The sequence below is a fragment of the Triticum aestivum genome, chromosome 5B (genome assembly GCF_018294505.1).
Source record: "Triticum aestivum cultivar Chinese Spring chromosome 5B, IWGSC CS RefSeq v2.1, whole genome shotgun sequence".
NCBI lineage: Eukaryota > Viridiplantae > Streptophyta > Magnoliopsida > Poales > Poaceae > Triticum > Triticum aestivum.
This window is the reverse complement of record NC_057807.1, coordinates 147322150-147394238: the sequence shown is the minus strand read 5'-3', so window position 1 is coordinate 147394238 and position 72089 is coordinate 147322150.

Here is a 72089-nt window from a genome sequence, read left to right as displayed (position 1 = left end):
CATCTTTGCAACCAAAAAAGTCTCTAGCAGTTTCTTCATCCATAACATAACCCTCAGGCCCATCAGGCAATTCATATCTAGGGGGAGAATCTTCATCATCACTTTCATCAATATTATCTATTTCAATAATTTCATTCTCTCTAACCCTAGGAAGTTGTTCATCAAGAAATTCACCTAGTGGCACAGTATTATCAAGCATAGAAGTAGTTTCATCATAAGCATCATGCATAGCAGAAGTGGCATCATTAATAATATGCGAAATACTAGAATCAATAACAGGTGTAGGTGTCGCAAGTTTACTCAAAAGAAAAGGTGAATCAAGTGCAGAGCTAGATGGCAGTTCCTTACCTCCCCTCATATTTGAGGGAAAAATCTTAGTTCTTTCATCTTTAAAGTTACTCATAGTGATCAATAGATATAAATCCCAAGTGACTCAAAGAATAGAGCTATGCTCCCCGGCAATGGCGCCAGAAAATAGTCTTGATAACCCACAAGTATAGGGGATCGCAACAGTTTTCGAGGGTAGAGTATTCAACCCAAGTTTATTGATTCGACACAAGGGGATCCAAAGAATATTTTCAAGTATTTGCAATTGAGTTGTCAATTCAACCACACCTGAAAGACTTAATATCTACAGCAAATATTTAGTAGCAAAGTAGTATGGAAGTAACGGTAACAGTGGCAAAAGTAAAAGTAGCAGCTTTGTAGTAATTCTAACAATAGCAACAAAAATTAACTACGCAAAGATCAATATGTGAAAGCTCGTAGGGAATGGATCAGTGATGGATAATTATGTCAGATGCAATTCCTCATGCAACAGTTATAACATAGTGTGACATAGAACTAGCTCCAGTTAATCAATGTAATGTAGGCATGTATTCCGAATATAGTCATACATGCTTATGGAAAAGAACTTGTATGACATCTTTTGTCCTACCCTCCCGTGGCAGCGGGGTCCTATTGTAAATTAAGGGATATTAAGGCCCCCTTTTAATAGAGTACTAGACCAAAGCATTAACACTTAGTGAATACATGAACTCTTCAAACTACGGTCATCCCCGGGAGTGGTCCCGATTATTGTCACTTCGGGGTTGCCGGATCATAACACATAGTAGGTGACTATTGACTTGCAAGATAGGATCAAGAACACACATATATTCATGAAAACATAATAGGTTCAGATCTGAAATCATGTCACTTGGGCCCTAATGACAAGCATTAAGCATAGCAAAGTCATAGCAACATCAATCTTAGAACATAATGGATACTAGGGATCAAACCCTAACAAAACTAACTCGATTACATGGTAAATCTCATCCAACCCACCACCGTCCAGCAAGCCTACGATGGGATTACTCACGCACAGCGGTGAGCATCATGAAATTGGTGATGGAGTATGGTTGATGATGATGACAGCGACGGATTCCCCTCTGCGGAGCCCCGAACGGACTCTAGATCAACCCTCCCGAGAGAGATTCGGGCTTGGTGGCGGCTCCGCATTGTAAAACGCGATGAGTCCTTCTCTCTAATTTTTTTTCTCCCCGAACGTGAATATATGGATTTGGAGTTGAGGTCGGTGGAGTCTCAGGGGGCCCACGAGGCAGGGGGCGCGCCCTGCACCCTCGTGGACAGGGTGTGGGCCCCCTGGTGCCGATTCTTTCCCCAATATATTTTATTAATTCCAAAAATAGTGTCCGTGAAGTTTCAGGTCATTCCGAGAACTTTTATTTCTGCACAAAAATAACACCATGGTAGTTCTGCTGAAAACAGCGTCAGTCTGGGTTAGTTCCAAAACAAAGGCAAAAGTCTTTGGAAAAGTAGATACGTTGGAGACGTATCAATAGCACACGAGGTATTCCTCCGGTATTCGGGAGTTTCATAATCTCATAGTCAAAGGAATATGTATAAGTCATGAAGAAAGCAATAACAATAAAACTTAACGATCATTATGCTAAGCTAACGGATGGGTCTTGTCCATCACATCATTCCCTAATGATGTGATCCCGTTCATCTAATGACAAGTCATGTCTATGGTTAGGAAACTTAACCATCTTTGATTAACGCTAGTCTAGTAGAGGCTTACTAGAGACACGGTGTTTTGTCTATGCCACACGTGTATATAGTTTCCGGTTAATACAATTCTAGAATGAATAATAAAACATTTATCATGATATAAGGAAATATAAATAACAACTTTATTATTGCCTCTAGGGCATATTTCCTTCAGTCTCCCACTTGCACTAGAGTCAATAACCTTGTTCACATCACCATGTGATTAACACCAATAATTCACATCACCATGTGATTAACACCCGTAGTTCACATCGCCATGTGACCAACACTCAAAGGGTTTACTAGAGTCAATAATCTAGTTCACATCACCATGTGATTAGTACCCAAAGAGTACTAAGGTGATCATGTTTTGCTTGTGAGATAGGTTCGTCAACGGGTCTGCCATATTCAAATCCATATATATTTTGCAAATTTCTATGTCTACAATGCTCTGCACGGAGCTACTCTAGCTAATTGCTCCCACTTTCAATATGTATCCAGATTGATACTCAGAGTCATCTGGACTGGTGTAAAATCTTGCATCGACGTAACTCTTTACGACGAACTCTTTATTACCTCATAACCGAGAAATATTTCCTTAGTCCTCTTAGGTAACTAAGGATAACCTTGACTGCTGTCTAGTGATCTACTCCTAGATCACTATTGTACCCCCTTGCCAAACTCATGGCAAGGTACACAATAGGTTTGGCATATAGTATGGCATACTTTATAGAACCTATGGCTGAGGCATATGGAATGACTTTCATTCTCTCTCTATCTTCTGCGGTGGTCGGGTTTTGAGTCTTACTCAAGTTCGTCCTTACAACTCAGGCAAGAACTCCTTCTTTGACTAATCCATTTTGAACTCCTTCAAAATCTTATCAAGGTATGTACTCATCGAAATTCTTATCAAGCGTCCTGATCTATCTCTATAGACCTTGATGCCCAATATGTAAGTAGCTTCACTGAGGTCCTTCTTTTGAAAAACTCCTTTCAAACACTCCTTTATGCGTTCCAGAAGATTCTACATCATTTCCGATCAACAATATGTCATTCACATATACTTACCAGAAAGGTTGTAGTGCTCCCACTCACTTTCTTGTAAATAGAGGCTTCACCGCAAGTCTATATAAAACTATATGCTTTGATCAACTCATCAAAGCATATATTCCAACTTCGAGATGCTTGCACCAGTCCATAGATGGATCGCTGGAGCTTGCACACTTTGTTAGCACCTTTAGGATTGAGAAAACCTTTTGGTTGCATCATATACAACTCTTCTTTAATAAATCCATTAAGGAATGCAGTTTTGACATCCATTTGCCAGATTTCATAAAATGCGGCAATTGCTAACATGATTTAGACAGACTTTAAGCATCGATACAAGTGAGAAAATCTCATCGTAGTCAACACCTTGAACTTGTCGAAAACCTTTTGCGACAATTCAAGCTTTGTAGATAGTAACACTACTGTCAACATCTGTCTTCCTCTTGAAGATCCATTTATTCCCAATGGCTCGCCGCTCATCGGGCAAGTCAATCAAAATCCATACTTTGTTCTCATACATGGATCCTATCTCAGATTTCATGGCCTCAGGCCATTTATCGAAATCTGGGCTCATCATCACTTCCTCATAGTTCGTAGGTTCGTCAAGGTCTAGTAACGTGACTTCCAGAATAGGATTACCGTACCACTCTAGTGCGGAACATGCTCTGGTTGACCTATGAGGTTCGGTAGTAACTTGATCTGAAGTTCCATAATCATCATCATTAACTTCCTCACTAGTTGGTGTAGACATCACGGGAACAGTTTTCTATGATGAGCTACTTTCCAATTCGAGAGAAGGTACAATTACCTCATCAAGTTCTACTTTCCTCCCACTCACTTCTTTCGAGAGAAACTCCTCTAGAAGGATCCATTCTTAGCAACAAAGATCTTGCCTTCGGATCTGTGATAGAACGTGTACCCAATAGTTTCTTTTGGGTATCCTATGAAGACACACTTCTCCGATTTAGGTTCGAGCTTATCAGGCTGAAGCTTTTTTACATAAGCATCGCAACCCCAAACTTTAAGAAACGACAACTTATGTTTCTTGCTAAACTGCAGTTCATACGGTGTCGTCTCAACGGATTTAGACGGTGCCCTATTTAACATGAATGCAGCTGTCTCTAATGCATAACCCCCAAACGATAGTGGTAAATCGGTAAGAGAAATCATAGATCGCACCATATCTAATAAAGTACGGTTACAAAGTTCGGACACACCATTATGCTGTGGTGTTCTAGGTGGCGTGAGTTGTGAAACTATTCCACACTGTTTTAAATGAAGTCCAAACTCGTAACTCAAATATTCGCCTCCGCGATCAGATCGTAGAAACTTTATTTTCCTTTTATGATGATTCTCCACTTCACTCTGAAATTCTTTGAACTTTTCAAATGTTTCAGACTTGTGTTTCATCAAGTAGATATACCCATATCTGCTCAAATCATCTATGAAGGTCAGAAAATAACGATACCCGCCGCGAGCCTCAACACTCATCGAACCGCATACATTGGTATGTATTATTTCCAATAAGTAAGTGGCTCGCTCCATTGTTTCAGAGAACGGAGTTTTAGTCATCTTGCCCAAGAGGCATGGTTCGCAAGTATCAAATGATTCATAATCAAGTGATTCCAAAAGTCCATCCGCACGGAGTTTCTTCATGCGCTTTACACCAATATGACCTAAACGGCAGTGCCACAAGTATGTTGCACTATCATTATCAACTTTCCATCTTTTGGCATCAATTTTATGAATATGTGTATCACTACGATTGAGATTCAATAAACCATTCACATTGGGTGTATGACCATATAAGGTTTTATTCATGTAAACAGAACAACAATTATTCTCTGACTTATATGAATAATCGTATCACAATAAACATGATCCAATCATATTCATGCTCAACACAAACACCAAATAACATTTATTTAGGTCAACACTAATCCCAAAGGTAGGGGGAGTGTGCGATGGTGATTTTATCAACCTTGTAATTACCTCCAACACACATCGTCACCTCGTCCTTAACTAGTCTCTGTTCATTCTGCAACTCTTGTTTTGAGTTACTAAATTTAGCAACTAACCGGTATCAAATACCCAGGGGTTGCTATGAACTAGTAAAGTACACATCAATAATCTGTATATCAAATATACCTTTGTTCACTTTGCCATCCTTCTTATCCGCCAGATACTTGGGGCAGTTCTGCTTCTAGTGACCAGTCCCTTTGCAGTAGATGCACTCAGTTTCAGGCTAAGGTCCAGACTTGGGCTTATTCATGGGAGTGGCAACTTGCTTGCCATTCTGTTTGAAGTTCCCTTTCTTTCTCTTGCCCTTTATCTTGAAACTAGTGGTCTTGTTAACTATCAAGACTTTATGATATTTCTTGATTTCTACCTTCGCTGATTTCAGCATCGCGGAGAGCTTGGGAATCGTTTTCGTCATCCCTTGCATATTATAGTTCATCACGAAGTTCTAGCAACTTGGTGATAGTGACTAGAGAACACTATCAATCACTATCTTATCTGGAAGATTAACTCCCACATGATTCAAGCGATTGTAGTACCCAGATATTCCGAGCACATGCTCACTGGTTGAGCTATTCTCCTCCATCTTGTAGGCAAAGTACTTGTCAGAGGTCTCATACCTGTCGACTCGGGCATGAGTCTGAAATACCAATTTCAGCTCTTGGAACATCTCATATGCTCCGTGGCATTCAAAATAGTTTTGAAGTCCCGGTTCTAAGCTGTAAAGCATGGTGCACTAAACTATCCAATAGTCATCGTACCGAGCTTGTTAAAATGTTCATAACGTCTGCATCAACTCGTGCAATAGGTCTGTCACCTAGCGGTGCATCAAGGACATAATTCTTATGTGCATCAATGAGGATAATCCTCAGATCACGGACCCAGTCCGAATCATTGCTACTATCATCTTTCAACTTAGTCTTCTCTAGGAACATATCAAAAACATAGGGGAGCTACGACGCGAGCTATTGATCTACAACATAATTTGCAAATACTATCAGGACTAAGTTCATGATAAATTAAAGTTCAGTTAATCAAATTACTTAAGAACTCCCACTTAGATAGACATCCCTCGAGTCATCTAAATGATCACGTGGTCCATATCAACTAAACCATGTCCGATCATCACATGAGATGGAGTAGTTTTCAATGGTGAACATCTCTATGTTGATCATATCTACTATATGATTCACGTTCGACTTTTCGGTCTTAGTGTTCCGTGGCCATGTCTGTACATGCTAGGCTCATCAAGTTTAACCCGAGTATTCTGCATGTGCAAAACTATCTTGCACCCGTTGTATGTGAACGTAGAGTTATCACGCCCGATCATCACGTGGTGTCTCGGCACGATGAATTGTCGCAATGGTGCATACTCAGGGAGAACACTTATACCTTTAAATTTTAGTGAGGGATCATCTTATAATGCTACCGCCGTACTAAGAAAAATAAGATGCGTAAAAGATAAACATCACATGCAATCAAAATATATGACATGATATGGCAGTCATCATCTTGTGCCTTTGATCTCCATCTCCAAAGCACCGTCATGATCTCCATCGTCACCGGCTTGACACCTTGATCTCCGTCACAGCATCGTTGTTGTCTCGCCAACTATTGCTTCTACGACTATCCCGACCTCATAGTGATAAAGTAAAGCAATTACATGGCGATTGCATTTCATACAATAAAGCGACAACCATAAGGCTCCTGGGAGTTGCCGACAACTTTTACAAAACATGATCATCTCATACGATAACGTATATCACATCATGTAATGACCATATCACATCACAACACGCCCTGCAGAAACAAGTTAGACTTCCTCTACTTTGTTATTGCAAGTTTTACGTGGCTGCTACGGGCTTCTAGCAATAACCGTTCTTACCTACGCATCAAGACCACAATGATTTTTCGTCAAGTGTGCTATTTTAACCTTCAACAAGGACCAGCCATAGTCAAATTCGATTCAACTAAAGTTGGAGAAACAGACACCCGCCAGCCACCTTTATGCAAAACAAGTTGCATGTCTGTCGGTGGAACCGGTCTCATGTGGTCATGTAAGGTTGGTCCAAGCCGCTTCATCCAACAATACTGCCGAATCAAAATAGGACATTGGTTGTAAGCAGTATGACTATTATCACCCACAACTCTTTGTGTTCTACTCGTGCATATCATCTACGCATAGACCTAGCTCTGATGCCACTGTTGGGGAACATAGAATGCAATTTCAAAATTTTCCTACGATCACGCAAGATCTATCTAGGAGATTCATAGCAACGAGAGGGGGAAAGTGTGTCCATGTACCCTCGTAGACTGAAAGCGGAAGCGTTAGGTTAACGCGGTTGATGTAGTTGAATGTCTTCGTGATCCAACCGATCTAGTACCGAACGTACGACACCTTCGAGTTCAGCAGACGTTCAGCTCAATGACATCCCTCGAACTCTTGATCCAGCAAAGGGTCGAGGGAGAGTTTTGTCAGCACGACGATGTGGTGACGGTGATGGTGATGTGATCCGCGCAGGGCTTCGCCTAAGCACTACGCCATTATGACCGGAGGAGTAAACTGTGGAGAGGGCACCGCACACGGCTAAGAGAATAAATGTTGTGCTTTGGGGTGCCCCTGCCCCCGTATATAAAGGAGGGGAGGAGGAGGCTGGCCACCAAGGGGCGCGCCAGGGGGGAGTCCTACTAGGACTCCACTCCTAGTAGGATTCAGTCCTTTTTTCCCTTCTCATGGAGGGGGAAAGAGGGAAGGAGAGGGAGAGGGGGAAAGGAAAGGGGGGACGCGCCCCCTTCCCCTTGTCCAATTCGGACAGCCCATGGGGGGGGGGGCGCCACCCCTTGTGGGCTTCCCTCTCTTTCCCCTATGGCCCCATGTTGGCCCATTACTTCCCCGGGGGGTTCCGGTAACCCCTCGGTACTCCGATAAATATCCGAAACATCCCGAAACCATTCCGGTGTCCAAATACTATCGTCCAATATATCAATCTTTACCTCTCGACCATTTCGAGACTCCTTGTCATGTCCGTGATCTCATCCGGGACTCCGAACAATCTTCGGTCACCAAAACACATAACTCATAATATAAATCGTCATTGAACGTTAAGCGTGCGGACCCTACGGGTTCGAGAACTATGTAGACATGACCGAGCACCAATAGAGGAACCTGGATGCTCATATATCTACCTAATAATAAAGGACGGAGCGTTTCTCCACTTTTTTGGTCTATCAGTCACCTTTCGTCCGTCATCGCTCCGTCCTCCACTTTTTTTGGTCCGTCAAACACCTTTCGTCCGTCATTTTTTTCGTCTGCGACATATGTAAAAAAATCAAAAAATTGTGTCACAAGGGACTCGAACCCTGCCCGCACGCTTTGAGACCACAAGGACAAGCCAGCCCACCTAAGAAAGCTATTGCGTGGGAAACAACAAGAAAGGCAGAATAAAGGAGAAGATGCATGCACACTTGTTGTTGGCTGGAGGATAGAAAGAGAGATGCATGCACGGCTGGCTGGAAGCAATAGAACTCTCTTACCTAAAGAAGGAAAGGAACTAATCAGGGTGGGCTTGAGCAAATAAAACTCACCTCGCCTTTAGAAGGAAAGGGATTAATCAGGGAAGGAAAGGATTGAAATTTGCTATGCCCTTAAAAAGGAAAAGAATTTATAGAGCAAAAAAACTTGGTCTATTGCATGCATGGATCAATAATGGGAGAGAGCCGGACCGGTTTACCGGCTCAGCCGTGCATGGACGACCGATGCGCCCGCTGTTCCCATGGCTGGTGGTATGGTACCAAGAAGCACATGTTAACGCATGATGACAAGTGCAGGTATGCATCAAACAACTCCTAAATTTTTTTGTCAGTATATTCAAAAGAAATTGTATTAGCAAGGCACTCCCTACTCTTTAGACAAGAATTATTTATACACAAGTATGCACTCTCATTCGTAGTACATATGCATCACGCGATCACCCATCATATATAAGTGCTTTTATATGCATATTTTTTCCGGTGTTCATGTCTCATAACAAGATTTTTTTTTCTTATGTATAAGTATATCATGTATGCACACGAGATAACTCAAAATGCAATACAACAATTAATAATGCAATTTGATAGAGCTTTCCAAAAGGATTCCTCATGAGAAAATTGTCTCGGGTTTAGAAAATATAATATTCATGTTTCCGGTTTTCGGTTAACGAACCAGTTATAACAGTTAACCCAATATCACACGTCCTACTATCTCTCACACTAATATGTCTCACATTAACCACGTACAATTAGTGCACCTTTGTCAGTGGATAGCACATGAAATAGTGGAAGTCGAAATAAAATAGAGAAGTTGCAAACAAAGCATTCCATATATTCCTTAGCAGTCTTACAAAAATTATTTGGCTGAAAGCACAATTCTTTTTCATGATAGGAAAAATGGATACTTTTTCGGCTAGGGGAACACGATATTTTTTTCTTGCCGTTGCAACGCACGGGCATATGTGCTAGTTGGTTCCTACATATTCTACGAAGATCTTTATCGGTCAAACTGTAATGACTACATACGTTATTCCCTTTGTCATCGGTATGTTATTTGCCCGAGATTTGATCATCTGTATCTTCATACCTAGTTCAATCTCATTACCGACAAGTCTCTTTACTCGTTCCGTAATGCATCATCCCGCAACTAACTCATTAGTCACATTGCTTGCAAGGCTTATTATAATGTGCATTACCGAGAGGGCCCAGAGATACCTCTTCGATTCTCGGAGTGACAAATCCTAGTCTCAATATATGCCAACCCAACAAACACCTTCAGAAATACATGTAGAGCATCTTAATAATCACCCAGTTATGTTGTGACATTTGATAGCACACAAGGTATTCCTCCAGTATTCGGGAGTTGCATAATCTCATAGTCAAAGGAATATGTATAAGTCATGAAGAAAGCAATAGCAATAAAGCTTAACGATCATTATGCTAAGCTAACTGATGGGTCTTGTCCGTCACATCATTCTCCTAATGATGTGATCCGGGTCATCAAATGACAACACATGTCTATGGTTAGGAAACTTAACCATCTTTGATTAACGAGCTAGTCTAGTAGAGGCTTACTAGGGACACTGTATTTTGTCTATGTATCCACACATGTATCAAGTTTCCGGTTAATATAATTGTAGCATGAATAATAAACATTTAGCATGATATAAGGAAATATAAATAACAACTTTATTGTTGCCTCTAGGGCATATTTCCTTCAATATTTGTATAGAAGTTATATTGTTATGGATCCTTCAAACATGTGGTGCTTGCTTAGGATCTTTTGCTATCCAAAAATTTGTACTAAGTAGAGATACAATTGTGCATCCAAAAATCCTTAAACCCCATTTTTTGCCATGAGCGTCCACCATATCTACCCATGGATTGAATAAGATCCTTCAAGTAAGTTGTCATCGGTGCAAAAAACAATAAAAAATGCTCATAAATATGTATGATCGTTTATTGTAAGGGAAAATAAGCGTTGTACGAACGTATGATGGTAAAGAAATAAAAGAGACAGACTGCATAATAAAGGTTGCTATCACAAAGGGCAATACAACGTGATGTTCCTTTGCATTAAGGGTTTAAAAAGCGCATGACAACCTCTGCTTCCCTCTGCGAAGGGCCTATCTTTTACTTTCATGTATTTAATTTTATGCAAGAGTCAATAGTATTCCTTCTTAGTTCAACCTCAATATTCTTTACTTGGAAAGCATCATGTGGTAGGGAAAGATCCAATCATATATGGCCATTCAAATATATTTGATCATGAATTATTATTGTTGACAATTATCTATATGCTAAATAAGTTGGGAGGCGAAACATTAAGCCCCTATCTTTCTCTGTGTTCGACGGATGCTATTTGTTCTAAAAATATGCTTTGAGTGTTAGCAATCATGGAAGACTATATGATAGTTGAGTATGTGGAATTTGCTAAATCAAAGCTCTTACATAGACCCTTCCTGAAAATAATATGAATTGCAATTGTTTGGTGGCTAAAAGCATAGTTTGTTAGTTTTCAAGAAACTTTGTGGTCTATACTTTAACATGTGAATAGCTTGTTACTTGATCATGAGAAGTTTTATGAGATGAGCTACTATTTATGATATATAATGATGCTATAAAAAGTGTTTGGAACTATCATTGATCAAATTTATGCACTATGCTAGCATTCACACTTCATAAATTATTTCTTTTATCATTTACCTACTCGAGGACGTGCGGGAATTAAGCTCGAGGATGCTAATACATCTCCAACATATTTATAATTTATGAAGTATTCATTCCATGTTTACAACAACTTTGTATGGTTTTGGTATGATTTGATTAGAACTAACCCGGACTGACATTGTTTTCAGCAGAACTATCGTGGTGTCGTTTTTTGTGAAGAAATAAAAGTTCTCGGATTGGGCTAAAAATTTATGGTGATTTTTTATGGACCAAAAGAGACCCCCAAAGCAGAAGAGCTGGGCCAGGAAGTGGACGAGGAGGCAACATGCCATCTAGACACTCCCTACCCCCCAGGGAGGGTGCTCCGGTATTGTGGGCCCCTCGGGAACCCCCTTGACGTGAGACCGACACCAAAAATTCTTATAAATACCCAAACCTCCGAAAAGAACCCTAGATTGGAAGTTTCACTGCCGCAAGCCTCTGTAGCCATGAAAAATCAATCTAGGCCCTCTCCGACACCCTGCCGAAGGGGGCCATCATCACCGGAGGCCATGGAGGAGCACTACAAAAAAATACACATCCGTGACATTTCGGGCCGAACCAAATTTTTTTCGGTCATACTTATGACACTTCTATGACAATAATTGTGAAAAAACATGGTATCATCATAGATGTGGTGGGGTCCTACTTCTATGACAAAAAATCATGACATAAAATGGTCTTTTCGTCCTGGGCGGGCCGGAGACGCAGCTGCATGACATTCTTTGGGCCGTCCATGACGGAAAAAACCATGGTAGAAGCGAGGGCGAGGAAAATATCGGGGTGTTCCCTATTATGGTGGGTGGTCGGGGCCGAGCGATGCGCATTTCTCTCGTACACGCACGCGCGTGGGTGCGAGGCGTTGGGCTCTAACTGAACCCGAGCGATTGCACTGCAGGCTATGCATTACTGAACCCGAGCGATCGATCGATGGCTGTTAACTGAACCCGATCGAGCGATTCCTTCGCTACTGCTGCTAACTGAAGCCGATCAATGCTGCCTCTGGATGAACAGTGAGCGTTGCTGGGGGGGTTTGGATGAACAGTTCCCGGTGGGGGTGGATGAACAGGACCCCGTGGTGTTGCCTTTGGATGAACAGGACCCTGATCGATCGAGCCGGTTGGGGCTGGATGAACAGGACCCCGTGGAGGGCTGGATGAACAGGACCACCCCATGGAGGGCTGGATGAACAGTAGACGGTGGAGGGCTGGATGAACAGTAGCCCGTGGAGGGGTGGTTGAATAGGAGCCCGTGGAGAGGGCTGGTTGAACAGTAGCCGGTGGAGTAGCGGGCGGTGGAGGCTAGATGAACAGGAGCCCGCGGATGAACAGTCTCAGGTGGAGGCTGGAGGAGGTCGACGGTGGATGAACAGTAGCCCGTGGAGGCTGGAGGGGGTCGATGGTGGAGATGAACAGTATCCCGTGGAGTCCCGTTTTGCGGTACACCACACCCCTCCCGATGAACAGGATCCCCGTTTCGACCTAGTGCTCCAACACAAGTTTGTTTCCTCCGTTTTGCGGTATGCCACACCCCTCCCGATCAACAGGACCCCCATTTCGACCGTAGGAGGTCTGTTTCCTCCGTTTGGCGATACGCCAGACCCATCCCAATGAACAGGATCCGGTTTCAACCGTGGCCGGTCGAACACAAGGCCGTTTTCTCTGTTCTATGGTACGCCATGCCTTGTTTCCATCGGCAGTTCCATCCAAGCCCTCCTGATGAACACGACGGCGCATTTCGTTCTGACCCAGCCAGTTGGCTCCCCATGAACACAACGACGACGCAGTTTCTCCGTTCGACCCAGCCATGTACACGAGCCCTAGCCGTACGTATGCGTGAGTGGGTGCTCGAGACCCTGCCCGTATGTACGTACGTGGTCGTATTTTCTTTCTTGCACACTGCCCGCTGTACATACGTGTACATGCTACGTGCACGCCTCTACTACGACACGTGCACGCCTCTTCATCGACCAGTATGTACGTACACGTTCGCGACCAGAATGACAACGCTACGTACGCTTCGACCAGGTGGGTCCCGACTGTCAGGCACTTCCTTGCATGCGAAGATGTAGCTGGTGGGTCCCAGCAGTCAGGGGGGCGAATCATTTTTTTCCCCGGACGCACTTCCTTGCGTGCGAAGATGTAGCTGGTGGGTCCCAGTTGTCAGGGGGAAATGTTTTTTCGCGAAATACGGTGGCCTGTCTGGTGGGTCCCCGCTGTCAGGTGGAGGAATAATTATTTTGCACGTAATAAGGAGGCACTTCCTTGATGCGGCCGTGGACCCACCTGTCAGCCTCTCCACGTACAGTACTCTTCCAATGGAAGTCGTTCCTTGACCACGTTGACCATGCTGCGCTGAGAGCTCCAGGGCGGTGGACGACGGTGAAGCCTAGGAAGGGGATGACGCGGAGCTGTGGAAGACGCGGCAGTGGAAGCCCACACGGAGAGGAGTACGAGGGTTCACTGGTTCTGCTGTGGTGTGAGGCTACCATCGCCGCAGGGCCTGGCCAGTGATGGGAACAGCAGGGGGCGGTGAGGCCTCCGCGGCAGCACAGCCGGCCACGGGAGGCAGGAGCATGCGGCATGACCGCCGCTGCTTTGGGCGGCTAGAGCAAGAAGAGCAGAGGTTGAAGAAGCACTACGGCCGTTGGATGGACATCATACGGTCACTGAAGCTAGAATCGTTCATATTGACTAAGTTGACAAAGCACTCCGTCCCCGTCACTTAGTAGGCCCACAAGTCAGCCTCCCACCAAGGTGGGTCCCAACTAGCAGGGGGAGTACTCATTTTTTTGTGCGTAATAAGGAGGCACTTCCGGTGGGTCTGATCTGACAGCGGGGGAAACTTTTTTTTGCGAAATACGGTGGCCCGTCCGGTGGGTCCCAGCAGTCAGGGGGGAAACATTTTTTTCACCAAATACGGTGGCCCGTCCGGTGGGTCCCTATTGTCAGGTGGAGGAATAATTATTTTCTGCGTAATAAGGAGGCACTCCCTTGCTGCTGTCGTCGACTCAGCTGTCAGCCTCTCCACGTATAGTACTCTTCCAATGGAAGTCATTCCTTGACCATGTTGACCATGCCGCGCTGAGAGCACCAGGGCGGTGGTCGACGGCGAGAGGTGAGGCCTAGGAAGGGGACGACACGGAGCCGGGGAAGACGCGGCAGCGGAAGCCCGCGCGGAGAGGAGTATGAGGGTTCACTGGTTTGGCTGCGGTGTGAGGTTGCCGTCGCCGCAGAATAACAAGGGGTGTGGGTGAGTTGAGGGATGGCCTGGCCAGCGGTGGGAGTAGTAGGGGGCGGTGAGGCCTCCACGGCACCACAGCCGACCACGGGAGGCAGGAGCAGGCGGCATGACCGACACTGCTTCGGGCGGCTGGAGCAAGAAGACCAGAGGTTGAAGAAGCACTATGGCCGCTGGATGGACATCGTATGGTCACTGCAGCTAGAATCGTTTCTATTGACTAAGTTGACAAAGCCCTTGGTACGCGTCAACTTAGTAGGCCCATAGGTCAGCTTCCGAAACGGTGCGCCCCAGATGTCAGGGGGAGGAATCATTTTTCGGGTGGGTGAAGCTAGAATATCCGAGATTGAAGAAGAAGCACGACATCCGTTGGATGGACATCCAACGACCACTGCTGCTAGAACCGTGTGTTGACTATAATAAGTTGACAAAGCCTTGCGTATGCGTCAACTTCTTTTTTGGGGGGGACATGTCAACTTAGTAGGCCCACAAGTGTGTGGCAGAGAACTTATAGCCCATTTGCGATTTGTAAGAATGTACAACCCATTTTTGAATTCTTATGGAATTTACTACAGCCCATTTACAGTTTGTTATAAGTACAGCCCATTTTCCAGCTAGGACAACGAATAATAATTTCAACCAACCGTTCAAGACAGAATTCAATAAAATTTCCCACATTTTGATGGGATCCAAAATATTTTTATCCCGAAATTTCTAATCAGATTAAATATAAATTTGTATTACATAAAAATCTAACGAAACATTGGGCGTGCAACAATTAAAAATTAAGATTTTCAAAATCCATAAACAATATTTTATAAACTAATTTCGTGCTTGGTGCATTTTTTTATAGTTACTGCCCAGTTTTTATAATTACATCCCATTTATTATTTTTTAAAGCCCATTTTCCTGTTAAGCCTAATGCATCCCTCCTAGGAAAGATTTGCAGCCCAGCGGGGCGGAGAATAACAAGTTGACCTTGCCTGGGTATTCCTCAAAAAAAGTATAGCTGGCTAGCCATTTTCATCTTGAAAAAAATTTAATATCTGGGCTGCATATCTGTCCTGGGCTAGACGGGCCACAGCCCGCCCAGTTAATACCCTGCTCTCCTCTGAACAACAACGAAAACATCGCCAAGAAAAACTCTGCAGTGCTCACGCCTCAAAAACACAAATACTGCTCGAGCTGCTTGGTCCCAGCTGTCGGCCGCACATTGTGAAATTCTCTCATTTATATTGACTACATAGGTTGACAATGGTGTGGGACCGTGACGTCAGGAAACCAGGAGGAAGTAAAAAAATATTGTACATAATAAGGAGGCACATGTGTACGTACGACTATGGCCCTAGTGGGTCCCTACTGTCATCCAGTCAAAATAAAGTCATCTCCTGAATCCTCATGTTCATTGACCATGTTAACAATGCTCGGCGCCACGGCAAGCGCAACAACTCGAAGGACGACGGAGAGGGCCTCATGGGCCCTACAGATGGTCTGATACAGCGCCCACTGCTCATTCAGGAAGCCAGGATCATCAGACACCTATGAGCACCTTCGAGAAACTGAGACGACATGAAACGGTAAGGTCGCGCTTGGGAGCTCTGGTTTATTTCACACTTGTATTAAGATACAAGTGTAATTTACTCGTCATCAGAAACAACGCGTAAAATACAGGTGTAATGAAACCAAGGGCCCGAGGTCTGTAAGTAAAACCGGCACGTTACGCGTGTAATTTGAGAGACCGGTGTATATTTTACTAGTCGAAATCAACCAACCAAGCGCTTTGCCCGAGACCATATGCTTTTATTTACAAGCGTCAGTTTTACAAGCGGTTTTGGTTGGAAAACAACGATCCAATCACGGCCTAAGATGATGAGTTGCGGAAGATCATATGGTTTCACGTCTAACCTACCCGACTTGTCGTATAGGCTATGAATGAAACATAAGATGATGAACTTCTTAAGCATGGAAACAGCAGAATAGGATGATCTTCCTAACAAGCAAATCACTGGCATTAGATCGACATGCAAAACAATACGAAGCATTATTATCAGGAGGCACGGTGAACAGCTCCTGATGCCGCATGCCACAACATTCCAAGCTCAACTTTGCAATCAAACACAAGGCCTGGCATTACATAGACAATATTCAGAACAAAATCTTAAAATATCTTACATAAGTCAACCTTCATGTGACTATGCATCTCAGCAGAGTAAATATTTACTTCTGAACTAAAGACAGGAATAGGAAAAAACGATCGACGTGCAAAGGGCGTCCCACTCAAAAATATCAAATGCATGTCTTCTGGCTAACATCAATGAGCAAAAATTGACAAGGTTTTCCAATTCCAATATATTAAACTAATGTCAACTTTGACTAGCTTTTCCCATTCAAAATATGTAATGCCTATGATTGTGGAACGGGCAGGGTTTGTCATCTGATAGTCCGGTGGCTCAAGGTGACGTCAAATGATTAGAGAACCATTCGATGTATTGTGCATGATGAAGTATTATGGACATTTTGTGCAGTTCCACTAAAATCAAGCTGAGCATCCCTGTGGATTTCGTATGTATATGCTGCCAGAAAACAAAGACACATCAACACACACATGAATATTGGCCCCAGTGTCAACCCACCAATCAGTGGACTAACGAACTGAAAGTATGGTAAACAGATTACCATACCTAGATGCCCCATCATTGTTTCTTAGAGTGACATTAACAGACTTGGAGTCATGTCCTGGCTTCTTGGTACTTGTTTGGGCACTTGTTTGCCTAGTGTTCCTCTGAACCACAAGTAAAGCAGCCATCTCTCCTTTTGTCTTTCTTCTTACCCTTCTTAATGGCCGACGCTGGCAGCACCATTCAAACATATAGTCCGGTGGCTCAAGGTGACGACAAATGATTAGAGAACCATTCGATGTATTGTGCATGATGAAGTATTATGGAGGATACAAACCATCTGGACATTTTGTGCAGTTCCACTAAAATCAAGCTGAGCATCCCTGTGGATATCATACTTTTATGCTGTAAGAAAACAAAGACACAGCAACACACACATGAATATTGGCCCAGTGTCAACCCACCAATCAGTGGACTAACAAACTGAAAGTACGGTAAACAGATTACCATACCAAGATGCCCCATCATTGTTTCTTAGAATGACACTTACAGATTTGGAGTCCTGTCCTGGCTTCCTATACTTGTTTGGGCACTTTTGGCCCAGTGCACTCCATGTGTTGTAGAGTTTCCTATGCTCTCTGCAGACTAGTCATGTCACCAGCGTCTACTAATACTTTGTAAAGCTTCTCGATCATTCCTTGTGTAATGTAGTGCAAACAGTGACTGCTTCTTTCTGCAAAGTGGTGAGACCAACTGGACCCACTAATGCAGCAGTTTGCCTTAGACACATTGGCTCCTTTTGTGCAGTTCAACTAAAATTAAAGTCGGAATAAAACTGAGCTTTAATTTTGATATCCCTGTAAGCAACAAAAGGTATAACGGAAACAATTACTGAGAAATAATGGTTGATGCCTTGTACTCCCAGAAGAAAAACATCTATTGATCTACCTTATCTTAATGGGAAACAAAGCAGGAGAGTAGCAATTCCCAATTAGTGTGATTCATTCGTATTAACTGATACATTATCTTAACAATGCCTTGTTTCAACATGTATAAAGAACGACAAAGCAAAAAAGTATCATTCCTAAAACAACGCGACTGATTCATTTTAACAAAGACATTATCTTAACAATACCTTTGTTAAACATGTAGAAAGAACTACAAAGCAGGATAGTACCACTTGTAAAACACTATAACTGATATATAATAATAGAGATTATTTGAACAATACATTTCTTAAACATGTACTCCGGCCCATCCCTAACAGAAATGGTACTCCTGCCGATCCCTAACAAGTGATGCAGTTTTGAACTAAGATTCAGTAGTTAATTCTGAGGAAAGTCGGTACTGACCTTTCAAGACCAAGATTTGAAACAACTCGTGAGGAAGATCTCAAAGAATCTCAACACATATATGGAAATCCGGTCTCATTTTGTGCAGTTCCACCAAAATTAAGCGAAGCAAAATGTCGCAATAGCAACAAGTTGAATAGATATCGCTGTTTTAATAGAGGCAAAAAAGGAATCAATTACTGGCCAATAAAGGAGGATGAAACATGCGGACACAAAAATGGTAATCCCGCCAATCCCTAACAAGTGTTGCGGTTTTGAAATAAGATTCAGTAGTTATTTCTGAGAGTGGCATTGCTTAATTTTACCAGCGGCATTATATTAACAAAAAGCATAAACAATTCCAGGGGAGAGTGGGCGCAACAACAACATGTTCTTCCATCTACTTATAAAGGGGGTGATGCAGAGTTTGTTGTAACAAAGCAACAAGCATAATGTCTGGGTTGGTCCCATTTTTGTTCACTACTTAATGAGAAAAGACAGCAATACAATAGCTTCAATTCAACATTTATTTAAAACAGTACCAATACAAGTAGCACAGCATCTCAAAACACACTGCACAATCATGTGCATGAAGGCAAGTACCAACCTGTCATGACACACACAAGATCACTTACCAATCTGCAGACACAAATAGGAAATCCAATCTCGTTTTGTGCAGTTACTCTGAAATCAAGTAAAGTCGCCGGTGTGGCATTTACTTTTGCTATAGCAACAAGTTGAATAGATACCCCTGATTTAATAGAGGCAAAAAAGGAAACAATTACTGCCAATAAAGGAGGATGAAACATGCGGCCACAAAAATAAGCATCTACCTTATCTTGATGGAAAACAAAGTATAAGACAGTAGCATTTATAAAACGGTTGCATTGATTCATATTAACAGAGAAATTCTCTTAAAATAGTTTAGTAGTTAATTCTGAGAGTGGCATTGCTTAAAATACAATAGCTTCAATTCAACATTTATTTAAAACAGTACCAATACAAGTAGCACAACATCTCAAAACACATTGCACGATCATGTGGATGGGAGATGGAACATGCCAGCACCATGTGCGTCCACACGTATAAATGGGTGATGTAGAGTATGTAGCCAAGAAGCATATCTGCGTTGGTCCCATATTTGTTCTCTTTGAAACTTTTTCCGATGTGAGGGCAGCAAATCTAGTCCTGCACAAACTACCCGACCCCCCAGTTTCTTTCCCTTTTCAACAAAGAGTTCGGTTCCTTATAGATGTGTGTACTGGGTTACCCCCCTTTTCCCTTTTCGACCAACAAAGCGGCTGGATAGCTAGTCTATACTACTTTACCTCCCTCCTTTCCTCATTGAACCACGTCCTAGATTCATGCTCCACCCCACCGCACCCTTCTTTCCTCTTTGAACCAAGACCTAGATTCGACTATAGAATCGAAAAAGATCAGCATGCAGCTAGACCAATGATGGTTTCAAAGAAACTTATACCTTAGGGTCGTCGGGATGTGGCAAGGCGTGCGGCGGGAGGTCGGATCTGCCCACACTACGTACGATAGTGAGGAAGAAGGGGTCGGTGGCCCTCCCGCACAGGCGCTAGGTGAAAGAGAAAAGCGCAGCCGGTAGTGGATTGCCTCTCTCACCGAAGGCGATAGAGTGAATGCTGCACCTCCTCCCCTTCCCAGTGCGACGGGATCCGGACGCCTCCTTCGCCAGCTGTGAGGGGGGGGGGGGTGAGAGAGACAGGCCACAACACAGTCTTGTTTAGATCTGGTGAAGAGGGTCAGAGACAGTGAATATAGAAAACCCTAGCAAAGAAACGCTGAGCCTCCAGCGTGTATATATATATGTAGTGCGGCGAGAGTGTGGAGAGTGCAAACCCTAGCGAACAAGCGCCGAGGCTCCAGCTTATATATATACTATAGTACAGACTGAGCTCCGGTGCCTTAACTGCACCTGCTTTTGGCTGTATGACAGGTGGGCCAGCCACATTTTGGGCCCACCTGTCATAAACCCAAAGGCAGGTGCACAAAAGTCAATGAAGCTGCATCCATATAGTACTCGTGTATACGACTAATATATAGTGGAGTGGTTTTCTTGTTCTCTTCATAACAATCGTTTTAAATTGTGTAAGTACGAAATGAAACTCTTTATTTAATGTACCAGTGAAAAAAACTACTACTCCCTCTGTTCCTAAATATTTGTCTTTCTATAGATTTCAACAAATGACTACATACGAAGCAAAATGAGTGAATCTACACTGTAAAAAATGTCTATATACATCCGTATGTGGTAGTCCATTGCAAACCACTTGAAAGACAAATATTTAGGAATGGAGGGAGTACTTCCGATGAACTAACAATCCACGCGTCCTGGTCACACTTCCTATCCTTCACGTGCGGTACACTACCCTCCCTTAAGTGAACAACCACACATGCGCCAAATTATCGGAAACGTGTGAGAGTGTGTGCAAATAAAGAATTTTAATTTCAATTATCAGAAAGGTTTGAGAGTATGTACAGTTTGCCCTCTCTAATAATTATTGTTTGTTGTGTTCGGCCTAAACTTGGTCAAACTTTACAAAGTTTGACTTCAGTCAAATCTAATATGCGGAGTAAATAAAAACGGAGGGCTACTACGTCCATCCGGGTTTTTAGTCCACACCATTTTTTTAATCAAAGTTAATAGCTGGACAAATAAAATTACAAGGCAGCTGGAGACAAAGTTGTGAGAAGGCTTAGAAATCAATACAAAACTTATGCTCTTAGTACCAACATCGATCCTTCTTCGAGGAAACATTTGGTTCATAGCCAATTGTGTGATAAAATTGCACCAACATGAAAGATGACTGCATCTCCAACGCAACCAAGGTGAAGTGACGAAGGATATCATCTTTGTGGGTAACAAGCAAAGAGCACTGATGGAAGACAACTAGTTTTTCACTACTAGGAGAAGGGCTATAGATGATATGGCCACTAATGGCGCACCAGACATGTGGTGCACCACTACTATATAGCAGTGGCGCACCATGTGTTGGTGCGCCATTAGTGTGAAAGACACTAATGGCGCACCAGACCCATGGTGCGCCACTAGTAACAATTTTTTTTCCAAAAATACTAATCGCGCACCAGGGCAGAGTGCGCCATTACTAGTTTTAACTAGTAATGGCACACCAGCCACACAGTGCACCACTACTATATTTTTTAATTATTTTTTTGCAAAAGTACTAATGGCGCACCATCAGCTGGTGCACCCTTAGTAATCAGGGTTACTAATGGCGCATTTGTAGGTGGTGCGCCATTAGTAACCTGCGACCAGCTAGATATTTTGGATAGCCACACCTACACACTCACTTTCCCCACTTCATTCTCTCCACCTCCTCCTCCAAGCTTGTCTCGGCTGCCTCCTCCTCCTCACCTCATTTGCACCATAGATTCATCCAAATTAAGTGGTTAAATTACCTTTTTTGATAGGTAAGTAAGGGGAAAGCTATCTTTATGTTGTAGATCTACTTTTTTTCTCCCTCCAACAACGTGCACATGCACTTTTTATGGCCTAGCTAGATCTATGTATGTTTGTGGTGTTGCATATGTTTGTGGTGTTGCATATATGTTTGTGTTTGCAGGTACCGGTATTTGAAATGCGATAGTTGCCAATATTTTGCCGGAATGTTGATTCATTTCCGTTTCGGCGGGAATTTTGGCACTATGCATTCTTTTTGGTCCTATTTTAAAGCAAAGTCATGCCAAATTTTTTCTTGGTTCTAAAATATCATTTTGCTCTACCCCACATGCGACCATGGTCCGCACGATGACTGAAGGCATTGTGAATAGGTTTTTGAGCTCCGAGAAGGCCGAGATGCTTCAAAAGAACGAGACAGAGATAAGATGTCCGTGTCGAAGATGCAAGCTGAGGAGCCTTGTGGACCCGGATTTCATACAGGTGCGGGACCACCTGCTCTTGTGTGGTTTCATGGATGGCTATCGGTGGCAAGGTGATGAAGATGATTTTGAAGTCGTCCATGGGGGCCGGGCAAGAAATGAGGAAGGGCAGCAAGACAACCGCGACGAGGGCAGGCGAGAAGACGAAGAATCTACAGGACATGATCACGAAGTAGATGCAGTACACAGTCATCATGTAGAAGATGCCGGGCATGATGATGAGGAAGATGCCGGAGCAGACGAAGGGCATGATCATGAAGATGAAGATGCCGGAGCAGACGACGATGGACCATCGATGGGCTGGGTGCAGGACCCTCATATTCAAGAGCTGCTTCTCAAGCAGACGGATAACGCAAGAGCTGCTGCCCGAGAGAAAGCCAAGCTGGATCAACTGGAGATAGATGCGGTTACTCCATTGTATGAAGGATGCATGCCCGAGGATACCCGCCTGAAAGTAAAGCTCATGGCTCTGGAGATGAAGGTAAAGCACAAAATGACTGACGCATGCTTCGACGAGAACATGTCATTCTGGCATGAACGTCTTCCCAAGAGGAACAAGTGCCTGACCAGTTTCGAGGAGGCGAAGAAAATCATGTGTCCTCTGGATTTACTGCACGTGAAATACCATGTGTGCATGAACAATTGCATCATTTATCGGGACGAGCACGCGGAGTCTACCATATGTCCGGTGTGCGGCATCACTCGATACAAGAAGAGAAAGAAATCTCCTCGAAAAGTGGTGTGGTACTTTCTGATCACTCCTCGTCTGCAGCGTATTTCGCAGACCCTAAGGTAGCAAAGCTCCTGCGTTGGCACGCGGATAGGGAGGAGAAGAAGCGAGAAGATGACGCAAATGATCTGGAGATAAATAAAAAAGACAAGATGCTAAGTCACCCTAAGGATGGGAGCCAGTGGCAAGCGTTGAACTTTGAACACCCAGAATTTGGGAAGGATCCAAGGAACATCGTGCTAGGCGCGAGCACCGATGGAGTTAATCCGTTTGGTAGCCAGAGAAGCACACATAGCACCTGGCCTGTGTTTGTGTGGATGTACAACCTTCCCCCCTGGTTGTGCATGAAGAGGAAGTACATTCACATGAGTATGCTAATTGAAGGGCCGAAACAACCAGGGAATGACATCAATCTGTATCAGGGGTTGCTGAAAGAGGAGCTAGACACGCTGTGCACGACTATCTCGATTACAGATATGTGATGTCTACTACACAACCTTCTTCTTGTAGACGCTGTTGGGCCTGCAAGTGCACAGGTTTGTAGGACAGTAGCAAATTTCCCTCAAGAGGATGACCTAAGGTTTATCAATCTGTGGGAGGCGTAGGATGAAGATGGTCTCTCTCAAACAACCCTGCAACCAAATAACAAAGAGTCTCTTGTGTCCCCAACACACCCAATACAATGGTAAATTGTATAGGTGCACTAGTTCGGCGAAGAGATGGTGATACAAGTGCAATATGGATGGTAGATAAAGGTATTTGTAATCTGAAATAATAAAAATAGCAAGGTAACTAATGGTAAAAGTGAGCGTAAACGGTATTGCAATGGTAGGAAACAAGGCAAAGGGTTCATACTTTCACTAGTGCAAGTTCTCTCAACAATAATAACATAGATATATCATATAACAATCCCTCAACATGCAACAAAGAGTCACTCCAAAGCCACTAATAGCGGAGAACAAATGTAGAGATTATGGTAGCATACGAAACCACCTCAAAGTTATCCTTTCTATTCTATCAATTCAAGAGTTCGTAGTAAAATAACATAAAGCTATTCTTTCCGCTCAATCCATCATAGAGTTCATAATAGAATAATACCTTAAGACACAAATCAACCAAAACCCTAATGTCACCTAGATACTCCATTGCCACCTCAAGTATCCATGGGCACGATTATACGATATGCATCACACAATCTCAAATTCATCCAACCAACACAAAGTACTTCAAAGAGTGCCCCAAAGTTTCTACCACAGAGTCAAGAAAACGTGTGTCAACCCCTATGCATAGGTTCATGGGCGGAACCTGCAAGTTGGTCACCAAAATATACATCAAGTGGCACGTGATATCCCATTGTCACCATAGATAAACACGGCAAGACATACATCAAGTGTTCTCAAAGTAAAGACTCAATCCGATAAGATAACTTCAAGAGGGAAACTCAATTCATCACAAGAGAGTAGAGGGGGGAGAAACATCATAAGATCCAACTATAATAGCAAAGCTCACGATACATCAAGATCGTGCCATAGAGAGAACATGAGAGAGAGAGAGAGATCAAACAAATAGCTACTGGTACATACCCTCAACCCCGAGGGTGAACTACTCCCTCCTCGTCATGGATAGCATCGGGATGATGAAGATGGCCACCGGTGATGGGTTCCCCCTCCGGCAGGGTGCCGGAACAGGCTCCTGAGAGGTTTTTGGTGGCTACAGAGGCTTGCGGCGATGGAACTCTCGATCTATCTTCTCCATGGATGTTTTTAGGGTACGTGGCACTATATAGGCGAAAGAAGTCGATCGGGAGGTGCTCGAGGGGCCCACGAGACAGGGGGGCGCGCCTAGTAGGGGGGCGCACGCCCCCCTATCTCCTGGCCTCCTCGAGGATCTTCTGACGTGAACTCCAAGTCTCCAGGATCATATTCTTCCAAAAAATCACACTGCCGAAGGTTTCATTCCGTTTGGACTCCGTTTGATATTCCTTTTCTTCGAAATAATGAAACAGGCAATAAAACAGCAATATGGGCTGGGCCTCCGGTTAATAGGTTAGTCCCAAAAGTAATATAAAAGTGTATAATAAAGCCCATAATCATTCAAAACAGATAATAAAATAGCATGAGTGCTTCATAAATTATAGATACATTGGAGACGTATCAGCATCCCCAAGCTTAATTCCTACTCGTCCTCGTGTAGGTAAATGATAAAGAAAGAATTTATGAATTGTGAATTCTAAAAGGTGCACAAGTTTGATCAATGATAATTTCAATCACCTTTTCTAGCATGATAATATGTCATAACAGTAGCTCATCTCATAAAACTTCTCACGATAAAGTAATAAGCAATTCACATGTCAAAGCATAGACCATAAACTTTCTTGAAAACTAGCAAACTTCATTCTCAGTCATCAAACAATTGCAATTCATCTTATTTTCAGGAATAGCAAACTTCACATACTCAGCTATCAAATAGTCTTCTACAATTGCTAACACTCACGCAATACTTGTGGTTATGAAGTCTTAATCAAACACTAAGAAAGATAGGGGCTTATAGTGTTGCCTCCCAACGTATTCACCTTTGGGTGATGTGAACAATAATAGTTCATGCTAACTTACATCCAATTTGATATATATATATATATATATATATATATATATATATCAGAATTACCCCAACACAAAGTGCTTGCCAAAGGATAAAATGAAAAAGGGAAAGGTGAAGATCACCTTGACTCTTGCATAAAGTAAAAGACATAAAGTAAAAGATAGGCCCTTCGCAGAGGGAAGCAGAGGTTGTCATGCGCTTTTAGGGTTGGATGCACAAAATCTTAATGCGAATGAATGTCACTTTATATTGCCACTTGTATATGGACCTTTATTATGCAGTCTGTCGCTTTTATTGCTTCCATAACAAGATCATATAAAGCTATTTTCTTCACACCAAAATATCATACATATTTAGAGAGCAATTTTTATTGCTTGCACCAATGACAACTTACTTGAAGGATCTTACTCAATCCATAGGTAGGTATGGTGGACTCTCATGGCAAAACTGCGTTTAAGGATATTTGGAAGCACAAGTAGTATCTCTACTTGGTGCAAGGAATTTTGGCTAGCAAGAGGGGGAAAGGCAAGCTCAACATGTTTGAATGATCCATGACAATATACTTTAACTGAGATGTCAGAAAACATAAACCATTACGTTGTCTTCCTTCTCCAACATCAACTCTTTAGCATGTCATACTTAATGAGTGCTCCCAATTATAAAAGATGTCTAGGATAGTATATTTATATGTGGAATCTCTCTTCCTTCAATAATCTTTCATGAATTGTTCAAATGACCAATACAATGCTTGCTAACCTTCAATAAATTTACAACCTCTACTTCTTAGATGTAAAGTCATAACTCCCCATGGGATAAGCAAATGATACATATATAATTTCAGATTTATGACATTCAACTCATTCAACCATTTACTCATAGGATATAAGTGAAGCACACGAGTAAATGACAAACTACTCCAAAAAGATATAAGTGAAGATCGATGAGTAGCTAAATAATTATGTAACTATGCGAAGACTCCCTCTCATTTAAGAATTTCAGACCTTGATATTGTATTCGAACAACAAGCAAAACAAAATAAAATGACATTGCAAGGATAGCACAACTCATGTGAAGAAGCAAAAACTTAGGCTCAACCGATACTAACCGATAGTTGTTGAAGAAGAAAGGTGGGATGCCTACCGAGGCATCCCCAAGCTTAGATGCTTGGGACTTCTTGAAATATTATCTTGGGGTGCCTTGGGAATCCCCAAGCTTGAACTTTTGTGTCTCCTTAATTCCTCTCATATCATGATTTCTATTTTTATCAAAAGCTTCAACCACACCAAACTCAACAAGAACTCGTGAGATAGGTTAGTATAAACCAATGCAAAACCTTATCATTTTCTACTGTAAAAAATCACTAAAATTATTATTCAACATTGCATACTAAATGCCTCTGCATATTTAACACTCCTATCCTCAAATAGAATCATGAAACAAGCAAACATATGCAAACAATGCAAACATAACAGCAATCTGGCAAAACAGTACAGTCTGTAAAGAATGCAAGAGTATCAATACTTCCCTAACTTCAAAAATTATGAGAGAAAATTCCCATTGTAGTAAATTTATCATATCGCATTATGCAAAACGTTTCAACATTATACCATTCTCTGAATTTTCTAGGGAATTTTTGCAACAGCGGTAAACTTCCCGTTTTCAAACAACAACATGTATACTAGCAAAATAAGCATGTCAAAGGCTATCCTTGACTTCTTTATGGAAACTAAAGATGAAAAAAATTATTCTAAATAACAGCAAGAAAATACTAACGAAAGAAAATGACGCTCCAAGAAAAACACATATCATGTGGTGAATAAAAATATAACTCCAAGTAAAATTACCGATGAACGAAGACGAAAGAGGGGATGCCATCTGGGGCATCCCCAAGCTTAGGCTCTTGGTTGTCCTTGAATATTACCTTGGGGTGCCTTGGACATCCCCAAGCTTAGGCTCTTGCCACTCCTTATTCTATAGTCCATCTAGTCTTTACCCAAAACTTGAAAACTTCACAACACAAAACTCAACAGAAAACTCGTAAGCTCCGTAGTATAAGAAAATAAAACCACCACTTAGGTACTGTAATGAACTCATTCTAAATTCATATTGGTGAAATATATATTGTATTACAACTTCTCTATGGTTCATACCCTCCGATACTACTCATAGATTCATCAAAATAAGCAAACAACACATAGAAAACAGAATCTGTCAAAAACAGAACAGTCTGTAGTAATTTGTATCAAACATATACTTCTGGAACTTCAAAAATTCTAACAAATTAGGAAGTCCTAAGCAATTTGTGTACCAATCCATATAAAAAAAGAATCAGATCCGAAGCACGTTTCTTTGAATTAACAAAACTAAATTACTGGGTGCGAAAGTTTGTGATTTTCAGCAGGATCAGCACAACTATCACCGTAAGCTATCCTAAAGGTCTTACGTGGCACTTTATTGAAACAAAACCTATAAAACATGATTACTACAGTAGAATAATCATGTGGACAAACAAAAACAGTAAGTATAAATATTGGGTTGTCTCCCAACAAGAGCTTTTCTTTAATGCCTTTCTAGCTAGGCATGCTGATGACAATGATGCTCTCATAAAAGATAAGGATTGAAACATAACAGGAGCATCATGAAGCGTATGACTAGCACATTTAAGTCTAACCCACTTCCTATGCATATGTATTTTGTGAGCAAACAACTTATGGGAACAATAATCAACACGCATAGGAAGGCAAAACAAGCATAAGTTCAAAACTTGAAGCACATAGAGAGCAAACTTGACATTATTGCAATTCCTACAAGCATATGTTCCTCCCTCATAATAATTTTCAGTAGCACCATGAATGAATTCAACAATATAACCAGCACCTAAATCATTCTTTTCATGATCTACCTGCATAGAAATTTTACTATTCTCCACATAAGCAAAATTCTTCTCATTCGGAATAGTGGAAGTATCATAAAAGACTTGAACTCTAAAAATTGTTTCCACATTAAAAGAGTAATGTTCAGAAAAAGGGTAGTTATAATCATGAAAAGTTTTATAAATATAATCACCACTACTTTTTATAGCATAAGTTTCATCACAATAATCATCATAAGTAGCAACTTCGTTCTCATCATAATCGATTGAAACCTCTTTCAAGGTAGTGGAGTCATCACTAAATAAAGTTGACACTCTTCCAAATCCACTTTCATATTCATCACAATAAGATTCAACATCCTCCAAAATAGTGGGATAACTACTTCCTAAAGTTGACACTCTTCCAAACCCACTTTCACCAATATAATCATCATAGGTAAGAGGCATGCTATCATCATAACAACTTTGCATATCAAAACTTGGGATGCTAAAAATATCATCTTCATTAAACATAGCATCCCAAGCTTGGGACAAACATTAATTTCAGCAAATATATTCTAAAATATGTCATCCTCATCAAACATAGCTTCCCCAAGCTTGGGCCTTTTCATATCATAAGCATAATCACTCTCTTCATTAATAGTATGGATAACACCAATAGTATAGCAATTATCATCATCACAATGAGTAGTAGGAGCAACATCATTTGGAAGGGATACCTTTTTACCTTTGTTTCCCCTTCTTTTCCTTTTCTTTTTCACATTATGTGCGGGTTCAACCTTCCTCTTTGAGCTCCTTATTGACGAGATTGGTTGGATAGAAAGCTCCTCCTCGTTACCTGATTCATCAGAAGAAATAATAGGAGGATAGGGAAGTCTCTTCCCTTTCATTAGTATTCTCATCATCTTCTATTTGCTTTCTTTTCTTTATGTAATTGGCAATTTAAGGATTTTTAATGCAATTCACCGCACAAAACATATAAATCTTCTCTAGATCAAAATCAAGAAATCTATCAAGATTAAATTTTGGAATACCCTTAGTTATATGTTTAATTTCTTCATACCCCAAAAGAAGACTAAGCTCTTTATGATGCCCAAGGGTAATCAAGCTATCACAATTTTTGGACACAATTTGGTCATGAAACAATTTGCGTTGGAGATTTAAATGACCATGTTCATTGCAAAGTTCACAAGAGCACGAAAAATATTGAATCTTTCAGCACAATCATCAAGTCTTTCTTGCAACAATTTAGTTTCTAAATACTTATGCCTCTGGCAATATATATCTTCTCTATTTGGTGCGTTCATGCAAACATGCACTCCACAAAAGTTGACATGCTCATAAGAGATATTTTCATCATGCCTAGAGCAATCATCATTAGTACTATGGATATTCAAGGAGTTTATACTAACAACATTGCAATCATGCTCATCATTCAAAGATTTAGTACCAAGCATTTTAATGCACTCTTCCTCTAGCACTTGAGCACAATTTTCCTTTCCATCAAACTCACAAAAGATATTAAAAAGATGAAGCGTATGAGACAAGATTAACTCCATTTTTTTGTAGTTTTCTTTTATAAACTAAACTAGTGATAAAACAAGAAACAAAAGGATTCGATTGCAAGATCCAAAGATATACCTTCAAGCACTCACCTCCCCGGCAATGGCGCCAGAAAAGAGCTTGATGTCTACTACACAACCTTCTTCTTGTAGACGTTGTTGGGCCTGCAAGTGCACGGGTTTGTAGGACAGTAGCAAATTTCCCCCAAGTGGATGACCTAAGGTTTATCAATCCGTGGGAGGCGTAGGATGAAGATGGTCTCTCTCAAACAACCCTGCAACTAAATAACAAAGAGTCTCTTGTGTCCCCAATACACCCAATACAATGGTAAATTGTATAGGTGCACTAGTTCGGCGAAGAGATGGTGATACAAGTGCAATACGGATGGTGGATAAAGGTATTTGTAATCTGAAATAATAAAAACAGCAAGGTAACTAATGGTAAAAGTGAGCGTAAACGGTATTGCAATGGTAGGAAACAAGGCAAAGGGTTCATACTTTCACTAGTGCAAGTTCTCTCAACAATAATAACATAGATATATCATATAACAATCCCTCAACATGCAACAAAGAGTCACTCCAAAGCCACTAATAGCGGAGAACAAACGTAGAGATTATGATAGCATATGAAACCACCTCAAAGTTATCCTTTCTATTCTATCTATTCAAGAGTTCGTAGTAAAATAACATAAAGCTATTCTTTCCGCTCAATCCATCATAGAGTTCATAATAGAATAATACCTTAAGACACAAATCAACCAAAACCCTAATGTCACCTAGATACTCCATTGTCACCTCAAGTATCCGTGAGCATGATTATACGATATGCATCACACAATCTCAAATTCATCCAACCAACACAAAGTACTTCAAAGAGTGCCCCAAAGTTTCTACCGGAGAGTCAAGAAAACGTGTGCCAACCCCTATGTATAGGTTCATGGGCGGAACCCGCAAGTTGGTCACCAAAATATACATCAAGTGGCACCTGATATCCCATTGTCACCACAGATAAACACGGCAAGACATACATCAAGTGTTCTCAAAGTAAAGACTCAATCCGATAAGATAACTTCAAAAGGGAAACTCAATTCATCACAAGAGAGTAGAGGGGGGAGAAACATCATAAGATCCAACTATAATAGCAAAGCTCACGATACATCAAGATCGTGCCATAGAGAGAACACGAGAGAGAGAGAGATCAAACAAATAGCTACTGGTACATACCCTAAACCCCGAGGGTGAACTACTCCCTCCTCGTCATGGATAGCGCCGGGATGATGAAGATGGCCACCAGTGATGGGTTCCCCCTCTGGCAGGGTGCCGGAACAGGCTCCTGAGAGGTTTTTGGTGGCTACAGAGGCTTGCGGCAATGGAACTCCCGATCTATCTTCTCCGTGGATGTTTTTAGGGTACGTGGGACTATATAGGCGAAAGAAGTCGGACGGGAGGTGCTCGAGGGTCCACGAGACAGGGGGGCACCCTCTATCTCCTGGCCTCCTGGAGGATCTTCTAACGTGAACTCCAGGTCTCCAGGATCATATTCTTCCAAAAAATCACGCTGCTGAAGGTTTCATTCCGTTTGGACTCCGTTTGATATTCCTTTTCTTCGAAATACTGAAACAGGCAATAAAATAGCAATATGGGTTGGGCCTCCGGTTAATAGGTTACTCCCAAAAGTAATATAAAAGTGTATAATAAAGCCCATAATCATTCAAAACAGATAATAAAATAGCATGAATGCTTCATAAATTATAGATACGTTGTAGACGTATCAATATGTCGCGGGGCAGGTGGTCCACAGATTTTCTGGATGCGTCAGGTGCATGGATGACACAACGTATCGCCAGCTAGATAGAGATCCCGGGTCTTCAAAAACCGTGTTCATGGGACATCGAAGGTGGCTTCGCGATGATGACTCATGGACGAAACACAAGGATCTGTTCGATGGTGAAAGCGAACCCCGAAGACGCCCGCATACGAGGAGCGGCGAGGAAATAGACAAGCTGTTGAAAAATTGGAAAGATTGCCCACTGTCGGGAAAGAAGCAAAAGGCGCCAGAGCCGGGAAAGAAGCGAAAGGCGCCAGAGCCGTTGCTGAAGGTATGGAAAACGAGGTCTGTTTTCTAGGACTTGCCGTACTGGAAGATCCACCATGTGCCTCACAGCCTTGATGTCATGCATATCATGAAGAATGTGTGCGAGAGTCTGCTTGGTACCCTGCTCAACATGCCAGAGAGGACCAAAGATGGGCCGAAAGCAAGGGCAGACTTGAAATCAATGGGCATCAGGGAGGAGCTTCACGCTAATGATGATGATGATGAGGCGAGGTAGGACACGGAAAGTCGTCGCAAAGGCAAAAAGGCCAAGAAGACCGGAAATGACTTCCCTCCCGCGTGCTTCACTCTAATTCAGGAGGAGATCGATCAGTTTTTCACCTGCCTCGTAGGAGTAAAACTTCCTTACGGTTACGCAAGGAAGATAAGCAGATACCTAGAGTCAGCGAAGCAGAAGTTCAACGGGATGAAGTCTCACGACTGTCACATGCTGATGATGCAAATACTTCCAGTTGCAATCCGTGGGATCATGGACGCACACGTCCGTGAAATGCTATTTGGCCTATGCAACTTTTTCGACGTCATCTCTCGGAAGTCGGTTGGCCTGAGGCAACTTAGAAGGCTACAGGAAGAGATCATGGTGATACTATGCAAGCTTGAGATGTACTTCCCGCCTGCATTCTTCGATGTTATGGTGCATCTGCTGGTCCATATCGTGGAGGATATTATCCAACTCGGGCCGCCATTCCTGCACAGCATGATGCCGTTCGAAAGGATGAATGGTGTCATCAAAGGACACATTCGCAACATGTCATGTCCAGAGGGAAGCATAGCCAGGGGCTTTCTGACCGAAGAGTGCATCTCCTACTGCACGAATTATCTAGGCATCGAGAACTCCGTTGGTCTGCCCGTCAACAGGCACCTTGGCAGGCTCGCTGGATGGGGTCACTGTGAGGGTCGCCGCGAAATGCATGTCGACTTCAAGGGTCGACTCGCCAACTTTGAAAGAGCAAACCTAGTCGCGCTACAACACATAGACGTAGTCGATCCTTGGGTGGTAGAGCACAAAACCTTTATTGAGAAGACGTACAATGACCGAGGCCAACAGAGGACGGACGGAGATATAATCAAAGAGCACAACTCATGTTTCACGCGTTGGTTCAAGTAGAAGCTTCTGTCGTACCCTTTAGATGAGGATTCTTCCGTGGAAGAACAACTCATATTCGCCTTGTCACAGGGTGCCGAGCACAACCTGATGACGTATGAGGCGTACGATATCAACGGCTACACATTCTACACCAAGGGAAAGGACATGAAGAGCGATGGTTATCAGAACTCTGGGGTAATGATGGAATCCTACACCGGTAACGACAAGGAAAGATACTACGGAAGGATCGAAGAGATCTGGGAGCTGAGCTACGCTGGAGAGAAGGTCCCGATGTTCCGTGTCAGATGGGCCAAGAGCGTCATAAAAGAAGACTGGTATTTCACCACCATGGTTATACCCGAAGCCAAATCCAAGACCGCGGGCGCAAACGTCACCGTGAAAAATGAGCCATGGGTACTGGCTTCCCAAGTGGACCAATGCTTCTTCATTACCGACCCATCAAAGCCTAGTCGTGTTGTCGTGAGGAGAGGCAAAAGGAAGATCATCGGAATGGATGGAGTCGCCAATGAGCAAGACTTCGACAAGTACGGCGACCCGAAGATGGAACATGACGACGACGATGAAGTACCAGCATACAACACAAGAACAAGCAGGACCACCCTACCTAAAGGACGTTCGTTCAAGAGAAGAACTCCATTTACGAAAAATAAGGGCAAGAAGATTGTGAACAGATAGCTAGCTAAGATCGATTGTATTTAATTATAGCCTTCATTTCTCGATTGTATTTCATGGGCACTTTTTGAACTCATGAATATTTTTAAATTTCATGGGCACTTTTTGAATTCATGAAAAAATATTGAATATTCATGAGGACACTCGATCTCGATCCCCCTCCACCTCGATCGCTATCCCCCCTCGCGAGATCCCCCTCGCCGCCGAGCACCCCCTGCACCCTCCCCCGCTCCAACGCCGCCGCCGACCCCCCCGCAACCTCCCCCGCTCCACCGCCGCCGCCGACCCACCGCACCCTCCCCCGCTCCACCGCCGCCGCCGACCCCCCGCACCCTCCCCCGCTCCACCGCCGCAGATGACCCCCCGTACCCTCCCCCGCTCCACCGCCGCCGCCGACCCCCCGCACCCTCCCCCGCTCCACCATCACAAATGAATTCAACTAAAAATCCAAAAAAAAACAAATTTGATTATATTTTCAAATAACAAATTTGATGATATTTTCAAATAACAAATTTGATGATATTTTTTCATATTCATAAATATTTTCAAATAACAAATTTGATGATATTTTTAAAAAAAATTATTACTGTTTCATATTCATATTCATTTTCTAAAAAATTATTAGATGCAACAAAAAATAATAATAAAAAAATTACTTATGGCGCACCGCTGGGTGGTGCGCCATTGCTATACAAAGAAAAGTTACTTATGGCGCACCGCTGGCTGGTGCGCCATTGCTATCTAAAAAAAGATTTCTAATGGCGCACCGCTTGGGGGTGCACCATTGCTATCAAAAAAACATACTAATGGCGCACCGCTAGGGGGTGCGCCATTAGTAATCTCCCCCCTAGCTAATTCGCCCGATCTATTCGTCCCTCGCTCGCCAGATCCACTTCCCACCCTCGCCACACCCTCACGCCCCCTCCTTTCGCCGCCCGGTCGTCGTCCCCCGACGCCATAGCCGCGCCATCGTGCTCCCCTTGCTCTGCCGCTGATCCCAGAAGCACCGCCGCGTCTCCCTCGTCCTCCCCGACGGCTCACGCGACTGGAAGAGCCCCGAAGCGTCGTCCCCGCCCCCTTCTTCCTCTTTCAACTGCGGAGATCGCCGGCAACCCCACGCCGTTCCCAACCCTCCCAAGTAAGCCCCCTGCCTCCCCTCCCCCGTGCCCCTCACTTCTCCATGGCTAGGGTTCCAGCGCCCCTCTGACTTCTTGGGCTTACCTCGAGCAGGGCCGCCGCCGTCCCGTACCTCGCCGCCGTCGCGGAGGAGCAGCTGCGCTCCAACGACCAGCTCCAGCAAGACAAGGTACAACCTACCCCATGTCCCTGGCCCTATGCCATACCATCTAGCTAGCAGTACTAATTATTTCTTCATGGCACCACCTACCCCATGTCCCTGGCCCTGTGTCATGCATCACGGTCACGGGGATCCACAGCTCCTGGTAAAATGTGAAAAGCTCCGACTAGATCCATGCCTAGGGTTCAAGAGCATCCCATGTATAGGGCTCCAATCAAGAGGCCAGGTGCTCACTGACTCAATGGTGACATAAGCTAAATTTCTGGTTGCTGAACTGTGTTTTGCATATACTAATCCGTTATGAGAAAAGTTGGCTACTCATCGGACAAGAAAGAGGCAAACATTGATTTCGAAGTTTGATTATCACAACTCATCTCTCAGTGCCAAACGTGGCCAATCGCTCGTAGACGGTGTTTGACTCTGCACAAATTTTGAAACTATGTATTGTATAGTGAGGCTTTTTTTTGCGATGTAAAGAATGGAGATTTTTTATGATTTTTGAGTAATCAAAATTCAGTGTAGAAATGGGTAGTTAGAAAGCAATTTGTGAGTTATGTAGCCATTTTTTGTGACAAAAGTATGTTGCTGGTAGTAACCTGACAGCACAACCATACTTAGGTCTTCAGAAGGTCAATCTTCAGTTTACTTGCCTTTTGAGCCCGCTAGTAGTAACTTGGCTCCCTTTCTACTCATTTTGGAGAACCTGTTCTTCACTTATAAGAGTTGTTGTATTGAATGGTAGTTCTCATCCATTGGGGTTTTGATTGACATGGCACATTTGCAATGGAGTTCTATATATCTTTAGCCACTGTTCATTAACAGCAAGTCAACAACAACATCAGTAAAATTCAGTTAACAACAACATCAGTAAAATTCAGTTAATTAACTGAAGAAGAGAAGAGAGAAAGTAGAGAGTGATACGTCTCCAACGTATCTATAAATTTTGATTGCTCCATGCTACTTTATCTACTGTTTTGGACTATATTGGGCTTTATTTTTCACTTTTATATTACTTTTGGGACTAACCTATTAACCGGAGGCCCAGCCCAGAATTGTTGTTTTTTGCCTTTTTCGGTATTTCGAAGAAACAGTATATCAAACCGAGAACAAACAAAATGAAACCTTCGGGATCTTGATTTTCCAACCGAATGTGACCCAGGAGACTTGGACCCTACTCCAAGAAGCGCCAGAGGCGGTCACGAGGGTGGAGGGCACGCCCCCTGGACGCGCCCCCCTACCTCGTGGGCCCCTCGGAGCTCCACCGACGTACTCCTTCCTCCTATATATACCTACGTATCCCCAAACGATCAGAACAGGAGCCAAAAACCTAATTCCACCGCTGCAACCTTCTATATCCACGAGATCCCATCTTGGGGCCTGTTTCGGAGCTCCCCCGGAGTGGGCATGCATCACGGAGGGCTTCTACATCAACACCATAGCCCCTCCGATGAAGTGTGAGTAGTTTACTTCAGACCTTCGGGTCCATAGCTAGTAGCTAGATGGATTCTTCTCTCTTTTTGGATCTCAATACAATGTTCTCCCCCTCTCTCATGGAGATCTATTCGATGTAATCTTCTTTTTGCGGTGTGTTTGTTGAGACCGATGAATTGTGGGTTTATGATCCATCTTATCTATGAATAATATTTGAATCTTCTCTGAATTCTTTTATGTATGATTGAGTTATCTTTGCAAGTCTCTTCGAATTATCCGTTTGGTTTGGCCAACCAGATTGGTAGTTCTTGCAATGGGAGAAGTGCATGGCTTTGGGTTCAATCTTGCAGTGTCCTTACTCAGTGATAGAAATAGTTGCAAGGCACGTATTGTATTGTTGCCATCGAGGATAACAAGATGGGGTATTTATCATATTGCATGAATTTATTCCTCTACATCATGTCATCTTGCATAAGGCGTTACTCTGTTTTTAACTTAATACTCTAGATGCATGCTGGATAGCGGTCGATGAGTGGAGTGATAGTAGTAGATGCAGAATCGTTTCGATGTACTTGTCACGGGCGGGATGCCTATATACACGATCATACCTAGATAACCTCATAACTATGGTCAATTCTGTTAATTGCTCAACAGTAATTTGTTCACCCACCGTAGAATACGTATGCTCTTGAGAGAAGCCACTAGTGAAACATATGGCCCCCGGGTCTATTCTCATCATATCAATCTATATCATTTTATTTACTTGCTTTGTTTTTACTTTGCCTTTACTTTTACTTTGCATCTATCTATCAAAAATACCAAAAATATTATCTCTATCAGATCTCACTCTCGTAAGTGACCGTGAAGGGATTGACAACCCCTAATCGCGTTGGTTGCGAGTAGCTATCGTTTTGTGCAGGTACGAGGGACTTGCGCGTGACCTCCTACTGGATTGATACCTTGGTTCTGAAAAACTGAGGGAAATACTTACGCTACTGTGCTGCATCATCCTCTCCTCTTCTGGGAAAACCAACGCAAGCTCGAGACGTAGCAGAGAACAAGAGGAGTACTTGCAACAGATAATCTTAATTGAAATTTGACCATGTCTGTTTGCATTTGTTTGCATTTGTTTCTATAACAGATCTACAATTAAGATTATCTGTTTGCATTTGTTTCTATAACAAATCTGAGCTAGCACTTAGCCCCTCTCATAATGATAATTAGTACAACTAGTAGTCCTATTATTCTTTTCTCTCGCCACTCCATTTGTTGTTACCAGTAGAATTACTTTGAGTTGAGGAGCATAGATTCCATTGAACTGCTCCATCCATCCATGTTTTGGACCTGCATTGCTGTGATCCAAAGTGGAGGCCCCAGCCAGGCTTGTTGTTCTGGGACTTATGGATGGAATGAATTGGGATGTTTGGGTTGGAACTTTGGAGATGGGCATAAAATTTAGGGCATTTCCTACCTAGCCTAACATGTTGGAGAAGAAATAGAGTAGTAAAGCTAGTATACTACTACTAGTAGTACTAATAAAGATGAAATGGAGGAGAATTAATTAGCTGGACGGCCACCGCAACCCTAGAGGCAAAGGCAAGAGAGGGTTGAGACCTTCACCAGGTGTTGCCTCTGTCGGTGGTACCTGGTCCAGCTTGAGCTAAAATACTAATGGCATGTGCTTGTGTGTGGTGTGGTGTGGTGTTTGTGGAAGCAGGAAAAAGAAAGAAGAAGCATGTGAGTGAGTGTGATTGTGATGTGCCAGTACCAAACAACTCCCAAGTGCAATTAGCTGTCTATTTAGTTGTGTCTGGTTAATTGCTAGTGCTTTTCTTTCTCCATTCTTGTGCTAATGGCATTTGTTTGCATTTGTTTAACTTGTAGCTTCTAGCTTAAGTGAGTAGCCAGTACTGTAGTGAGTAGCTTAACTTGTTTAAGTACTACCAGTTAGTTGTACTGCTAGTGAGTAGATGAACTCCATTTAACTAGCTTAATTGAGTTTCATTTGTGTAGTGAAGTTCTTCTATTTTGTATGATGCGGTTCACACTTAAACTGTCCTGCTATGTAGTCTATTGGATCATCTATGTACTATGTATGCTGTGGCATGTGGTGTGGTCGATGCTGAGATGTCAACTCTATGTCCTATGTATGTTGTGGCATGTGGTGTGGTCCGAGTGATCAGGTTTCAAATGATTTTGAATTTTTATGATTTTTATGCACATAGGTGAAGCCATTGACTACACTTCAGGTTCTACTCCTGGAACACTTCAGGAGTTTTACTTCATAACTGGAGTATTTTGATGATATTGGGGGGTTTTGTCTCCGACCATCGTGTCGTGATGATATTGTGGGGTGTTGTGGGGTTGTAGCTGGGCGGGGGTGGGGTAATGATTTTGCAGGTACCCCGAGAGACCCTTGAGTTTGCCGGAATGTCGATTAACTTCCGTTCCGGCAAATTCGGGTACTCCATATGTCCTATTTTCAGCAAAGGTCATGTTGAAATTTTCTGTGAATTTTAGCATGACTTTGCTAAAAATAGGACATATGGGGTACTTGCGACTAATGCATGGGTCGGGGTATCTTAGTACTTAATTAAGTAGGATCAACTGCCCTTTTATTCTTGCTGCATTAAACCATAGGTGGCAATAGAGCCAAGTGATTAGGCCCAACTTAGAGTCGACAAACCCTAAATTATAAAACCTTGGCTTTTAGGGTGCCTCGGTGTCGATAAAAACCTAAATGATGAAAGCTTAGGCTTTTAGGGTGCCTCGGTGTCGACAAACTCTAAATGATAAAAGCTTAGCTTTTAGGATGCCTTGGTGTCGACAAACCCTAAATGATGAGACCATGATCTTGTTCCTTGACAATAACCAACTTTTTGACCAAACTTTTTTCCTATTTAGAGCGAAACATGGCCCACAACGATGAGGCCGGCGGTTCGGGCAAGCAATTCTGGGAGCTGTCCCAGGAGATGGAGGAAGAACCTCACCACTATGAGGACGCCGCGGAAGACACCAATCCTGACTACACAACCCCTAGTGGCGTCGGGGATGACACCACTGATGGTGCCGCCGAGGATGCCACCACTGATTATGGCAGTGCACGCACAGATGGCAGCCAACCGAAGAGGCAACGGAAGGACCGGTGCCCGAACATGCTCGACACCGTCAAGGAGGAATTTGCTGAAGTGAACTCCGATGGGCATCCAACGGCGCCCAAAGAATTAGTCAAGGGGTACTCGGTTCAGCTCGGGTGCATTCTCCGGAGCACCATCTCGATCAACACCAAGAACCTAAGGCATAAGGACCGAGGGAATTTGTGCAGCCTCCTCTTTACGAAGCTGCACGAACGATACAAGTTCCCCGCTGACTTTGCAAACACACTCCTCTCAGGGAATAAAGAGAATAGTGTTGCCCTCACGAGGATGAGCACGTCCCTATCTACTTGGAGAAGCGTGGTGAAGAAAATGATTGACAAATGTGATAGTTATGAGAAGATCAAGGCGAAATATCCTTCGATCACCGAAGATGACTACAAGGAGTTCAAGATCAAGTGCGAGAGCAGCGCAACCGTGGAATCAAGTCAGTGAGGGAAAGAAATGCGGGAGTTGAACTTAGGGGTCCACCAACTCGGTCCCGGCAGTTACAGAGTGGCGGAGCCTATATGGGACAAGGAGGACGCAGAGCGTGCCGAGCAAGGCCTACCGCCCTGCTTCAAGAAATATCGTGACAAGCAGGCCAGGAACTTTGTCAGGGCCCGGTACAAGGAGGACCCGGTAACAAAGGATCTTACCACGGATCCGAAGACCAAGGCGCTTGAGCTTGTTCTGGTAAGGAATACACCCCCGCGTAATTAGCTCCATATGGTTGCATTCTAATTAATGAAGCTAAATTTCTAAATGGTTCACATTCCTTCCGTAGGAGACTGAAAGCAGTAGCGCGGGGTCATCTCAGAGCTCCCCTTGGGAAAGCACTCTAAATAGGGCGTTGAACGTAATGAAAAACAAGGATAAGCTCAGTAAGCCGTCGTCAGCTGGTCGTGTGGCCGGCAAAGGCTTGTCCACAAAATGGTCGTCATACTATACCGCTGGTGGGCGAAAGGAGAAAAAGACTAGCTCGGAAAGCCAGTCGTGCGAGGTTCAAGAACTCAAGGCACAAGTGGCGCGGATTCCGGAGATTGTCCAAGAGAAAGTGCAACAACAACTGGGAACGACGCTGACCACCATGGTGCCTACCTTGATTCAGGGGCTGATGACGTGGATTGTGGGCGGCCAACAGGGTCCGCCCCCGGTTCCCAGCTTCACGGCCAGGAACTTGCACAACGCGCAGGCGCCACCATTGGTGTCTCCGGTGGAGGCGGTATTCATGTCTCCATCGCCGGCACGAGCATCGGAGCTTAATGCACCCGGGTGTACATCGGCCGGCACCTCGCCAGCAAGCGGCCCCTCTATAAGTTGCACGCCCACCGTTGGCGGTGCCTCGACATTAGCTGAGCTCGACGGCATCACGGTAACTAAGCCTCTCGGCCGATGACTTCATCTCCTTGCCTTTGACTGGGCATCCCTGACACCCTACATGTTTTCGCAGGGCGCCGCCGACGTTCCATGCACTCTCCTGCACTTCGTGGGTGGCGAGTTGATCGATGTCGCCAAGGGCAGAATCGTTCAACCGGGAAACCCCGTGTTCCACGGTAATCCGATGCCACCCACCGTGTATAGGGATGAACTGGTTCGGGTGCTGCCAGGCTGCGACGAGTTACCTCCAGTTCGACCCGCTGGGGCCGACAAAGATGATGTGATGACCCTCAGTGCCTGCATAAGCTGGCCCCTGCTTTGGCCGAAGAGCCAAATTCGTTTGGGGCGGGGGACACCACCCCACAGACAACACCGCCAGTCGTGCCGGCGCCAAGCCATGGCAAGACCGCCGCAACGCTACCGGACATGCCGGACATCCCTATGGCACAGGATCCGAACATGCATATGGCACATGATCCGGATGACGATGACAATGACGACGGTACATTTACCAACGTTGATAAGTACTTTGCCGAACATGGGTACGGTGACGAATTCTGCGGGCCTCCTTCTCAATAACCCAACCCTGAAAAAGACGACCGTGATCTAGCTGGTACCATGGAGAAACCCAATCGCAACAGGCGTCGTCTGGCGTTCAGTTCTCAGGAGATGCCTCCAGCTGCCACCTTCACTGAGCCTCAAATAGCCGAGGTGCAAAATATTATCAGCCCCAACACACTCAAGAAGGCGGTCTGTGAGCAGAACTCGATCCCATTATAGCAGATGAAGAAGAAGGGATGGAAATGAAAGAATAACAAGGGCGGTGCGAGCCAGCCGGCACCGAGTATGATCCGTGCTCAGGACGGGCCACCTTCACCTAAGGATATCTCTAGGAGGGTGCATGTGGCGGGTAGGGCGATGCTACCGACAAATCTGCTCAATGCTGCAACCGGTGCTATGCGGAGTCTGCATGACAATGTTCTTTCTTTGGAGAAGCGACGTCTCTCCCAGAATGATGTGGCATACCCGGTTTTCGTGGCCAAGGTACCAGAGGGCAAGGGCTTTGTGGATAGCGCCGTTGGGGGTACAATTGTCTTGCGGTTTGATGACATCTTCGCTATGTTTAACCTTCATCCGTTGCACTACACCTTCGTTTGGCTGATTTCGCTGAGTATGGAGATGCGGATCATTAGAGACAAGACCCCGGACATCGGGATAGTCGACCCCTTCTACATGAGTGCCAAGATCTTGGGCAGCGCTGGGGACCGGCAAGTCGCGAGTTCACACCTCAAAGGCGTCATTCTGGAAAACCCAGATAAGGATAACTTCCTCGTGCCTTACTTTCCCGAGTAAGTCATCCCCTCACCGCCCCGTAACATATGATTTCTTAGATTTTGATCATTCTTTTTTTTCTAACATTCCGTGTTTTGTGCACTGACACACATTGCACACCCATCCTATTAAGCCCGAAATATTCCATGGCCACGTATTTTGACCCGGACCATGAGTCAAAGATAGACTACACAAATATCAAGAAAGTTCTTGATGATGCTCTCCCCGGCTACGCCAGATCTGGAGGCACCTTCAAGAGGCCAGTTCATAGGTACGGCAAGCACGTGTTCACCCACAATACGACGTTCCCCTGCGTCAAGAAGGTGCCTGGCGGTTAGAAGGATGCCTACTACGCCCTCCATCACATGCGGACGATCGTACGGGACCATAATCACCTTCTGCTACCAAATAATCTCAAATATTGGGCCACACGCTTGTCGGCAATCCAGGACGCGGACATCAGACAAGAATTCTTTCGCATCCAATCGGAGTTTGAGGAAATCATCCATCAAGTTGTCCTTCGTACCTCGGGGCAGTTCTACCTCAGATATCAACCGTCCAACAGTGAAATAGAAACAACGCTACAAATGCAGGCTAACAACGCGCGCGATTTCATGACGATCACGAAAGACGGCTGCTTCATCCATGCTCCGGTCCCATGAGTCGAGTCGAAAGTAGTGATGATATGTAGTTCTGAATTGTCTTGTAATATTAAACTTTAATGAACTTGTATGTCTCTTTGGTTTGGACAGTCGTTCAACTTATATGTAATCGATGCTATTTATTAGTAGGACCATGAATCGTGCTATTAATGTGTTGCTTTTCTCTTCTGATCCTTTTGTTGCATACTTATATATTGCTTATGTATTGTCTGTGAATTGTTACTAACGTTTTGTTTGGCTAGTGCATAGAGATGCCATCGTATGTCGTGTACAAGGGTAAGGTTCCCGGAGTCTACGACGACTGGGAGGAGTGTCGGAGACAGGTTCACTGTTTCAGCTGTAACAGTTACAAAGGGTACACACGCTATCTTGCGGGAGAGAGGAAGGAGCATTGGAGGAACCGGATGAAGACCAGTTTCATCACGATTATGCTCATCGTGATGACCACAGCTCTCTTCTATGTGATGGTAGTTTAGATCATCGATATCGACTTGTAATGTGAATACAAACTCGCTACTCGCAGTTTCGAGACTTGTAATGTTATAACTTTGTTCGGTATTTGAAATTCGGAGACTAATATGATGAATTGTATTCGGAGACTAATCTTCTAGTGTATTCGATAAATCTGTTGTTTATATGTTGTGCTCTCTATATTATGTGCAGTAATATGTTTTGTAACCTGTGCAAATATCAGAAAAGAAAAAAAAATCCCTAATATTCATACTAATGGCACACCACTCAGCACACTAATGGCGCACTGCAGAAAGGACACTAATGGCGCATCACCCCCTAGTGCGCCATTAGTATGCCAAAGCACATGGGTAAATATGCCCCCCCTGGGAGGCATACTAATGGCGCACGGTGGGCTATACTAATGGTGCACTGCATGGTGCGCCATTAGTATACCAGATACTAATGGTGCACCAGGGGTGCGCCATTAGTATTTAATTCTAATGGCGTGGTGCTAGTGGCGCACCTGTAGTGTGCCATTAGTAGGCAAAATAGGTGCGCCACTAGCAGGCCTTTTCCTAGTAGTGTTTCATTGAAAATCGACTAGCTTCACCAGCCGACGCAACCATGGGGCGCAACCATGAGCATCGATAGGTCATCGTGGTGATGCATCATCCATTTGGTATCAAGTTTGGGTGAGGCTTCTATGAAGTTCTCCAAATCCTCACTGTGGTCTATTTCTTCTCAGTAGTCAATCTCGAGGAAGGAAGAACCACGTGGCAGAGGACAGTGAGGCAGAACAACAATGGCCATCCAATTTTGTGCAGTTCCACTAAAATTGAGGAAGACATGCTCGGGTATGGAGATACGCATCGCTGTTTCCAAAAATGTAAAAAAGGGATATATTGTTGTTACTTTGTTTTACAAGATTAACAACGACATCTCAATTGTCAATAATAATTATGAAAAGTACACCAACAAACAGAAGCATCGTGATTATCTTGATGAAAAGTACACCAACAAACAGAAGCATTTCTTCATTTAACCAGTGATAGTATTAGATTAGCAGCAGCAATAGGAGCATATGGACAATGACCGCACAACCACCATGTACTTTTTGTCGAAACAACATGTATACCTCCATCGAGGCATAAATCAGGACAACTTTTCGAGTGGCATTTCCTCTATAATAGTAGGTGATGTTCGACCAGCCGACGAACCCTAGCTACTATACATGGGGAGCTAGGGAGTAGTCACATAGAAGAAAACCTGCATGCAGCGACCTGGGGAGCTGGACCAGTACAAGAAGTTATACCTCAGGTGGGCGAGATGTCGCCTAGGCGGGCGGGCGGGATCTGCCCACACGACGGCAGCGAACAAGGGCGCGGCGGACCTTCGTCCGCGCCAGCGCCGACTCCGAGAAGATGGTGCGCATCGGCTTCCTCCATCGCCGACGGCGACAACATCAACTCTGCACTCCTCACCTCCCGCAGCGGACGGGATTCAGCCCGATCTGTGACCACCGATGAGGAGATGGATAGTGTGGACACTGTCATCTTGTTTTGATATGGAGAGGGTGAGAGAGCGAGACACGAGAAACTCTATCAAAAAAGAGCCTATAATGGAGTAAAACAGTTGGTTTTAAATAGAATACGCGCGTTCCCGAAAAAAGAAATGAAAACTGGCGGACAATTTTTAATGTACCAAGAAAGAAAACTCGATCAAAAACACGCCCCCGCTTCCAGGTCGCGAGAGTCGTCACACACACACATAGAAATAGACATGCATATACGTGTTTACGTAAAATTCCATTTCCATCTCCATCTCCTACCATATTTGTCCAACTGGCACATTATTTACGTTGTTAATTATATACGCGACAATATTAACGTACATCATCTCTTGTTTGCGGGCATCCGGACCACTGCCACGGCCGCTCCTGACCAACCCGAACCCTCTTCATCACCCGCGCGTGCTTCCCGCCCGAAACGGTTAGTGCCGTATTCATGCCCGGCCAGAGCGGACGTGACCTCTCACTGGCACCGGCATTGAAGCGGCACGCCGACCGAGAGAGCGTCGCCCGCGCCGCTTCTTAGTGCACGCAACTGCTCCGCGTTCAAAGCTCGCAATAGCCGGCCAAAACATGCATGTAAAAAGTTCTTGGGAGTCCGTGCTACAGCTAACTGTCCTCCCCCAACTCGCCAATCTCTTCCAGTAGTACTAGTACTCCATGGCGCGATCCATCGACAAGCAGGCGGGAAAGTTATTGTATACTCGATTTGCGGTGAGTGGCATGCCGAGCGACCATGTGGGGTCGAGCCATGGAGGAGGGTGAGACACGAACGCGACAGACGTGATTTAAATGTTGGTTTTGCTCGATGGCGCGATCCAACGAAACGAAATGTTGGTTTCTCTCCGTTTCCATTTTTTCTCCGGAAAAACGGAAACTTTCCACTCCATTTTCATTCCTACTCCAAGGTTGCCCCGTTACAACATTCCATCATATACAAAGGAACTAACACGCATGCTGATGCATGATACGTCTCCAACATATCTATAATTTTTGATTGTTCCATGCTATTATATTACCCCTTTTGGATGTTTATGGGCTTTATTTTACACTTCTATATCATTTTTGGGACTAACCTACTAACCGGAGGCCCAGCCCATATTGCTGTTTTTTTGCCTATTTCAGTATTTCGAAGAAAAGGAATATCAAACGGAGTCCAAACGGAATGAAACCTTCGGGAGCATTATTTTTGGAACAAATCTGATCCGGAGAGCCTGGAGTGCAAGTCAAGAAACAAGGGCCCCACGAGATAGGAGGGCGCGCCCCCCTGTAGGGAGCGCCCCCTGTCTTGTGGGCCCCTCGGGCGGCCACCGACGTACTTCTTCCTCCTATATATGCCTACGTACCCCGAAAACATCCAGGAGCACCACGAAACACAATTTCCACCACCGTAACCTTCTGTATCCGCGAGACCCCATCTTGGAGCCCTTGCTGGCACTCTGCCGGAGGGGGAAGCAACCACGGAGGGCCTCTACATCAACATCCTTGCCCCTCCGATGAGTTGTGAGTAGTTTACCATAGACCTACGGGTCCATAGTTATTAGCTAGATGGCTTCTTCTCTCTTTTTGGATCTCAATACAATGTTCTCCCCCTCTCTTGTGGAGATCTATTCGATGTAATCTCTTTTTGCAGTGTGTTTGTCGAGATCCGATGAATTGTGGGTTTATGATCAAGTTTATCTATGAATAATATTTGAATCTTCTCTGAATTCTTTTATGTATGATTGAGTTATCTTTGCAAGTCTCTTCGAATTATTAGTTTGGTTTGGCCTACTAGATTGATCTTTCTTGCCATGGGAGAAGTGCTTAGCTTTGGGTTGAATCTTGCGGTGTTCTTACCCAGTGACAGAAAGGGTTGCAAGACACGTATTGTATTGTTGCCATCGAGGATAACAAGATGGGTTTTTTATCATATTGCATGTGTTTATCCCTCTACATCATGTCATCTTGCTTAATGCGTTACTCCGTTCTTATGAACTTAATACTCTAGATGCATGCTGGATAGCGGTCGATGGGTGGAGTAATAGTAGTAGATGCAGGCAGGAGTTGGTCTATTTGTTATGGATGTGATGCCTATATACATGATCATGCCTAGATAATCTCATAACTATGCGCTTTTCTGTCAATTGCTCGATAGTAATTAGTTCACCCACCGTAATACTTATGCTATCTCGAGAGAAGCCTCTAGTGAAACCTATGGCCCCCGGGTCTAGCACTTATCATATTTGTTTTCCATCTACTTTATTTGCATCTTTACTTTTTGCATCTATATCAAAAATACCAATAATATATTTATCTTATCATACTATCTTTATTAGATCTCACTTTCGCAAGTGGTCGTGAAGGGATTGACAACCCCTTTATTGCGTTGGTTGTGAGTTCTCAGTTTGTTTGTGTAGGTGCGTGGGACTTTTGAGGAGCCTCCTACTGGATTGATACCTTGGTTCTCAAAACTGAGGAATACTTACGCTACACTTTGCTGCATCACCCTCTCCTCTTCGAGGAAAACAAATGCAAGCTCAAGACGTAGCAAGAAGGATTTCTGGCGCCGTTGCCGGGGAGGTCTTTGCTCAAGTCAAGACATACCAAGTACCCATCACAAACCCATCTCCCTCGCATTTACATTATTTGCCATTTGCCTCTCGTTTTCCTCTCCCCCACTTCACCCTTGCCATTTTATTCGCCATCTCTTTCCCAATCTCCTCCTCTCTTTTCGCTTGCCGTTTTTCTGATTGCTCGTGTGTTAGTTCGTTTACCTCGTTGCCATGGATAGTCCTCCTATTCTTATTCTCACTCTCGAACAAGAAATTCACAATTTTAAGCAAAGGGAAAGGGAAAGTTTAAAAGATGCTTGGCATAGAATTTGCAATGCCCAATATAAAGCTACTAGGAAGCTTGCTACTTCCGTTCTTCTCCGCAATTTTTATGTAGGCATTACTCCTTGGAATAGATGTGTTCTTGATATTGCTACCGGAGGTGATTTTATGAGTAGCCATACGTTTGATGCTTATAATGCTATGTTAGATTTGTTTGGCCCACCACCTCTTTTGGTTAATGGAACGGTTTTAACTCTAGAACATGTGATGCAACGGCTTGATATTATTGAAAATAAAATTTCCACTATTGAGTTGATTGAAAATTTGGATAAAAAGATTTAATCACATTACCCAACTTGGGTCTAAGGTTGGAGTTACTTTGAAAAATCTTAAAGAAAAGGAACCTATAGTCAATGAAAGAATAGATCTAGATTCTGCTAGAATTGATAAACTTGAGGATATCATTACAAACTTAGGTTTCGCGTTTTCCCCTATGAAAAACACTCCAAAACCCCCTACTAAAACTGCCAAGTTTATTTATGTTCCTAAAAATAAGGGTGAATCTTCTAGCAAGGGAGACGCGGATCTCAAATCCATAAGTGTTCTTCCAAATTGCCTCTCTATCGTTAAGGAACCTTTTGCTACCAATAAATTTCTTGAATTTTTGCCTAAAGGTTTAGCCACTGCTAAAAAGGGAGAAATCCTTAGAGATCACAAGCGCTGTATTGATGAATTTAGTGCCAAAGATGGCACTCGTTAGATCTATCTTTGTTTTTTTGCCTAGCTAGGGGCGTTAAACAATAGCGCTAGTTGGGAGGCAACCCAATTTTCTTTATGTTTTTTGTTTTTGCTCCTGTTTAGTAATAAATCTTGCATCTACCTTCTGGTTAGATGTGTTTTTATCTTTTAATTAGTGTTTGTGCCAAGTAGAACCTATAGGATAACCTACGATGATAGTTGATTTGATTCTGCTGAAAACATAAACTTTGCGCGCACGAATATAATTTTGTTAAATCACAGAAACGTGATTTTGCGTTGAGTCTTTTTGCTACTGTTCAATAGACAAATTTTACAGGACTTACTATTTTGGTAGGATTTTTAGTGTTCCAGAAGTTTGCGTTAGTTACAGATTGCTACAGACTATTCTGTTTTTGACAGATTCTGTTGTTCGTGTGTTGTTTGCTTATTTCAATGCATCTATGGCTAGTAAATTAGTTTATAAACCATAGAGAAGTTGGAATACAGTAGATATAACACCAAATTAAATAAAGAATGAGTTCATTGCAGTACCTTATGTGGTGGTTTTGTTTTCTTTCACTAACGGAGCTTATAAGATTTCCTGTTGAGTTTTGTGTTGTGAAGTTTTCAAGTTTTGGGTAAAGCTTTTATGGACTATGGAATAAGGAGTGGCAAGAGCCTAAGATTGGGGATGCATGGCGGCCCAAGATATTCAAGGATAGCCAAAAGCCTAAGCTTGGGGATGCCCCGGGAAGGCATCCCCTCTTTCGTCTTCGTTCATTGGTAACTTTACTTGGAGCTATATTTTTATTCGCTACATGATATGTGTTTTGCTTGGAGCGTCGTGTATTATATTAGTCTTTGCTTTTAGTTTACCACAATCATCCTTGCTGTACACACCTTTTGGGAGAAGCCTATTTGATTAGAATTTGCTAGAATACTCTATGTGCTTCACTTATATCTTTTGAGCTTGATAGTTTTTGCTCTAGTGCTTCACTTATATCTTTTAGAGCACGGTGGTGTCTTAATTTTGAAGAAATTGCTAGTCTCTCATGCTTCACTTATATTATTTTGAGAGTCTTTTAGAACAGCATGGTATTTGCTATTATCATAAAGTTGGTTCTAGAATGATGAGCATCCAAGTTGGGTATAATAAAAACTATCATAGAAAGTGAATTGGATGCTATGATCAATTTGATGCTTGATAATTGTTTTGAGATATGGAGGTAGTGATATTAAAGTCATGCTAGTTGGGCGATTATGAATTTAAAGAATGCTTGTGTTGAAGCTTGTGATTCCCGTAGCATGCACGTATGGTGAACCGCTTTGTGATGAAGTTGGGGCACAATTTTATTTATTGATTGTCTTCCTTATGAGTGGCGGTCGGGGACGAGCGATGGTCTTTTCCTACCAATCTATCCCCCTAGGAGCATGCGCGTAGTACTTTGGTTTTTGATGACTTCTAAATTTTTGCAACAAGTATATGAGTTCCTTTGATTAATGTTGAGTCCATGGATTATACGCACTCTTTCACCCTTCCACCATTGCTAGCCTCTCTTGTACCACGCAATTTTCGCCGGTACCATACACCCACCATTTACCTTCCTCAAAACAGCCACCATACCTACCTATTATGGCATTTCCATAGCCATTCCAAGATATATTGCCATGCAACTTTCCACCGTTCCGTTCATATGACATGCATTACTTTTGTCATATTGCTTTTTGCATGATCATGTAGTTGACATTGTATTTGTGGCAAGGCCACCCTCATAATTTTCATACATGTCGCTCTTGATTCATGGCATATCCCGGTACACCGCCGGCGGCATTCATATAGAGTCATATCTTGTTCTAGCTTTGAGTTGTAAATCCATAAAAGTGTGATGATCTTCATTATTAGAGCATTGTCCTAGTGAGGAAAGGATGATGAAGACTATGATTCCCCCACAAGTCGGGATGAGACTTCAGACTTTACAAAAAGAAAAAAAGAGAGAAAAGAAAAAAAAAGAGAAAGGCCAAAAAAAAGAAAGGCCAAAGAAAAAAAAGAAAAAAAAGGAAAAGAAAAAAATGAGAGAAAAAGAGAGAAGGGACAATGCTACTATCTCTTTTTCCACACTTGTCCTTCAAAATAGCACCATGATCTTCATGCTAGAGAGTCTCATATGTTGTCACTTTCATATACTAGTGGGAATTTTTCATTATAGAACTTGGCTTGTATATTCCAATGATGGGCTTCCTCAAAAGTGCCCTAGGTCTTCGTGAGCAAGCAAGTTGGATGCACCCCACTTAGTTTCTTTTGTTGAGCTTTCATATATTTATAGCTCTAGTGCATCCGTTGCATGGCAATCCCTACTCACTCACATTGATATCTATTAATGGGCATCTCCATAGCCCGTTGATACGCCTAGTTGATGTGAGACTATCTTCTCCTTTTTTGTCTTCTCCACAACCACCCTTCTATTACACATATAGTGCTATGTCCATGGCTCACGCTCATGTATTGCGTGAAAGTTGAAAAAGTTTGAGATTATTAAAGTATGAAACAATTGCTTGGCTTTTCATCGGGGTTGTGCATGATTAAATACTTTGTGTGATGAAGATAGAGCATAGCCAGACTATATGATTTTGTAGGGATAACTTTCTTTAGCCATGTTATTTTGAGAAGACATGATTACTTTGATTAGTATGCTTGAAGTATTACTATTTCTTATGTCAATATGAACTTTTATTTTGTATTCATTTGGATCTGAACATTCATGCCACAATAAGAAAATTACATTATGAATTATGCTAGGTAGCATTCCACATCAAAAATTTCTTTTTTACCATTTACCTACTCGAGGACGAGCAGGAATTAAGCTTGGGGATGCTTGATACGTCTCCAACGTATCTATAATTTTTGATTGTTCCATGCTATTATATTACCCCTTTTTGATGTTTATGGGCTTTATTTTACACATTTATATCATTTTTGGGACTAACCTACTAACCGGAGGCCCAGCCCATATTGCTGTCTTTTTTTTGCCTATTTCAGTATTTTGAAGAAAAGGAATATCAAACGGAGTCCAAACGGAATGAAACCTTCGGGAGCATTATTTTTGGAACAAATCTGATCCGGAGAGCCTGGAGTGCAAGTCAAGAAAGCTCCGAGGGCCCCACGAGATAGGAGGGCGCCCCCCTGTAGGGCGCGCCCCCTGTCTCGTTCGCCCCTCGGGGGGCCACCGACGTACTTCTTCCTCCTATATATGTACCCCGAAAACATCCAGGAGCACCACGAAACACAATTTCCACCGCCGTAACCTTCTGTATCTGCGAGATCCCATCTTGGAGCCCTTGCCGGCACTCTGCTAGAGGGGGAAGCAACCATGGAGGGCCTCTACATCAACATCCTTGCCCCTCTGATGAGTTGTGAGTAGTTTACCACAGACCTACGGGTCCATAGTTATTAGCTAGATGGCTTCTTCTCTCTTTTTGGATCTCAATACAATGTTCTCCCCCTCTCTTGTGGAGATCTATTCGATGTAATCTCTTTTTGCGGTGTGTTTGTCGAGATCCGATGAATTGTGGGTTTATGATGAAGTGTATCTATGAATAACATTTGAATCTTCTCTGAATTCTTTTATGTATGATTGAGTTATCTTTGCAAGTCTCTTCGAATTATCAGTTTGGTTTGGCCTACTAGATTGATCTTTCTTGCCATGGGAGAAGTGCTTAGCTTTGGGTTCAATCTTGCGGTGTTCTTACCCAGTGACAGAAAGGGTTGCAAGACACGTATTGTATTGTTGCCATCGAGGATAACAAGATGGGTTTTTTATCATATTGCATGTGTTTATCCCTCTACATCATGTCATCTTGCTTAATGTGTTACTCTGTTCTTATGAACTTAATACTCTAGATGCATGCTGGATAGCGGTCGATGGGTGGAGTAATAGTAGTAGATGCAGGCAGGAGTCGGTCTACTTGTTATGGACGTGATGCCTATATACATGATCATGCCTAGATAATCTCATAACTATGCGCTTTTCTATCAATTGCTCGACAGTAATTAGTTCACCCACCGTAATACTTATGCTATCTCGAGAGAAGCCTCTAGTGAAACCTATGCCCCCCGGGTCTATCTCTTATCATATTTTCTTTCCATCTACTTTATTTGCATCTTTACTTTTTGCATCTATATCAAAAATACCAAAAATATATTTATCTTATCATACTATCTTTATTAGATGTTACTTTTGCAAGTGGCCGTGAAGGGATTGACAACCCCTTTATTGCATTGGTTGCGAGTTCTCAGTTTGTTTGTGTAGGTGCGTGGGACTTTTGAGGATCCTCCTACTGGATTGATACCTTGGTTCTCAAAACTGAGGGAAATACTTACACTACACTTTACTGCATCACCCTCTCCTCTTCGAGGAAAACCAACGCAAGCTCAAGACGTAGCAATGCATCTCAATGATTCACATATCATAGCCAATATTTACTTCACAACTAAAGACAAAAGTTGTGACAGAGTGTACAAAAGAAAAACTACTGATGGGGTCACTACGACTTAAACCCTAAACCCTAAACAGGATTTAATTTCCTGGCCAGGTAGAACCTGTCGAAGGAAAGATGGCTGGCACCCTCGGATCATACGATGCTTTTTGTGCAGTTCCACTAAAATCGAGCTAAACATCCCTGATGGCAAAGATATTGAAGAAGTATGATTAGAATAATAGTACTGGCACTAGTTCATGAGACATAAACTCATCACAAGTAGAAGCCGGTAGAAGTAAAGAAAGATCGACATGGAGATGGAGCTACGTGGGGAGCTGCGGCAGTGGAGTAAGCCGGCTCCAAAAGGAAGATTGACTACCTGGGACGTCGGGCTGTAGCTAGAAGGGCGGTTGGGACGCGGCATCGGCCCATACCACGGTGACCACTGATTGGGATGCACCGAATATGGATTTTCTCCCTCGCCGATGTCGACCGCGTCTACGCAGAACATTGTTCCCTTCCCCCAGCTGCGGGATCAGGCCTGATATGTGACCAGCGGTGTGGCCACCGTCGTTCTATGCTGGTGAAGAGAGCAAGCCAAGCAAGCAGACTTGTAGCTTAGGCTCCTGCTAGTGTATATATAGTGGTTTTCTTTTTCTCTCCATATCAACCATTTTATATTGCATACATGTCATTGAAGAGTGAAATGATGGTTGCTTTTTCCGACTAACTTACTGTGTGATTTGACTGCTCCTTTAGTGACCCCTACACGTACTCCCCCTACGTGTATGCAACAGTCACACGTACACATGGACGCAAAAACGCCCGTGACACCCTAATGCATGCATGTCCGAGCACACGACAGAACACACACGATCATGCTCAAGTGCTCAACCTACATGTGCACGCACACCCATACTCAGCCAGGGTGAGCTAGTGACCATATAAACACCGGAAAATGTATATATTGAGCGCAATGAGCGTATTATGAAGTCCACTGACCGTATTTTTACAAATATACAGTATAGATAGTGTACTTATCTTGTTTGAAATCAAGCCATATTAACCGGAGAGGAGGCAGTATGGACTAGCATTACTTTGTTGTGTCCCGTCAACTTGCTGAACGAGGAGAAGCTTGTAGGACGGGAGAAGCTTGCGCGCGGTGGCTCGCAGGACAAGGAGAAACTTTTGACTAATGCAAGTTGTCCTTCGCTCAGGGGGTGGACGTGCAATAGTTAATTCGGTGTCAGATTGCCAGAAGCATACACTATACTAGTACTATTATTGTTGCACTTCCCGAAGAGGCGAACAGCCAAGCGCAAAGTTTACTAGTACTAGTACTACTACTATAGTCTATAGAGGTATGTACTACTATACTAGTACTAGGAACCGGATGGAGGAGCGTATGCACTCTTATTATATTTTTAAAATGTGATAAAGAAATCTTCAACACATTTCGTTCTCTTCGAGGGTTCTCGCATGTGATAATGGAAGCTGATTGCATGGAACACTCACCATAATTCTCGCGTAATTCTGGCTCATATCCTGTTACAAATAGGAGCGCTCAGTAATATTTCCTCTTTTTTTGTTATTCAGCATGTAAACAGGTTAGCAAACCTTGCGGCGCATCTTTGTGCGAACCGTGCTTGCTGCACTTTGAATGTGGCCGAGAGCTGGCTTGATGAAACACCTCGCTTCCTACTTCTTTTTTTGCGGGGTACCTCGCTTCCTAGTGACCAGTGTCTTGGCTGATCGTCCTAAGAATGCTTATATATGAACAAAGCTCTCTCATTTACCCGCAAACAAGATTAAGCCATATTAACCGGAAAGAAGGGAGTATGGACTAGCACTACTTGTGTCGGGGGCGATGCTGATTCCCACCAACACCTATGGGGACAGGGCCCCTTTCGGTTTGGTGGGGGGCGGAGAGCGCACAAAGAGCGGATCGAGGCAGTGCACGCAGGCGATTTTACCCAGCTTCGGGCCGTACGGATGCGTAAAACCCTACTGCTGCTTGTTTGTGTATATTGGATTCTTGCTCAGGAGTGATGGACGCTGCCAGACTGAGCGTGAGAGTGTTCCTGGTGTTGAACGAGCCGAACTGGCCAAACCTCTGAACTTCCGAACCCCTTCTACGTTGCGCTTGGGCCTCCTTTTATACTCTCAAGGGGTCACCGACAGGGGGCAACGTAGACAAGAAGGGTAAAAATGGAAAAGGATGCGGTAGGTGCAGCTACCGCTACTGTGGATACAGTGCGCCCTACCTAACTCTGACGGCAGGGGACAACGGCATTAAATGCCTGTCTGAGTCTCCTAAACAGTGCAAAAGGTGACCGTTAGGAGTGCCACCGTTTGCCACGATGGGCTTCTCTTCATCTCCGCTTGCCACCACATACCCCTAGCTGCACGGCCTCCCGCCACGTGTGCTTGGGAGAGTCCCAGAGCGACACGTTAGCAGGTAAGCTGGAGCGCGGGCACGAAGTGGGGGTTTCCCGCGGCAAGCTCCTTGCCGTGGCTGTCGTCTTGTCGCGTCCGGAAGCTTGTCGCTCGCCGGATCTTGCCGGGATGCAGGGCGCGTCGCGGCAAGCTTTCTTGATACGCCTTGAGTGGCCCTCCCGGCAAGCTCCTCTTGCCGGTGTCTTGTCTCTTCCCGGCAAGATCCTCTTGCCAGGGCCTTGGTTGGCCTTCCCGGCAAGCTCCTCTTGCCGGGGCCTTGGTTGGCCTTCCCGGCAAGCTCCTCTTGCCGGGGCCTTGGTTTGAGTACTTTGTTCTGGAATGGTCTTCAAGGGAACCACAGAGGGTCCTGGCAGTCACCCGGCAAGCCTTGCCGCGGGGCGCTGCAACTGCCCGTGCACGAGTTTGGGGTAATAGGGTACCCCTACTCTAGTACACCGACAGGAGCCCCCGGGCCTGGGCCATACACGGTGCCGAGCGCTGTTGGGCCAGGCCCAAAACAGTGCACGGGCACGTGCGGCCTAGGTCACGCCGAATCTAACTCTGCTCCCACCGCGCACGCCCAGAACGGCACGCGTCAAACGCGGCGTCGTGGGTGAGATCGTGGGTGGCGTGCGTGGGGCTAAGCCCCCCGAGCATGCATCATGCCACGATGATGGGGACGGTTCACGCCCTCCTCCTTAAACGGAGGTAGGTGATGATGAGGGATGAGAGACTTATCTGATAGTGCAGCCCTCGGCAACTCTGGTTTGCCGTGGACGATTCTTGGTACTCACAGCCCCCAGCGATACTGGCTTGCCAGGAAGGCTTTTATCCTCAGCAGAGAACTTTGTCGTTCTCGATGCCGGCTTCCGGCAAGCTGGTCGCCAGGAAGGCTTTTATCTTCGGCAGAGAACTTTGACATTCTCGATGCCGGCTTCCGGCAAGCTGGTTGCCAGGAAGGCTTTCACCTCAGGTAGAGAACTTTGACGTTCTCGATGCCGGCTTCCGACAGGCTCGTCGCCAGGAAGGCTTTTATCCTCAGCAAAGAACTTTGACGTTCTCGATGCCGGCTTCTGGCAAGCTTGTTGCCAGGAAGGCTTTTATCTTCAGCAGAGAACTTTGACGTTCTCGATGCCGGCTTCCGGCAAGCTCGTTGCCAGGAAGGCTTTTATCTTCAGCAGAGAACTTTGACGTTCTCGATGCCGGCTTCCGGCAAGCTCGTTGCCAGGAAGGCTTTTATCTTCAGCAGAGAACTTTGACGTTCTCGATGCCGGCTTCCGGCAAGCTCGTTGCCAGGAAGGCTTTTATCTTCAGCAGAGAACTTTGACGTTCTCGATGCCGGCTTCCGGCAAGCTTGTTGCCAGGAAGGCTTTTGGCAAAGAACTTCGTTGTTCTTGACACCGGCTCCTGGCAAGATCGTTGCCGGAAAGGCTTACGGCGAAGAACTTCGTTGTTCTTGACGCCGGCTCCCGGCAAGATCGTTGCCGGGAAGGCTTATGGCGAAGAACTTCGCCGTTCTTGACACCGGCTCCCGGCAAGATCGTTGCCGGAAAGGCTTATGGCGAAGAACTTTGTCGTTCTTGATGCCGGCTTCCGGCAAGATCGTTGCCAGAAAGGCTTATGGCGAAGAACTTCGTCGTTCTTGACGCCGGCTTCCGGCAAGATCGTTGCCGGAAAGGCTTATGGCGAAGAACTTCGTCGTTCTTGACGCCGAAGATATTGGCCCTAAGGGCGTTGCCAGCCCCCGGGCCATAACTGCGTTCAAACATAGCAAGTGATTAGCATCCGAAGTGTACTCAACTTGCTTGCGAATTTCGACTTTTGCTGCATATTCCCTATGCCTGCTGGAATGCTTTCCCGTGCGTACGATCCAGCCAGTAGCGCTTGAGGGAACGGGCCCTTAGCGGCTATTCGGGAACAACGCCTCCCGGAAAGGTTTACCTTCTTGGTTCTAGCGCAACCGCACAAGTTGCCGAGCGGACTCGAGGCAACATGGAGCGCAACTAGCCCCGAGAAGGCTCCTCGGCATACAGGTCTATGCAGAAATCTCAAATAAATAGCGCATGCTATCTTCCTGTTCAACCTCTCTTTGTACGTCCACCCTACGCTTTCTAGGGAAACTTGCCGGTGCAGGCACCCTTGCCGCGAGCGCCGAGTGCGGAACTTCAGCAGCCTGCTGGCGGGGTCGCTACCGACAAGCAATCTTGTCGCAACTAGTTGCAGCTCGCTTAAGTTGTTGAGCGGACTCGAAACAAAGTAAGGGCGCTAGCGGCTCACTTAAGTTGCTGAGCGGACTCGAAGCAAAGTAAGGGCGCTAGCAGCTCACTTAAGTTGTTGAGCGGACTCGAAACAAAGTAAGGGCGCGACTAGCTACGAGTTGATTCCTCCGCGCACAGGTTTTCCGTACAAAGAACAAGATCTCCGAGGCGGATAACCTTATATAGTAAGGAAATATCTAAAGTTTTGCATGACTTAGCTTTTTCTGTTGCCGCACTGGCGTTGTTCTTTTGCTAGCCCGCTCCTCGGGAGCCATGACGATGAAGATTTAGCTTGCGTGCACGCCGGATCGGGTTCGCACGATCTCGACGCCCCCTACCTGGCGCGCCAGAGATGTCGGGCGACGATGCTGATTCCCACCAACACCTATGGGGACAGGGCCCCTTTCGGTTCGGTGGGGGGCGGAGAGCGCACAAAGAGCGGATCGAGGCAGTGCACGCGGGCGATTTCACCCAGCTTCGGGCCGCACGGATGCGTAAAACCCTACTGCTGCTTGTTTGTGTATATTGGATTCTTGCTCAGGAGCGATGGACACTGCCAGACTGAGCGTGAGAGTGTTCCTGGTGTTGAACGAGCCGAACTGGCCGAACCTCTGAACTTCCGAACCCCTTCTACGTTGCGCTTGGGCCTCCTTTTATACTCTCAAGGGGTCACCGACAGGGGGCAACGTAGACAAGAAGGGTAAAAATGGAAAATGATGCGGTAGGTGCAGCTACTGCTACTGTGGATACAGTGCGCCCTACCTAACTCTGACGGCAGGGGACAAAGGCATTAAATGCCTGTCTGAGTCTCCTAAACAGTGCAAAAGGTGACCGTTAGGAGTGCCACCGTTTGCCACGATGGGCTTCTCTTCATCTCCGCTTGCCACCACGTACCCCTAGCTGCACGGCCTCCCGCCACGTGTGCTTGGGAGAGTCCCAGAGCGACACGTTAGCAGGTAAGCTGGAGCGCGGGCACGAAGTGGGGGTTTCCCGCGGCAAGCTCCTTGCCGCGGCTGTCGTCTTGTCGCGTCCGGAAGCTTGTCGCTCGCCGGATCTTGCCGGGACGCAGGGCGCGTCGCGGCAAGCTTTCTTGATACGCCTTGAGTGGCCCTCCCGGCAAGCTCCTCTTGCCGGGGTCTTGTCTCTTCCCGGCAAGATCCTCTTGCTGGGGCCTTGGTTGGCCTTCCCGGCAAGCTCCTCTTGCCGGGGCCTTGGTTGGCCTTCCCGGCAAGCTCCTCTTGCCGGGGCCTTGGTTTGAGTACTTTGTTCTTGAGTGGTCTTCAAGGGAACCACGGAGGGTCCTGGCAGTCACCCGGCAAGCCTTGCCGCGGGGCGCTGCAACTGCCCGTGCACGAGTTCAGGGTAATAGGGTACCCCTACTCTAGTACACCGACAACTTGTTGGTGTGTCCTGTCAACTCGCAGAACGAGGAGAAGCTTGCAGGACAAGGTTAAGCTCGCTTACGCCTTTTGACTAATGCAACGTACCCTTGCCTAGGCGGTGGACATGCATCAGTTCATTCAGTGTCAGATTGCCAGAGGCATACACTGTAGTACCGAACATGCGGAGTACCATCATTGTTCGACTTCACGAAGAGGCGAAGAGCCAAGCGCAAGGTTTAGTAGTACGAGTACTACTACTACTAGAACCGCATGGTGAAGCCTCTGTACTCTTATTTTTTTAATCTCTGATAAAGTACACATTTATTCCAGAGAAGGGCGGAAAACGGTAGCCCAACATGTAATGATGATATCAATCAACCATGCTCGAATATATCTTGGCCTCCGTGCAAGCCCGTCTGTGTGTTCTTGCTCCTCGTCTCTCTCAAGCAACGGCGGGTTGGCCATTTGCCGTCAATTGAGATCGGTTTGCTCACACTCCAGTCCCACATGTCAGTGATCTTCCAAGAGGAGGTGCGTTGACCGACTGGCCATATGCATACTTGGTTTTGCACCTTCATACTACTCCTCCCTCCGTCACAGTTTACAGGGCGTGCTTCATTATGATGCATTTATCTCAGTGCATTTCCACCACCAGAGAGACTTTAGACGCGTTTGGTTTAATGCTCAATTAATTAGGGCATGGTAACTGCACTTTTCTCTCGATGTAGTACTACGGAGTGGAGTAAGTGCATGCATGTGTGTACACATTATTTCCTCTAGTAATAGACGCCATGCTATAACTACCAATGCTATTTTTCAGGCCGATCGCTAGTCGCCTTGGTCCCAGAGATTTTCTCTTTTTCTGAAGCACGCTCTATAAATAGTGACAGATGGAGTAGTATGAGCGGATTCAAAGAAGAGCATATTGATGGTTGCTTCTTCCGAGCAACTTATAGTGGGAAGGGTGGGGCTTATGATTTGACTGCTCATTACTCACTATTAATGCGGCGCAACAACCGGTCTGAGTCTCCCATGCGGCTGTGCACTACCCCCTCGGTTCTTAAATATACTCCGGAGTATTTGTCTTTCTAGAGATTTCAGCGAGTGACTACTCAAATATTTGTCTTTTTAGAGATTCAAATGGACCACTACATACGTATGTATATAGACATATTTTAGAGTATAGATTCACTCATTTTGCTTCGTATATAGTCACTTGTTGAAATCTCTAGAAATATAAATATTTAGGAACGGAGGGAGTACACATACGAAGCAAAATGAGTGAACCTACACTCTAAAATATGCCCATTTGAAATTTTTAAAAAGACAAATATTTAGGAACAAAGGAGTATAATTTTGTGCATGACACATGGACCCGGATGCCGAAGAGTCTTCTGGCAATGCTATCAAGCTTCCAGCATTTGTTTACATAATTGACGTACTATACAAATAATTTTCCAGCGACATGAAATTGTACAATAGTGTGAGCTTCAGCTTTTGTTTCGTGTGTCTTGCCATCGATGCTCTTTCGGAAACAATAAAAAAGTAACTTCCTTGCTAATCAGAGCTAATATTTACATCACAACTGAAGACAAAGTTGTGAGAAGGTATTAAATTAAAATTGATCCATGCTTTCATTAGCAGCAATGTCCCCCAGCTCTGTCTAAATCAACAAGGCATGTTGGGGAAAAAAGTAGCTGTCTGGAGTATGCAACATTCCGATCATTTTGTGCAGTTCCACTAAAATAGAGCTGAGCGTCCCTGTTCTAAAGTTACTAAGTGTGATTGCGATAATAGAGGACCTCTAATGAAACAATAAACACACAAATAGAAGCCGGTCACCTTTGCAGTCTCTCTTAAGACTAACTAGTTGGAGAAGATTAGGCTCGGAGTTGGATGAGGATGATAGAGCAAAACCAATCACCCTTTGTGCAGTCGCACTGAAATGTAGAGACGTTTCCCGTGTGACATTTTGGTAGAACTGCACAAAACACTCTTAAGAAAAAAGTGATTTGTGCAGTTCACCAAAAGGTCGCAATAGCAACGAGGTGAAATGGATAGCCCTGTTTGCAAAAAAGAGGTAGAAAGGAAACAATTACTGGCCAATAACAGTTGATGACACATGCAACGACAAAAAAGAAGCATATTCCTTGTCCTAAGGGAAGATAACAACATGGTTGTGTTTGTCTATAACGGTGTGAGGACGAGATTGCAATATGAAAAGTATGCCGGACGAGCTACGTTTTGGGAAAAGAACTATGGAAGATCCACATGCAGCGACATGGGAAGACGGGCAGTGGAGCAAGGCCGGAGGGGATACCTGGAGGTCGTTGGGATGTAACTAGGTGAGTGGCGGCGCGAGGAATCTGCCCATACTGCCGCAGCAAGCAGGTGGTGTAGGCCCTACCACGCCGGAGCTTGGTCAGAGAGAACGGCGTGTACCACAGATCGGGACGTGCTGCCTCGGTGCCGTCGAACGGAGAAACAATACACATCCTCCCTTTCCGTCGGCAGAAGGAATGCGGCCGGATCAGTGACCAACGGTGAGAGAGAGAGAGAGAGAGAGAGGCCACCACAGCCTTGTGTGAGATACTCTGAAGAGAGACGAACCAGGCAGGCAGGCTCCATTGTATATAGTGGAGCGGACTACCTTTTTCTCCATAAAAATCGTTTTATATTCTGTGTACGTGCCATTGAGCGATATAACTTTATTTAAAAATAACGCGCCAACGCATCAAGTCAAACTTTGTTTCGTGCACGCGTGGTACACGACCTCCGTAGGTAAACAACCGCTACACACGTTCAAATTAGCACGTGGGCTGCCATTTCATACAGAAATGAGCTCCACCGTGTACCCGCGCGGGTGTGGCTGGGCACGAAGCGTGAGTACATGCACGGTGCACCTATTCTCTTCTTGTATACGTACACCACCTACGCGGGGTTGTGTGAGAGAGATACAAATGGAGAGAGATATAGTGTGTGGGTTCGTGAGAGTTTTTTTGGGGGGGAGTGGGGTCAATAAAAAAATGTAACATATGCAATGTGTGTGAAATAGAGTCCTGGATATATCATATATATAGAGGGGGCAATCCACGAGAAGAGAGTGGAGGTATCATTGGCTTGAGGTGTCCATAGAATTGAAGAGAGGGATGATGTGTGTGTGTGCACGCGCGCGATCGATAAAGAGTGCCATCAAATTTGTGTGTGCCCACGTCAAAGATATAGAGTGGCTGGCCTACTGGAACATGAGAGGGGACAGGTGCAGTTTGTCTCTATGGCATGGATACCTACCTACAGCGCTCGACTATCGGTGTGTGGTGGTGGGGGGGGGGGAGGGAGGCCTAATTAACTATAGAGGTACGATGGCTGGTATATGTGTGGAGGAGGAGAGAGGCCTACCTCATGTATTAAGGGAGATCGATCTACCTCATGTATTAAGGGAGATCGATCGGCATCCATGCATATGTGTAGGAGAGGAATAAGGTTGGGAGAGAGACAAAGCTAGAGTGTTGGAGGGGGTGGTAGTGGAGTTTCTTCTAACAAATGGTGGGATAGGCTTGCTAGACAACTGGAGGGCATGCCTGCAATATCAATAAGAGAGGGGATGGCCGCCTGTCTGTGCACGTGCGTGTGAGAGACGGGTCCGGAGGCATGCACGAATGATGAGGGGGGGGGGGGCGATATGGCTGTGGTAAGCAGACATACCTACATAGGAAGATCAATCGTCCTTTGTCAGAGAAAGGAGAGACATAACTTGTGAGGTAACGTCGATCGATGGGGGGAATAGTTAAAGTCGACCTAGGTATATGTTGGGAATAGTTAAAGTCTACCACGAGATCAAGGAGGCTAAACCCTAGAAGCTAGCCTATGGTATGATTGTTGTTCTGTCCTATGGACTAAAACCCTCCGGTTTATATAGACACCAGAGGGGCTAGGGTTACACAGAGTCGGTTACAATGGTAGGAGATCTACATATCCGTATCGCCAAGCTTGCCTTCCACGCCAAGGAAAGTCCCATCCGGACACGGGACAAAGTCTTCAATCTTGTATCTTCATAGTCTTGGAGTCCGGCCGATGATGATAGTTCGGCTATCCGGACACCCCCTAGTCTAGGACTCCCTCAGTAGCCCCTGAACCAGGCTTCAATGACGACGAGTCCGACGCGCATATTGTCTTCAGCATTGCAAGGCAGGTTCCTCCTCCGAATAATTTATAGAAGATTGTGAACACCAGGATAGTGTCCGGCTCTGTAAAATAAATTCCACATACCACCGTAGAGAGAATAATATTTACACAAGTTCAATCTGCTGACGTTTTTTGTGGCGTGACGTCACACCACAACCAAGCCTTTACTCAAATCGTTTTTATTATACCACCTCAGCGCGTTTAGCGAAGCGGTTTCCTTGGCACGTCTTGTCGAAGCAGAGATCGTGTTCCCCTTATTCCGGGATTCTCATCAATACGGATGTGGGTAACCCAACCACGCCATTGATTGCGGCGCTTGGGAGATAAGCGAGTTTTACCAGGCCGGTGGGGACGCATAGTTTCGTCCGCCCATATATAATGGGATAAGAATCCACCTTTTTACCTACGCCTTCTTCCTCCTTTGCTTATCCATCTCCACGCACTCGAGCTCCAGCGCCCAAGTCCGCACATCTCACCTCGACCTTCTCCAACCATGTCCGGAGCGGGAGGCAAGTGGATGGCCTCTTCCGTTATTGAGGGGCACATCAAGAAGCTGCGCAGCGCCGGATATCTGTCCAGCGACATCGCGCACCGGCTCCCCGACGAGGGGCAGCTCATCCCCACCCCCGGGCCCCATGAGAGGGTGGTATTCCTTCCCCATTTCCTCCGCGGACTGGGCTTCCCACTCCACCCCTTTGTCTGGGGGCTCATGTTCTACTACGGCCTAGATTTCCACGATCTGGCCCCGAATTTCATCCTCAATATCTCGGCGTTTATCGTCGTGTGCGAGGCCTTCCTCTGCATCCAGCCCCACTTCGGCTTGTGGCTAAAGACCTTCAATGTCAGGCCGAAGGTTGTGAAAGGCAGCCAAGCGGAGTGCGGAGGCGCCATGGTGGGCAAAATGCCCAACGTCACTTGGCTCGAGGGCGCCTTCGTGGAAACCATCAAAGGGTGGCAATCGGGGTGGTTCTACATCACCGAGCTGCGTGACCCTAAATGGGCAGCGGCCCCCAAATTTAGATCTGGCATCCCCATGCGGCTCACCTCCTGGAAAGAGATGGGCCTGCTATGGGGTAGTTCGGAAGAGCTGACCGGACTCCAGTCCTGTCTCCATACCCTGGTGAACAAGAAGCTCAAGCTTGTCAACGTGATCCAGGTCATGCTCGTCCGCTGGATTCTCCCCTGCCAACAACGGGACTTCAATTTGTGGGAGTTTGATCCGGCACAACACCGGACCTTGAGCGGGCTCTTCGACACTACGTACGAAGATGCCTAGAGGGTGCTGTTCAAGGGTGCCGAAGCTCCCGCATCCGCTACCGAAGATCGCGGATTCAGCTCGCAGCATCCGGCTGGCGAGGTAAGCCATGTTATCCTTTATGGGACACTTGCTTTTCATGTTTTGACTTTATGCGGGATCTAAACTCCAAACACCTTTAACTGGCCTGGCAAGCGACGTCCGGACATGTTAACTGTCCGGCTCCCCTTCCAGAAGACCCAGCGGATGCCCGTCTAACAGGGCTGCTGGTCCCGGCACTTTACGTAGTGCCGGAGAAGAAGGCCAAGAAGAAGGCCACGGGAACCCGAAGGAGTTCCCGGCGTCAGGTGGTATCGGATTCATCATCCGATGACAAAGAGGCGGACTCCTCACACGAGGACGAGGAGGAGAAGAAAGAGGCCTCTCCCCCAGCAGGGGGGGAGAAGAAGAGGAAGGCCTCCCCATCGAGGGAGGTCGGAGGGTCCAAGAAGGGAAGGACCCTTCCCCCGGACTGTTCCACCAACGTCGGTGACGGCGACAAGGAGTGGCCCTCAAGGGCCAAGACCCTGGCGAGATCGTAAGTATCCGGACTCCCGAATAAATTCATGATTTTTCTTTTCACCACACGGTGTCTTTCTAATGCCGCATACAACCCTGCAGTCCGCCCAAGGACGATCTTCCCGCTTCGTCGAGCGGGTCCTTGGGTATGTCGGATGTGGATAGTACTTCACTTCCGACCGCCTCCACCCCCCGTGCCGCCGACGACACCGAGGTGGGATCCCAGAGAGGGACCCTCCCGGAGGAGGAGGCCCGGGAGGTGCCACAGGGCGACCTCCCGGACTTCATACAGGACTCCGCACCGGAACCTGCAGTGGTTCCGGAGTCCGGCGGGCGGCCCCTTCGTAAGAAGGGCAAGACTGTGACGCCAGCGGCCTCCGTCCAATCGGAGGCGCCGGATAACTTGCTGGAGGCGTTCAACGGCGCTTCCATCGAAGAGGAACACTGCACTGTCATGAGTGCGGTGATTCAGAAGGTTCAGCTTGCCAAAAGCGGGCTGACCGAGGCCTGCAGCAGCCTTCTAACAGGCTTTGAGGTAAGAGTTTTAATATATGTAAAATAGTACCGCATAGACAGTAGCCCCTGATGCTCGGTTCGGTGTTCGGAAAGAAAAGCCGGACTGAGGATCTAAAAAGATATATGCAGGAGTCTTAAAAAATATGTCAATATGGGATTGCAGGCTGCGCTGCTGACCTCTGCCGCACTGACTGCGGAGGTCAATGCTTTGAAGCAAAGCCTCGAGCGGTCCGAGAGCGAGCTCGGCCGTGCCAAGAAGCAGCTCGAGGACAAGGAAGGTGAGTAACACCTTATTAAACTTGTACCTTACAGAAAAGGATTTGGTTGCAAGAGGAATGACAAGGATAACGTGGGTACTCCAGGGGCCACAAACGAGGTGGCGGCCCTGAAGGAGGCTGTGTCCTTGGCCGAACGTAATGCGGCCGCGGAGTGTGCTGGGCGAGAGAAGCAGGAGGCGCGGGTGGCGGAGGTACAGCAAGAGCTCCAGGCTCTCATGGAAAAACAAGACAGTTTGGAGCGCGACTCAAAGACTCGAGAGTCCGAGCTTGCATCGGCTCTTGAGAGTGCCAAAGCCGCTAAGGCCGAAGCCCACAAGGCCCTCCAGGAAATCGAGGCATTGAAGAAAATAGCGGCGGGTAAGGCATTTTTCATGCAAAGCAAGCATGTGAATGTGAATTACCTATTACTTACCCGAATTCGGAGCTCTCCAGGAGCGTTCGCAGATCTACCCCGCAGCGTGTCCAATGCTGCCGCTTTCTACAGGGCCGAGGAGGGGAGCTCGACGGAGAAGATCTTCTGGTCTCACTATGCTGAGGCCGTACATCCGGTGCCCCTTAGCGACCAGCTGAGGCAGCTGGTCGAGCTCCACAAGGTGGCCGAACAGGCCATGAAGGGCCTCATAGTTCGGCTGTGGCCCAAGGAGGCCATGCCTGGGAGCTACTGCGGCCTGGTGCGGCGGCTGGTGGATGCTTGTTCATGGGTTGAAGTCATCAAGCACTCCGCCTGCATTGAAGGTGCCCGTCGGGCCCTTGCCCGTGCTAAGGTGCACTGGGGCAAGATGGACGCTGAGAAGCTTGTGACGGACGCGCCACCGCCGGGCAAGGAGTATCGCACGCCCGAGATGTATTATAAGGGTGTCCTGAAGGGTCCCCGCATTATTGCGGGTGAGTGCTCCAAAGATGTAATATTTGAGTAGACTCGCATTTTGTTATCCTGTGCGCTGAAAACTTTGTTCATATGCGCTAAGCAACGCTTGTTAATTTAAAATATTACCTTCTGTGCGGCCGTTTATCAAATCTGAGAGATGGCAAGTCGTCGGCTTCAGCCCCCATGCCACGAGTGCTGGGGTGTTCGGGATAAACTTGAGCGCTCTTGTTCCCATTTTTGGGTCCATCTAGGGAGGCGCTCAACACAACGAACAAGGCAACCGGACTTATAGTGCTTGAACACTCTCACTTAGCCATAGAATTCTATAATTTTAAATTTCGGCGAAGCCCCTAGTGTTCGAAAGACCGAGTTCGGGGCGCTATCCACGCCTGGGACGGACGAAGCCGGTTCCTCGCTCTAAGCGGCATAAGTCTTTAGGTACTCAAAAAAACCTCTCGAACAGCGACCGACTCTCACCTCATCATGACGGCCAGTTTTAGCTTTCTCCACTGAGGTGCTCGCCCAGCTCAACTGGGGCGCAATCGTAGTGGTCCTCCCAGCGCTACCTTAGCCGATACAACGGAACGTAAGGTACCAAAACATGGGAGCCGGGCAAACCCAACTATTGACCCAAGACATGATTCGAAGCCGATGCATATAATTCTATAAGTTCGGGGTGCCGCACTTGTGAAAGTGTTCGGACTTGTCACACCATAATATGGGGAACTTAAGCCCCTGGTGTATTTAGCCGTACCAAAGTGTACGGATGCAACATGTCATAAATGAACATATGTATAAGAAAGGAATGCAATTATAAGCAAAAAAGCGATGCATTGTTTATTCAAGAAATACTGCCATGAATGCAGAACGATACAAATAGTGCGGTAAGCAAGGGATGGGACTATTAAACATGTCCCCCTCCAGGGGTAGGCTGCGGAATGGTGTATAAAACAGATTTAATGCTCGTAATGGAGACCACCTGGATACTCGTCGTAGCCTTTCTCCTTCCCTGGCTGTTGCATCGTGAGTTCGGCAGGTCTACTGCCGGACAGGGCCTCTGGTGAACGGAGTCCTATGGGTAAGAAGAAAAAAAAGAAAAAGGGAAAAAAAGAATGACACACTTGGGAGCCCCTGGTGTGGTTAAGCCGCATTCTGGGCCTGTCGTGGTCGTGCCCCTCCCCCTATGCCCATGGTATCTTTAGAGCGTAATGATGTACGCGAAGGACCAGTCTTGCAATTTTGCAAGGGCTGGGGTTGGGGCCGCATTGCTACGCGTGCTCGGAACGTGCCAGGTGGTCTTGTTGTAGGTTACTCCGGGCGCGTTTAGCCGTGTCCGGTCGCTTAACGGCCGGACTCGAGAATTGCCTTAAGAGGCTGCACTGTACTTCTGCCGCGAGAGCCGCTGTATGTTCCTCCGTTCGGAGAGAGCGTTCAGTGTTTCCGTTGACCGTGATGACTCCTCGAGGGCCTGGCATCTTGAGCTTGAGGTATGCGTAGTGCGGCATCGGGTTGAACTTTGCAAACGCGGTCCGTCCGAGCAGAGCATGATAGCCGCTGCGGAACGGAACTATGTCGAAGATTAACTCCTCGCTTCGGAAGTTATCCGGGGATCCGAAGACCACTTCCAGTGTAACTGAGCCTGTACAATTGGCCTCTACACCTGGTATGACGCCTTTGAAGGTCGTCTTTGTGGGTTTAATCCTTGAGGGGTCTATGCCCATCTTGCGCACTGTATCCTGATAAAGCAGGTTCAGGCTGCTGCCGCCGTCCATCAGGACTCTGGTGAGGTGAAATCCATCGACGATTGGGTCTAAAACCAATGCGGCGAATCCGCCGTGGCGGATGCTGGTGGGGTGGTCCCTTCGATCAAAAGTGATCGGGCAGGAGGACCATGGGTTGAACTTCGGGGCGACTGGCTCCATCGCGTATACGTCCCTGAGTGCACGCTTCCGCTCCCTCTTGGGTATGTGGGTTGCGTATATCATGTTCACCGTCCGCACTTGTGGGGGGAAACCCTTCTGTCCTCTATTGTTCGGCGGTCGGGTCTCTTCCTCGTCATCGCTATGCAGCCCCTTGTCATTGTTTTCGGCAATTAGCTTGCCTGCCTGCTTGAATACCCAACAGTCCCTGTTGGTGTGATTAGCTGGCTTTTCGGGGGTGCCGTGTATCTGGCACGAGCGGTCGAGTATTCGGTCCAAATTGGACGGACCCGGAGTAGTTCTTTTGAATGGCTTTTTCCGCTGACCGGGTTTGGAGCCTCTGAATCCGGCATTGACTGCCGTATCCTCAGTATTGTCGCCGTTAATGCGGCGTTTGTGCTTGTTGCGACGCGACCTGCCGTTGCGGTCCTTGGTATCCGGACTGCCAGAATTTTTGCTGAGGTTGTTGCTGCGGGCTAGCCAGCTGTCCTCTCCCGCGCAGAAGCGGGTCATGAGTGATGTGAGGGCTGCCATGGATTTCGGCTTTTCCTGTCCCAGGTGCCGGGCAAGCCACTCGTCGCGGATGTTATGTTTGAAGGCCGCGAGGGCCTCCGCATCCGGACAGTCGACGATTTGATTTTTCTTAGTTAAGAACCGTGTCCAGAATTGTCTGGCCGATTCGTCTGGCTGCTGAATTATATGGCTTAGGTCGTCAGCGTCTGGTGGTCGCACATACGTGCCCTGGAAGTTATCAAGGAATGCGGCTTCCAGGTCCTCCCAACACCCAATTGATTCTGCTGGCAAGCTGTTAAGCCAATGCCGAGCTGGTCCTTTAAGCTTGAGTGGGAGGTATTTGATGGCGTGAAGATCATCACTGTGGGCCATGTGGATATGAAGGAGATAGTCATCGATCCAAACCGCGGGGTCTGTTGTGCCATCATAGGATTCAATATTCACGTGTTTAAACCCTTCGGGGATATGATGATCCATTACTTCATCTGTGAAGCATAGTGGGTGTGCGGCGCCTCTGTATTGGGCTATATCACGATGTAGCTCAAACGATCTTTGTCTACTGTGTTCGGCCCGGCCGGACTTGCTGTGTCCGGCGTGACGGATGTCGTCATGTATCATGGGGCACCCATGCGATCTGTAGATTGATCTTGATTGTCTTGCCTTATCCTCCAATATATCTCGCAAGTCCGGAGTGTTCCCCTGTGGCTTTGTGCTTTTCGAGCGATGCCAGGGTACGGTTCTAGTGGAGGGCCTAGAGGCCTCTCTGTCGCGGCCATGAGGTGGTCCATCAGCCGTATTGTGCGCTGCTGATGCAGGTTTATATGCTTCCTCCTCTAATCGGGGGAGCAGCTTGCGTTTGGGGTAGCTTTTGGAGGGGCGTTCGAGTTCATGCTCTTCGGCCGCAAGGACTTCAGTCCATCTGTCGGCTAGCAGATCTTGATCAGCTCTAAGTTGTTGCTACTTTTTCTTGAGGCTGTTTGCCGTGGCCATAAGCTTGCGTTTAAAACACTCTTGTTCAACGGGATCCTCAGGCACGACGAATTCGTCGTCGTCGAGGCTTGCCTCGTCTCCGGAGGGAGGCGTGTGATTATCATCCTCTACCTCTTCGACTGCCGCTCTCTCATGAGGGCTGGCTTCTCCATCCTCCTGTGCTGAATCTTGCTGGAGGGGGTTGTCTTCGGCACTGTATGGGGTGTTATTATCTCCGGTGCCGGAATCTCCATTCTTGCTGTGGCGGGATTTAGAGCGGCGCCGCTGACGCCGGCGCTTAGGCTGTTTCCTGGATAGGTCTTCCTCCGCTGCTCCATCGCCATTCCCATCCTTTGGGATGTCCACCATGTATATGTCATATGACGAGGTGGCTTTCCAGTGCCCAGTGGGCGCTGGTTCTTGGTCGTCTCCGGCATCGTCGTCCATACCGTCGATGTCTTCGGAGTCAAAGTCTAGCATGTCGGTTAGATCGTCGACAGTGGCTACGAAGTGGGTGGTGGGTGGGCTTTGAATTTCTTCGTCGTCCGCATCCCAACCGTCCTGACCGCAGTCCGGCCAGGGCTCTCCTGATAACGAGAGATATTTTAGCGAATTCAGGATGTCGCCGAAAGGTGAGTGTTGAAAGATGTCCGCAGCGGTGAACTCCATGATCGGCGCCCAATCCGATTTGATTGGAGGGGGCGTGGGAGGTTCGGAGTCCGGCGAGGAGTCCGGCACCTCGGAGTCACGAGCTTCACAAGGGACAAGGTCAGTATTCGGCTCCATCGCCGTAGAGGTTGCAGCCCCCGAGGCGGTGTCTAGCCACCCGTCCTCGATCTGCGCAGCCGGCTCCGAATTGAGGGTCGGAGCGGACTCGTGTGCGGCCTCCAGGGCACTGTCCGGCAGCAGAGCTAAATCATGCCCATCGTGACAGTGCGGCGCGCTCGGCTGTGGCTCGAATCCATCGAAGATCAAGTCTCCGCGGATGTCAGCCGTGAAGTTCAGACTTCCAAATCTGACCTGACGGCCAGGGGCGTAGCTTTCGATCTGCTCCAGATGGCCAAGCGAATTGGCCCGCAGTGCAAAGCCGCCGAATACGAAGATCTGTCCGGGGAGAAAAGTCTCACCCTGGACTGCGTCGTTGTTGTTGATGATCGAAGGAGCCATCGAGCCTATCGGTGACGACACAGAGGAACTCTCAATGAAAGCACCAATGTCGGTGTCAAAACCGGCGGATCTCGGGTAGGGGGTCCCGAACTGTGCGTCTAGGCGGATGGTAACAGGAGACAAGGGACACGATGTTTTTACCCAGGTTCGGGCCCTCTCGATGGAGGTAAAACCCTACTCCTGCTTGATTGATATTGATGATATGGGTAGTACAAGAGTAGATCTACCACGAGATCAAGGAGGCTAAACCCTAGAAGCTAGCCTATGGTATGATTGTTGTTCTGTCCTATGGACTAAAACCCTCCGGTTTATATAGACACTAGAGGGGCTAGGTTTACACAGAGTCGGTTACAATGGTAGGAGA